Below are 72,089 nucleotides of genomic sequence, written 5' to 3' on the forward strand. Positions count from 1 at the left end.
GACAAGCTCAGGTTCTTTAACCCTCAGCTCAAATCATGATCTGAAAACCAGAGATCAGCCATGACAACCTTCCAAGAATACCTTATTTTTTTATCACAAAGCTGATACAGCTCAAAAATCAAACAAAATGAATGTTCAGGTCGCTAAATAAAATGGATATAATTCACAGTGTCACAATGTTTCTGATGTGAGTATAGCATTGATTTAGAAAGAATGGAACCCTGGAACATGGAATGAAAGCATTTGTTAGGACTTAAATGAAACAGACATGTCAACTCCAAGGTCAATCTGAGCTTCCCTTGCTAGCAGAAGAAGCTTTTCTTCTTATCTTTGAATCCATCATCCTTTATTTGAAAACACTGTGGTAACCTCATCTTGGTACATATTTTGTATTTTTTTTTTACCCTAGACCCATCCCAATCACCGCTTGCCGCTACTAGAACTACAACCAGAGTCATATCTTGGAGTTACATTTAGTCTGAAAGAGACCCGGTGATTTTTATGCTCCAATATGTATTTCCAGCATCTGAATGAGCAGATACCTTGTTAGCAGTGTATGGGAGAACTAGTGGTGTTCGCGATCCAGTACATTTCACTGATATTGAACCAATAGACTCCCTATTGGATTTTGCTGGAACCCCCACAGATGATGTGCTGGAAATCCAGTAGTTTTCCTCTTTTAGTGAGTACTACTAGCACCCCACCGCGTGGCTTCTTTGTGTTGGTGTTCAGGAGGACCAGGGTTCTACACCTTCCAGTGAGCTTCATCAGCTACACAGGGGGCGATTTCCTACTCTAAAGCTTTCATTAGCCAGCACTATCACAGTAATAGCCAGGTAACTCTGGCTATACCCTCCACATCAGGTCTTCAGGTCTGTATCAGTATCAAGATTTTTTTCTTTTTCGTGTACTCTTAAGAGGCAGGAGTCTTTCTACAAATTTACTATTTATGTATCCTTTGAAGTTCTCTTCAATGACTTTTGGAAATTTTCCAATATTTTCCAGTATGAATTTTGTACTAAGTGATTTTACGTTCAGGTGAGTGATGTGTTTTCTTTCTCTAGACTAGACTCTGCCTAATATCTTTGTAACTGTATTCTGCTCATACTTAAATACCCTTGATTTTGGTAAGTGCTTTGACAGATCTGCCTTCCTCCACAAGTTTACAGTATGTAATTTGTGTTAGATATTATACATGATGGCTATAGTGTACAGTGCAGAGGAACTTCTTGAGGAATAGTTGTTCATTTGCAATGGCTGCTGTGGAGTTAAAGTAAAAGGGTATGGAAAGAAGTATTCATAAGCCTCACACTACGCCTGGGGCAAAACTTATCACCCAGCTTGGTATTGCAGCATCACATTGACTACATGAAATTTTGACTCCAATTTAATGAATTCTCTTTCATCTCCTACTAACCAAAGTTGGTATTTGTTGTTTGCAACTGAAACCTTGACTAATACAGCAATAAAATATGAATGTAGACTACTGAATTTTTTTCCTAAATAATTAATTGAGAAGCTTCTGTTAGACCAACGATTTTAATGCATCGTTGATTTGGCATGTAATTAAAATCTTGGCACTTGTGGCTTATTAATTCTGTTACTATAACTAACTAAAATAAAAAATAAACATTAGATATTCTACAGAGTTTCCTTGATATGAAAATAGCTCTACATGGAGGGTTAAGTTTCAAAGATTGGCCATCTAAATGTCTTGTACTGGGAAAGAACCAGAAATCCAACTTCATCCAATTGAATCTTCTTCACACCATTTCTTCTATCAGGCCATATTTAAATAAATTTATTTATTTATTTATTTATTTGAAAGGCAGAGTAACAGAGATGCAGAGGCAGAGACAGAGAGAGACAGGTCTTCCACCTGCTAGTACACTCTCCAAATGGCAGCAACGGCCAGAGCTGGACTGATCCAAAGCCAGGAACCTGGAGCTTCTTCTAGCTCTCCCATGCTGATGCAGGGGCCCAAGCACTTGAGCCATCTTCTGCTTTTCCAAGCCACAGCAGAGAGCTAGATTGGAAATGGAGCAGCCAGGACTTGAACATCCCCCTAGCACTGCAGACTGAGGCTGTAATCTGCTGTGCCACAGCACCGGCCCCTCAGGCCATTTTGATTTTCTCCATGAACTTAATTTGTAGGTGACCATTCACTTTCCAAATATTCTTTTCAGTGTGCTTCAGTAGTTTCTCTCTCAATTTTCTAGAGTGATGGAAGTAAACATTTGGATATTGAAAAGAATTTTAATAAACATAGACATTCATTAACAATGTATTTATATTTCAAAACTTGCACAAATCAACATGTTTATAAATTTGGCATCGAGAGATTTTGTAGTTGCCAAGAAAATGACACCATGGATTCAGAGGAAAATTAACCTCACTATTTTCACTGGATGCCACATTGCATAACCTGAATTTGTTTCACAAATAAATAACTCTTCAATGATCAGTGCAGGGAGTTGAATATGTCTTTTGCCCAGGAAACAAGTGAAAAATATAAAATCTGGGTGTGAACTTCAGAACAGATCCTCAAGATAAAAACAAAATCCTTACTATTTTGTTCCAGGGATGAGGCTGTCTGTTCAGAAAGTATAAAAGTTTATTTTGACCATATTGAACATGCAGTGTATTCCAAATAAAAATTATAATTTCCAGTAATACTGAAGTTTTAGAAGAAATAAATGAGTAGTTATGAGCAGTAAAGGGGCAGAATTTTAGAAAATAATTAACTGATATAGAACATGCATATGAATGAGACTTCTTTAATGCAAATTTATAAAAATACAGAAACAATTATTATATGTATGACTATGTAAATGGTGTAATCAACACCAGTAAGAAATATATATTGATAGGCCAAAAATATTTAGCTTTGTTAAGAGCTGAACAACAATGGATAAGTGACAATTTAAGTCTATTCATTAAAAAAAAGGAGGGTCTCACATTGTGGCTTAGTCAGTTAAGTATCCACCTGCAATGCCAGCATCCCTTATGGGGGCCAGTTTGAGTCCAGGCTGCTCCACTTCCAATCCAGCTCCCTACTATGGCCTGGGAAAGCAACAGAAGATGGCCCAAGTCCTTTGGGCCATTTGTAGCATTTACCTGCTACACCACAGCACCAGTCTCAAAATAAATCTTTTCAAAAATAAAATAAACAAAAAATGTCACCTATAAATTAATCTACAAGATGTGTGCATAAAGATACAAAGTTATGCAGACTACCTTACTATGGGAGAAAGTAAGTTAATGAGTAAGATAGCTTATCTTTAGAAGGCACAAACTTGGCACTTCAGTTAAAAAAAGAAAGGGAAGAAAAGTGAGTCAAAGGGATGAAAATATTGTCAGGTCCAAGCCTCTTTCTAATATCAGTGGTTTTAACCTGATGAGCATCAGTTATCAATATGCATGCCAGAGAGCTCCATGTGTACATTGAATCAGAACTGTACAAAATGAGATGTGGGCATCAGCTTTTCAAACAGTTTTCAGTGTGAATCCAGTTTTCATTGCTTGTGAGAACTACTTTTATCTTTATGGTGCAGGGTTGAATATTATTCCATTTTCTGTTACTATAGAGATATATCTAAAGCTGGATAACTTACTAAGACAAAAGTTTAATTTAAATCACATTTGTAGTCCAAGGGGAGGGCCTGCCTTGCATGATGGCCTTCCCCTGTCAGAGTTCTAAGGCATCAAAGAGCATCACATGGCAAGAGACAGGGTACTTGAGTTAGAGAATGTGTGTGTGTGTTGTGTGTGTGTTGTGTGTGTGTTGTGTGTGTGTCTGTCCTCTGATCTCTCTCTTATGTTGTCACCAGGATTCAAAGATGACAGTTCCACCCCAATGACTTTATTTAATCCTAATCAGCTCCCAGTGGTCCTTCCTTTAAATATCATAGTCAGATTAAGTTTTCAGTCTCCTAATAACTCATAATGGGAATTACACTTCAGCCCATGAACTCTTTGGGGAGACATCCAGGCTATGTCCAAACCACAGCAGTTTGAATACATCTTAGAGGAATACATTCAGTTAATTGTTAATATTTTCTCAAACAATAATGATTTAACACAGAAGAGTTTACTATTTTTAAATTATGTTTTGAAATTTTTTCTTATTATTTGACTGAACCTGTTTTCTGTTTTCAAAGAGAAGTAAAAGAGGTGCCTGGAACTTCAAACACCCACACTCTAACCAGCAGAACTATGTAAGTTTATTTTACAGACAATGAATGTCCTCTAAAGGAAAAAAGTAGTGTTCTTTTATCTAAAAGAAAATTGAAAAATATCTTATTGGTATTATTAAATCAATAGTGCAATGATTAGGAACACAATTACTAACATACCACATTATGTCTTATGGATTAGCTTTTTAATACCTTCAGTGTGCTCATGAATTCAGATTTTATCTTCAGCCCTGATGTCTCCCCCCAAGATCGTTACATATTCCTCACATAGCAACTGATAATTCTCTCTGGATGGGGTTCTCAATGTGAATGTAGTCAGATGATTATTTTTATCAAAAAACAAAAACAAAAAATTCCTGCAGTCCCAGTTTTCTTATGCTGCCACATGCATTTGGACCAAACTCCTAGTTATCATCCTTGACTTCTGTATTCTCTTCAAAAGTTATTAGTCTAGCAGGAATTGTCTTAAAAGTTGATTTGTTTGAAATGCAAAGAGGCAGGCAGAGGGTGGAAAGAGAGAGAGAGAGAGACAGAGACAGACAGAGAGAGAGAGAGAGAGAAAGAGAATGCACGCGTAAGAAAGAGAATATGAAATATGATATTTCGTTTCCAAAATATCAGTCACATGTATCACAAATGCCTGACTTTCTTAACCCATTGAGAACCTGTTGTCTGTTTTGCATAAATTTTCATTACATTTCACTTATTATTCTCATGTATACCATTGGGCACTATTAACTTGTTCATACTTATACCTTACCTGAATTTTTTTCTGAAATTCTTTTACTGTAGTTGGCATCAGACAAGCATTCCAAACATTTTGGTTTTTTTTTTTTTTCATTTTACTGACATGAATTGAGTGTTTTCCATATGCTTATACCTAATGAAAACTAAGTATTCCTTCCCTTATTCTATCCCCCCAACACAAAACACACTGAGTTCATTTCATATCCATAGTTTCCTTAATACTATCTTTTAATTCTTAGGTTTTGACATTCTCATGTAGATATTCTAGAATACATCAACGAGAACTATTCTGATATAGATATGGTAAGATGCTGTATCAGAAATATTATCCAGATCTCTACTTTGTAGTGAAAATGCCAGATGAGGATGAGGGATGAATAAGAGGCAATAAAGACACATATTTATTTTTTTAAAAGATTTATTTATTTATTTGAAAGTCAAAGTTACAGAGAGAGAGGAGAGGCAGAGAGAAAGAGAGGTTTTCCTTCCAATGGTTCACTTCCCAGTAGGCCGCAATGGCCGAAACTGAGCTGATCCAAAGCCAGGAGCCTCTTCTGGGTCTCTCACGTGGGTGCAGGGGCCCAAGGACCTGGGCCATCCTCTACTGCCATCCAAGGCCACAGCAGAAAGTGGAAAAGAAGAGGAGCAGCCAGGACTAGAACCTGCACCCATATGGGATACTGGTGCTTCAGGCCAGGGCGTTAACCCACTGAGCCACAGCGCCAGCCCCTAGTTTTTTTGTAAATCACTAGGATGTGAATGATGTTGTGAGTGCATATTTGAAAAGAGATTCACTATGAATAAATATTTCCTGCAACTAAGTAGTAGATGTATAAAAGTTTAATATCTTATTTTCTATAAATGTGTCTATAATACACACTTGTATATGCATAAACATGTGAAATTAACCGATTTTCAGTTCCCCACTTTATTATCCATATTTTCTAAATATTAAAATAAGATCTTTAAAACTAATACATATTTATTTATATATGTAATTTATTGAATATTTTTCTTTGCATTCATATGTTGTAATTTCAACAGTTCTTGAAATTTACTCTGTCAGGATACATGTGATTTTGCATGCCTGATAATATGGAGAAGAAACTAAGAAGTCAGGATGACTTTTTAATATATTCAGGTATTTATCGGTGTCGCTCCCCGTCTTCGTGGAGGAACGACACAGGACCCTGCGCTGTTCTTTCGTCTGCTCGGCCCTCCCCGGGTTTGTTGCTGGTTCTTCCCGGGTTGGCTGCCGACCCTTCCACCTCCGTGGAAGAGCGGTTCCCCCTAGCCACTTTCCCCACTTCCGCGGGGGAGCGGCACACCGCCGGCCGGCTCTCTCGGGGGCTGCACAGGTGTTCCTTCAGATAGATGTTCCCCTTAGATGTTCCTCGTGCATGTTGTCTCTCTCCTCCTTTATAGTCCTCTTCCACCAATCCCAACTCTGCTACCCACACGCCGAGTACGCTGCTCTCCTCCAATCCGGAGCAGGTCCTGCTGTTTATTGGTTGAACTGGAGGCAGCTGTGTAGAAGCTGTTTCTCCCTTCTCAGCGCCATATTGTGGGAGAGCAGATGCATAGAATAAGTCTTAATTCCAGTAACAGTATAGTCCGGGTTGCTCCCCACAATCGGAATCATTTTTATTACTTAAAATGATTATTACATCATAAAGTTGTTTTAGAATGGTTAAATTTATTTTTCATTAGCCAAGAATTATTGTTAAGTCATACAGAGGTTTCCAAAAATTAACAAGATGCTTAAAAATAAGATTAAATTCTTGCCTTTGCATGTTTTATAATGCAAGAATGGCAAAGGCTAAATACTGCTTGAAATAGGACAAAAACAGAAGGGATATACAGAAATCTATAATGAAAACCTACTCAAGAGCTTCATATCTTCCTTAGTGAAGTAGTGCTAACGACTTGGCTTAAAGCAAAAACACTTATGTTGTTTCACAATTCTGCGTACTTTGAGCAAAAAATGAAGGTGTTGGCAGGGCCATGGCCATATTCACTAGCTACCTGTCTTCCTCCTAGCTTCTTATATTCTACTAGCCAAGCTAGTGTTTCTCAGCTTGCAGTTGCATAACTCCTGTCTCTGACTTTGTCCTCACTGGATGTTTTCCCCATGCATCTCTGTGTCTTCTAAGGATACAAGTGATGTTGAATTAGAGATCTGCCTTATTATAGTATCACTTCATTGGAATTTAACACCATATTTCTTATTTCTAAATAGAATCACAATCTGACTGGTCGTTAAAACTTCAAGATATATTTTTTTGAGGGGAACACAATTAAACTATAACACTAATATATGAAAATGTTAAATAAGAGAAATATGATGTAATGATTACATGACCACAGAGATGCAATGAAAGTCTTCCTAAATGAGAAAAAATGTTTTAGACATGTCTTTAAAAAGGATAGGATATAGGGACATTGAGACATTGTGGGTAAAGCCACCACTTGTGATCCCAGCATCCTATTTGGGTGCAAGTTCATGTCCCCACTTCTTCACTTCTGTTGCAGTCCTCTGTTAATGGCCTGCGGAAACCAGTGGAAGATTGGCCAAGTGTTTGAGCCAGTGCCACCCATGTGGGAACCAGGATGAAGCTTCTGGGTCCTGGTTTTGGCCTGGCCCAGCTCTACCCATTGAGGCCAATTTGGGAGTGAACCAGAGGTTGGAAGATCTCTTTCTCTCTCTTTCTTTCTATAACTCTGACTTTCAAATGAATAAATAAATCTTAAAAAAAAAGATAAGGATATTGAGAGTGGGAGAATGTGCAGGTTTTATTTGTGAAACTGTGAATGGTACAATTAAACTTCGGAATAACATGTATATGAATATAAAAAAGGAAAATAGTGAAAAACTGGGTGAGATCTATTTTATGAAGATATTTTAATTACCAGTATTCAATTCTCTAGATAACATATAATCAACATATGCCACATCGGGGACTGATATGATGGGATTTGTGTGTTAAAGATCAAGGTGTTGGTTGAATTGCAGTGGATCTAATGCAGACAGCTTGGATAAAAATCTAAGTTTCAGCTACAACATAGGAATTGAATAATAGAAATGGCAATGAAAAGAAGGTGTTGGATTTTTAAATCCACATTTAAATTTCTTTGTCATATAATTGACATAAGGTGTAAGAATCATTTTTATTCTGGGCATATTTTCCTTTTTTGTTTAATGACAAATGACAAAACTCAGAAGTCATTTTCCAACAGTTGGTGTTTATCTCCAGAAAGATTCATACCAAATTGCGTCAAAGAAATTAATTTAAAATTATTGAAGATTTATTATTTTTAGAGATCACAATATTAAAATTAACCGAGTTCCGTCTTTGTTTACAACATTATACTTCCTTTTGCAAAAGTCACAGCTTAAAAATATACTTTAGTTTTTTATAAGAAGCAAATTGTAATTATACTTCCTTTCCTACACCTTAAAGGTTTTCTTCTCAGGAACACATGTTCCAAAAATATAGTTAGGGAAGCATTTCATGAAGTCAAGAAAAGTATATTTAGTCTCATCTAAGAATAAACGTGTGCAAACGAAAACTGCAAGCCAGACAAATAATATCTTACAAATGTATTCATTCACTTGAAAAGGTTTTATTGACTACTTATTATATTTAAACCACTGCTTCAAGCAAAATTGAGATTAAAAAGAAAGTTTTCCAATGGAGTCTCTTCTTTAAAGTTAAAATTAATTGTATTCTGTAAGTGAATTTAAAACTCACCCTAAAAATAACTGTCAATCAAAGAGAATGATTTTTGCTATAGATGTTATATAAGTAATTTGTAGCAGTGTGGTTCTAAGCCAATAGTACCATAGACATCCCAACTGTTTTGCTATTATAACCTCTATTTTATTTGGATATCAAAAATGCAGGTGTTTTTTATTTGGATATCAAAAATACAGGTGACATAGGTTGGTACAAGGCCAATCATTTATGGCAACTCTATTCACTCATTTATGACACAGTCACATAAATGGCCATGTTACATGATGTTATCATGTAAGATATGACTGTGATAGATAAATCTGGGAAAATTGTTCTCAATCATCGAAAAATGAGCATAAGAAAGGAGTGTCACTTCTCTCATGTTGCTCACTGTTCAAAAGTGCCATTTTCATTTCATACCTTGGATGATGGTGTCAATTTGGCATCATGAGATTTGCTAACAATATAAGAATGACAGCCTGAAACTAGAAAGATGGAAACAAAGTGGATCTTTGATGGTTTGAGTGAATAAATTAATCAATCATAGAAATATCTTACCTTGGGATTTTCTGTTGGATGTGATATATTTTTTATCAAATAAAAACTAGTTCTATTGTGAATAAGGAGTGGTGTGGAAGTAAAAGCATCTGAACAAAAAGAGAATTAGAAACAGATGGCATTAGGGTTAGTTGTTTTATTAAGTTTTTAATTGACACATAATAGCTGCGCGTATTTATGGGGGATAGTGCAAAGTTTTGATTCATGCATAAATTTTGAAACTTTCAACTCAGGGTATTTAACATATTCATCAACTAAAAATGTATCATTTCTTTGTGGTGAGAGTACTCAAATTCTTCTCTTCAAGTTATTTTGAAATATATAATACAATATTGTCAAATAACAGTCACCCTACTTTGAAACAGAATGCCAAAAATTATTTCTGCTATGTAACTGTCACTTTTTAATGTATTCTTTAACCTCCACATGTCTCCCTATCCCTTTTTCTTACCCCAGCTTCTGGTAAACACCATTCTGCTTTATATTTTCATGAGATCAATTTGGATAGCTTCTACAAGTCAGTGAAATAATACGATCTCTGTCTTTCTGTGCCTGACTTTTTGCAGTTACCCTAATGTCCTGTAGATCATCCATACTGCCTCATATGACTGAATTCATATTTTTATGACTAAACAGTATTTTATTGTATATGTGGATCATACATCTTTTATCTATCTACTGAAAAACATTGTATTCTTGATTAACATCAGTGATGCTAATTTTTTTTCATATATCTGTTGTCCATTTATCTCTTCTTTTGAGAAATTTCCATTTATCCTTTATGCTCATTTCTTAATTAGGTAACATTTCTGCTATGAGTTAATCATTTATATATTCTAGATGTTAATCTATCACATGGGTGGTTTGCAATATTTTTTTTTTCATTCTGTTGGTTGTTTCTTCCGTTTATTGATTATTTCTTTTTTCATTGCAGAGCTTTTTAAGTTTGATGTGATTCTGTGTGTGTGTGTGTGTGTGTGTGTGTATTGCCAGGCCTTTGGTTCTTATCCCAGAAATTCTTGTTCATTGCAATGTTCTGAAGCATTTCCAGAATGTTTTCTGCCAGGAGTTTTAGAATTTTAGGTCTTAGATTCAAGGCTTTAATCTATTTTGAGTTGATTTTTGTACATGGTAGGAGATAGTAGACAAGTTTCGATCTTCTCCATGTAGATGTCCAGTTTTTCCAGAACCATTTATTGAGAGACAGTTCTTTGTTAAATCTATGTTCTTGGTGCCTTTGTCAAAAATTGGTTATTGTTGGTTGAACACTTTACTTAACAAAGAATTGTTCTTAGGTGTTTAAATCCAGTTAAAAATTGATTCCTGTTAAAAATAAGAGTGGGGATAGGAGAGAGGAGATGTACAGTGTGACACATATTTCCTTAGACTTATCCCTGAGGGTGAGGCTAAAAAGTTGCCATGGGACTCCAATCCCTTTAAGCTGGCAGGTACCAATGCCATCTTACTAGTTAAAGTGATCAGTTTAAGTTCATAACTGATCATAAAGATAGGATTAAGTATTAAAGGGATCACATAAATAAGACCAAGTGTCTGCTAATAATAATTGATATAATTAAAAATGAGAGAACGATCCAACATGGAAAGCAGGGCACACAGCAGACTAATAGAATGATAAATGCCCTAAACAGCACTCCAGCCTCAGAATCAGTCCTTAAGGCATTCGGATCTGGCTAAAAATCCCATGAGAGCATTTCAGGCATGGAAAGCCAAGACACTGTGGCAAGAAATGACCTATACGAAAGATCTCTGTGAGTGAGATCCTGGTAGAAAGAAGAGGCCATCAAAGAAGGAGGTACCTTTCTCTGAAGGGAGGAGAGAACTTCCACATTGAATATGGCCTGATCTAAATAATGTTGGAGTTTGTGGACTCAAGAGGTTTCTATAGCCTTGGCAGCTCATGACAAGAGCCTTTGATGATCACTGACGTCATAAATAAGAATGTCAATTGTTAAATAAACAATAGGAGTCACTGTGCACTTGTTGCCCATGTAGGACCTCCATCCTTAATGTGTTGTACTAAGAATTTATGGTAAAACTAGTCTTCAAACAGTATTTTATACTTTGTGTGTCTGTGTGGGTGCAAACTGTTGAAATCTTTACTTAGTATAGAGTTGATCTTCTGTATATAGACAATTAAAAATGAATCTTAATGAAGAATGGGATGGGAGAGGAAGTAGGAGGTAGGATAGTTTGGGGGTGGGAGAGTGGGAACGGGGGAAGAACCGCTTTAATCTAAAAGTTGTACTTATGAAAATTATAATTATTAAATAAAAACTTTCTATTATAAAACAAAAATTGATTATCTGTACCTGTGTGAATTTATTTCCTTGCTCTGGGTGTGTTCTGTTGGTCAATTTATTTGTCTATATTTACACTGTGTACTATGATTTCTCTGACTTTGTTCTTTTTGCTTAAGATTGTTTTGGCTATTCAAATATGATTTGTACAAGTTCTGACGTAGCAAGAAATACAACATGTGTAAAGGAGCTGAGATAGGAAAGCAAATTTCCATCAGAGCTGTATACTAGAATATCTCTGTCAAATGATTTTTGTATGAAATTTCACCAATTTCCTTTATAGCAGGGGCGAGAAACATCCAGCCCATGTGCTGTATAAGGTCCACGAAATCATTTGGTCTGGCCTTGCAAGGCAACTGTAGGTGGGACCTGAAATTTAACACATGTATAACAGGCTTAATTTTAAGTGGATAATTTTATATGGTCTGTGAAAGATGTTATAAAAATCAAAGTGGTCTTTGGCATAAAAAAGATCCCCCACCCTTGAATACAACCTCAAGTAACTGGAAAAATACTGTTTTTCAATTTTATTTATATATTTTTTAAATTTTTGAAATTTACTTGAAAGACAGATGTACAGAGATAGGAAGAGAGAGAGCACTTCCACCTGCTGATTTCAATCCTTCACTCCCCAAATAGCTGCAATGGCTGGGGCTGGGCTGGGCCAGGCCAGGCTGAAGCCAGGATCCAGGAGCTTCTTCCAGGTTTCCTATGTGGATGCAGGGGCCCAAGCACTTGGGTCATCCTCCACTGCTTTCCCAGGCACGTTAGCAAGGAGCTTGATCAGAGTATGGGCAGCTGCCACTACAGCTGGAGCCCATATGTATTGCTGGCATCATGAGTGAAGATTTAACCAGCTATGCCACAACCCCCACCCCTATATATTTATTTTTTATCTGAACTTTCAAGCTCATATACATTTAAAACCTGAGCACACTAAAGGTCTTATAGGAGCTCTTTTCATGGAAAACAACTTATATAAACTTATAAATGTCCTTTATCTTGCTCTTTATTTTTAGCTACATTTCAAGGCCTATTTTTAGTGCTTTATACATTGTGACCAAAACTATGCACAAGATGGCATGACATACTCAGATATGAAGCATACTTTCTGTTATGGAAAGGGATTAAAGAAGCAAGAATCAAGGTAAATATAAACTATATTTATTGTCTCTAAATTTATTTTATGTATTTGAAATAGAGAGAGATGTCTCAGGAACCAGTTCACTCCCCAAACTGCCTACAATTGCCGGGGTTAGGCCAGACCATACTCAAGAGCCTATAACTCAATCTAGGTCTTTCATTTGTGTGGCAGGGACCCCATAATGGAGCCATCACTTGTTGCCTTCCAGGGTGCAGGTTGACAATAAGCTGGAATGGAGAGCACAGCAAGGACTTCAAGCCAATGTGGGATGCTGGTGTCTCCAGTGTCTGCTTAAATTGCTGTGCCAAATGTCCAACCCAAAACTTTATTTATGAGGTTCATTTTAACCAATTCTTTAAAATAGTCATTATTATCAGGCCAAATGCTTTATTTTATGCTTAAAAATATCTGGATGCATTCTTTGAAGTTTTTATTTAATGAATACAAATTTCTTATATAAAGATTTTAGGGATATAGTGTTTCTTACCCCCATGCCCGTGCTCCCACCCCAACTTTCATCCCACCTTCTACTCTCTCTCTGGCATTCTATTTTTCATTAAGATTCGTTTTTAATTGATTTTATATACAGAAGACCAATTCTATACTAAGTAGAGATTTCAACTGTTTGCACCCACACAGACACACAAGGTATAAAGTACAGTTTGAAGATAAGTTTTACTGTTAATTCTCATAGTACACTTCATTAACGACAGAGATCCAACATGGGGAGTAAGTTCACGGTGAGTCCTGTTGTTGATTTAACAATTAACACTCTTATTTTTGATGTCTCTGACCACCTGATGCTCTTGACTGAACTGCCAAGGGTATGGAAGCCTTTTGAGTCCACAAACTCCATTGGTATTTAGATAGGGCCATATTCAAAGTGGAAGTTCTCTCCTCCCTTCAGAGAAAAGTACATTCCTCTTTGATGGCCCCTTCTTTCCACTGGGGTCTCTCTCAGAGAGATCTTTCATGCAGAAACATTTTTGACACCATGTCTTGGCTTTCCATGCCTGAAATGCTCTCATTGGATTTCAGCCAGATCTGAATGTCTTAGGGGCTGATTCTGAGGTCAGAGTGGTTTTTAGGGCATTTGTCATTCTGAGTCCTGCTTGCATTTTTTTTAACTTGGATCTTTTAGATACCCAGAGATGTATAAGTTCCAGGAAATTAAAATGCTATATTAACTTCAGTTTCTTACGAATGCTAAAGGTTAGCTGGTATTATGGAGTATCAGGTAAGGCCACATGAGACGCTGGCATCCCCATAGGTACCTATTTGTGTCCTAGTTGCTTCTTTTCCTAATCAGCCCCCTGTTAATGGTCTGGAAAAAGCAGAGGAAAATGCACCAAGTTTTTAAGCCTCTATGACCTACATGAAGACATAGATAAAAGTCTTGGTTCCTGCATATAGATTTGGCTTTCCCCAGCTCTGGCCTTAGAGACCTTCTAGGAAGTAAACCAATGGATGGAAAGTCTCTCTCTCTCTCTCTCTCTCTCCTTCTCTCTGTAACTCTGACTTTCAAATAAATAAATACATCTTTGAAAACAAATAAAGAACACTGAAGATCAAACCACACTTTCCTGACAGTATTTTCCAACTAAACTTACTTCTTTGAGTAGCATACATACCCTGCAAAAATAATCATTATAGGGCATGAAAAGGGTCCAGGAGGCTGAGGTGGAGCACACAGGGAGGGCTGACATTCTGGTGACATCGGATCAAAGCTGCTGATTATTTTAGTGGGCTTTTGAAAGTCTCCCTTGTTTTTAGTAAAGCCATGTGTGCCTGCAAACGATGTATAATATGTGTTATTTCTGGATGAATGCACTTAATTATCTCTAAAAATCATTTCACCAACAGATGTCTCCTCCTCCTTTTCCTTGTACTAATCATTCTCTGCAGTTGCAAACTTTTTTTCCCTGAGTCCTTGTGTTCCCTCTCTACTTTTTTCTGAAGGATTTCTCCTTCAGGGCAATTTTCTCTCTCAAAACCAAAATGTGAAGGAGCATAAAAGGCACCATAAAGCTTTGAAAGTATTCCCTAGTGCATATTTTGATATAACTACCAGATTTGTCCAAACAAAGAAAACGAATTTTTATCTTTTTCAGTAATTTTTGCAATGACATTACAAATCCTAACTCATCAATTTATCTGTCTCTTATTTGTTTATCTGTGTAAGTGTGGTTTCACATCATTGTTTTTAAAATGATTAGGAAATGAATGTACAAAATTGTATTGCTGTGTATTTCCATATCTAGATCTTATATTGTGAATCACAGCAATTAATTTGTGTACATATTAATATCACTCAGCTTCTTAAAATAGATCCCAAGCTCAAGTTTCAAGTCTATAAATAAACAAACATGTTACCCAGGATTAGGAATGCCTCTAAATGGCTAATAGAGATTGTATGTATATTTGGGTTTTATTAGAACTTAAGCCAATATTTTTATTTCATTTTAAATTTCATATGACCTTGGATCATTTAAAATAATATAGTAGTCATAGATCCCTTCTAATTTATTATTCAACTCAGGATATGGTAAGATACAATCAAATGAAAATGATCAAATGAAAAGAAGAGATCTTTTATGTATGATGATTCATTGAATCACTAATTTTATGGTTGCTTTAATTAAGGATGTAGTTTTAAGAATTTCACTAATTTAATTTTATCTTTTTAGATATCTCCTCAGGTATTCATATTCAATTGATTGATTTTTAAAGGTTTACTTATTAATTTGAAAGGCAGAGTCACAGAGAGGCAGAGGCAGGGAGAGTGAGAAAGAGTTCTTCCATGCGCTGCATCACTCCCCAGATGGCTGCAACAGCCAGAGTCGTGCCAACCTGAAGCCAGAAGCCAGGAGCTTCTTCCGGGTCTCCTACGCAGGTGCAGGGGCCTAAGGACTCTGCTGCTTTCCCAGGCCATAGCAGAGAGCTGGATTGCAAGTAGAGCAGCTGGGACTCGAATAAGAGCCCATATGGGATGTTGGTGCTGCAGACCAGGGTTTTAACCTGCTGCTCAACAGTCCCGGCCCCTTAAAAGATTCTTTTTTTTTTAAAATATTTATTTATTGGGGCCTTGGCCTGAAGTGCTGGTTCTAGTCCCGGCTGCTCCTCTTCCCTTCCAGCTTTCTGCTATGACCTGGGAAAGCAGTAGAAGATGGCCCAAGTTCTTGGGCCCTTGCACCCATGTGGGAGGCCTGGAAAAAGGTCCTGGCTCGTGGCTTCCGATCGGTGCAGCTTGGGCAGTTGCAGTCATCTGGGGAGTGAACCAGTGGATTGAAGACCTCTTTCTCTCTCTGCTTTTCTACTTCTATAACTCTGTCTTTCAAATAAATAAAATAAATCTTTAAAAAATTATTTATTTATTTATTTGTAAGTCAGAGTTATGCAGAAAGAGAGAGGTCTCCCTTCTGCTGCTTCACTCCCTAATGGCTGCAACGGCTGTGCCAATCCAAAGCCAGCAGCCAGGACCCTCTTCTGGGTCTCCCATGCGGGTGCAGAGGCCCAAGGACTTGAGCCATCCTCTACTACTTTCCCAGGCCATAGCAGAGACCTGGATCCGAAGTGGAGCAGCTGAGACTCAACCTGCGGCCATATGGGATGCCTGTACTGCAGGCAGGGGTTTTACCTGCTATGCCACAGTGCAGCCCCCTCAATTGATTCTTAAGCTGACATGCCCACTCATTGTTCCGAGAACTTTTACATTTTTTCTATTTCTTTGTTTATTGCTCGTTTTATTTTTTTAAATTTTTAAATCTAGAAATCTTTTATTTAAGGTATACAATCTTCATGCATTTCATATATACAAATTTAGAAACAGTAATTCTTTCCACCCTGGCTTCCCTCCTGCATGTGCTCCTACCTTTATTCCTCTAAGACATTATTAGTTATACTGTCAGTGATTATAACACTAATACTTTATATTTTGATATTTCTGAGATTCAAGAATTTTCCCTGATCTCATGAAATCTTTAAGAAATAGCCAGCATTTTATTTTTTTAACATTTATTTAGTAGATATAAATTTCCAAAGTACTGTTTATGGATTACAATGCCTTCCCCCCCATAACTTCCCTCCCACCTGCAACCCTCCCATCTTCCGCTCCCTCTCCCATTCCATTCACATCAAGATTCATTTCCAATTCTCTTTATATACAGAAGATCAGTTTAGCATACATTAAGTAAAGATTTCAACAGTTTGCACCCACACCGAAACACAAAGTGTAAAGTACTGTTTGAGTACTACTTATAGCATTAAATCAAAATGTACAGCACACTAAGGACAAAGATCCTACATGAGGAGTAAGTGCACAATGACTCCTGTTGTTGACTTAACAAATTGACACTCTTGTTTATGGCATCAGTAATCACCCCAGGCTCTTGTCATGAGCTGCCAAGGCTATGGAAGCCTTTTGAGTTCACCGACTCTGATCATATTTAGACAAGGCCATGGTCAAAGTGGAAGTTCTCTCCTCCCTTCAGAGAAAGGTACCTCCTTCTTTGAAGACCTGTTCTTTCCACTGGGATCTCACTTGTGCAGATCATTCATTTAGGTCTTTTTTTTAGCATTTTATTTTTTAACATTTATTTAGTAAATATAAATTTCCAAAGTACAGTTTATGGATTACAATGGCTTCCCCCCCAAAACTTCTCTCCCACCTGCAACCCTCCCATCTCCCACTCCCTCTCCCATTCCACTCACATCAAGATTCATTTTCAATTATCTTTATATACAGAAGATCAATTTAGTATATAAATAAAGATTTCATCAGTCTGCCCCCACACAGAACACAAAGTGTGAAGTATTGTTTGAGCACTAGTCAGCATCAATTCACATTGAACAACATTAAGGACAGAGATCCTGCATGAGGTGTAAGTGCACAGTGACTCCTGTTGTTGACTTAACAAATTGACACTCTTGTTTAAGGCATCAGCAATCTCCCCAGGTTCTAGTCATGAGTTGCCAAGGCCATGGAAGCCCCCTGAGCTCACTGACTTTGATCTTATTTCGACAAGGCCATAGTCAAAGTGGAAGTTCTTTCCTCCCTCCAGAGAAAGATACCTCATTGGTATCTCAGTCGTAGAGATTTTTCATTTAGGGTGGGTATTTTGTTTGTTTGTTTGTTTGTTTGTTTGTTTTGCTAGAGTGTCTTGGCTTTCCATGCCTAAAATTCCCTCCTGGGCTCCTCAGCCAGAACTGAATGCCTTAAGGGCTGATTCCAAAGCCAGAGTGCTATTTAGGACATCTGCCATTCTATGAGTCTGCTGTGTATCCCACTTCCCATGTTGGATACTTCTCTCCCTTTTTGATTCTATCAGTTAGTATTAGCAGACACTAGTCTTGTTTGTGTGATCCCTTTGACTCTTAGACCTATCATTATGATATATTGTGACCTGAAATTGATCACTTTGACTAGTGAGATGGCATTGGTACATGCTTACATGCCACCTTGATGGGATTGCATTGGAATCCCCTGGCATATTTCTAACTCCACCATTTGGGGCAAATCAGCTTTAGCATGTCCCAAATTGTACATCTCCTCCCTCTCTTATTCCCACTTTTATATTTAACAGAGATCACTTTTCAGTTAACTTTAAACACCTAAGAATAATTGTGTGTTAATTAAAGAGTTCAACCAATAGTATTAAGTAGAATAAAAAATACTAAAAGGGAGCCGCAGGACCGAGCCGCGGGACTGAGCTGCGCAAGCTGCAGGGTCTGCGCGCAAGTGCTCGAAGGGGAGTGCAACAGCGGGGAGACTTGGGACGTCCAGGGCTCCGAGTCCACACATCGGCGCTGGAAGGGGAGCAGACCTGCGTGGAGAGCGTGGGAGCCCACAGTTCGGGACACCAGCAGCAGACTCAACACACCAGCGCTGGAACGCGAGGTGAGCCGAACCTCAATAACTCGAGACACCGGCAGGCAAGCGGAGAGAGGAGACTAGAGGGAACGACCCCCGGGGGGGGGGACTTCACCAAGCTAACTGGAAGAGAGAGAGAGGGGAAAAAAAAAGGTGACTGGTACGGACACGAGTTTCTCTCTCTCCACTCACCTCTCAAGGGCGAGCAAGACAAAGAGCAGGCGCCATCTTGGACATACGTCATAAGCAGAGCAACCTCAGGTCTGCACCGGCCCTGAGCCTAGCAGAAAAACCTGACTCTGGGCGGGGCGAATTAACAGGAGATTAGAACCTAGTAAATTTGTGGTGCTACTGAACTGAGACTGTGAAAAAAGAGACGGTGGGGGAGAGAACTCACGGAATTCACGTGAGCACTCTCCAGAGACGCTACAATTCCGTAACTTTGGCAACCCAGTGGGAGACTGAAGGAGAATTTGAGCCCACTCCGAGGGCCGAACAGATTCCCTGTGTGGTCCTTGGGAAAGAGCTTCCGATCTCTGGCTCCTGTGGGTATATCATTTGCCTGCTAACTACCTCCAACTTCGTTCAGCTGTGCAGAATAACTTCCCTTTTGAATCAAAAAAAAAAAAAAAGAGAGAGAGAGAGAGAGAGAGAGAGAGAGGTTTACCACGCCCAACCTGGGAGTGTCACCTTTGGCACACCAAACAGAGCTCTCAGGCCACACCCATCTCAAGCCCTAAGGCTCCATCAAAAACAGATAGTCCACTTAATCTAGAGTCATAGTATAACAAGAAAAAGCACCACAGTGAAGAAACCAAATATCTCCAATATGACAAATAACAAACGCAAAAACCAAGGTAATAAAAACAAGGAAGTCACCATGAAGCACTCAAATGAAAAAGACATCCCAATTCAAGATTATGAGGATGATGACATAGAAGAAATGTAAGAAGCAGATCTCAAAAAATTGATAAGAACATTAAGAAGTTCTCAAAAACAAATTCTTGAACTACAGAAATCCTTAATGGACAAGATAGAAAATCTCTCTCGTGAAAATGAAATATTAAGGAGGAATCAAAATGAAACGAAACAACTAGTACAACAGGAAACTGGGATAGTGACTGAAGTGAAGAATTCAATAGATCAAATGAAAAACACAATAGAGAGCCTTACAAACAGAATGGGAGAAGCAGAAGAGAGAATATCAGACTTAGAAGACAGAGAACAGGAAAGGATACAGTCAGACCAAAGAAAAGATGAGGAAATTAGAAATCTAAAACATATTGTCGGGAATCTTCAGGATACTATTAAAAAACCCAACATTCGGGTTCTAGGAGTTCCTGAAGGCATGGAGAGGGAGAAAGGATTAGAAGGCCTTTTTAGTGAGATATTAGCAGAAAATTTCCCAGGTTTGGAGAAGGACAGAGAAATTCTAGTACAGGAAGCTCACAGAACCCCTAATAAACACGACCAAAAGAGATCCTCACCACAACACGTTGTAATTAAACTCTCCACAGTGAAACATAAAGAAAAGATCCTAAAATGTGCAAGAGAGAAACGTCAGATTACTCTCAGAGGATCTCCAATCAGACTCACAGCTGACTTCTCATCAGAAACTCTACAAGCTAGGAGGGAATGGCGAGATATAGCCCAGGTACTAAGAGAGAACAACTGCCAGCCCAGAATATTATATCCTGCAAAGCTATCATTTGTGAATGAAGGTGAAATAAAGACTTTTCATAACAAACAGAAATTGAAAGAATTTGTTGCCACTCGTCCAGCCCTGCAAAAGATGCTTAAAGATGTGTTACACACAGAAACAAAGAAACACGGTCATCAATATGAAAGAAGATAAAGGAAGGAAAACTCACAGCAAAAGATCACAGGGAATTCAAAGCATATATTAGAACTTATCTTTGGCAAATGGCAGGGCAAAGTTACCACTTATCAATAGTCACATTGAACGTGAATGTCCTGAACCGTCCAGTTAAAAGACACCGTTTGGCTGATTGGGTTAAGGAACAAAACCCATCTATTTGCTGCTTACAAGAAACACATCTTTCCAACAAAGATCCATACAGACTGAAAGTGAAAGGCTGGAAAAAGATATACCATGCCAACAGAAATGAAAAAAGAGCAGGCGTAGCCATCTTAATATCAGACACCATAAACTTTACTACAAAAACCGTTAAGAGAGACAAAGAGGGACACTACATAATGATTAAGGGATCAATTCAACAGGAAGATATAACAATTATCAATGTATATGCACCTAACTACAGGGCACCGGTTTATCTAAAAGATTTGTTAACGGACTTAAAGGGAGACTTAGACCCCAATACAATAGTACTGGGGGACTTCAATACTCCACTCTCAGAAATAGACAGATCAATAGGACAGAAGTTCAACAAGGATACAGTAGATTTAAACGACACTATAGCCCAAATGGATCTAACAGATATATACAGAACTTTCAATCCTACAGCTAAAGATTTTACATTCTTCTCAGCAGTACATGGAACCTTCTCTAGGATTGACCACATACTAGGCCATAAAGCAAGTCTCAGCAAATTCAAAAGAATTAGAATCATACCATGCAGCTTCTCAGACCATAAAGGAATGAAGTTGGAAATGAACAACTCAGGAATCCCTAGAGCATATGCAAACACATGGAGATTGAACAACATGCTCCTGAATGAACAATGGGTCATAGAAGAAATCAAAAGAGAAATCAAAAACTTTCTGGAAGTAAATGAGGATAACAGCACAACATACCAAAACTTATGGGATGCAGCAAAAGCAGTGTTAAGAGGAAAGTTTATATCAATAAGTGCCTACATCAAGAAATTGGAAAGGCACCAAATAGATGAGCTTTCTATTCACCTCAAGGATCTAGAAAACCTACAGCAAACCAGACCCAAATCTAGTAGGAGAAGAGAAATAATTAAAATCAGAGAAGAAATCAACAGGATTGAATCAAGAAAAACATTCCAAAAAATCAGCCAAACGAGGAGCTGGTTTTTTGAAAAAATAAACAAAATTGACACCCCATTGGCCCAACTAACTAAAAAAAGAAGAGAAAAGACCCAAATCAATAAAATCAGAGATGAAAAAGGAAATGTAACAACAGACACCACAGAAATAAAAAGAATCATCAGAAATTACTACAAGGACTTGTATGCCAGCAAACAGGGAAACCTATCAGAAATGGATAGATTCCTGGACACATGCAACCTGCCTAAATTGAACCAGGAAGACATCGAAAACCTAAACAGACCCATAACTGAGACAGAAATTGAAACAGTAATAAAGGCCCTCCCAACAAAGAAAAGCCCAGGACCAGATGGATTCACTGCTGAATTCTACCAGACATTTAAAGAAGAACTGACTCCAATTCTTCTCAAACTATTCAGAACAATCGAAGAAGAGGGAATCCTCCCAAATTCTTTTTATGAAGCCAGCATCACCTTAATTCCTAAGCCGGAAAAAGATGCAGCACTGAAAGAGAATTACAGACCAATATCCCTGATGAACATAGATGCAAAAATCCTCAATAAAATTCTCGCCAATAGAATGCAACAACACATCAGAAAGATCATCCACCCAGACCAAGTGGGATTTATCCCTGGTATGCAGGGATGGTTTAATGTGCGCAAGACAATCAATGTGATACACCACATTAACAGACTGCAGAAGAAAAACCATATGATTATCTCAATAGATGCCGAGAAAGCATTTGATAAAATACAACACCCGTTCATGATGAAAACTCTAAGCAAACTGGGTTTGGAAGGAACATGCCTCAATACAATCAAAGCAATCTATGAAAAACCCACAGCCAACATCCTATTGAATGGGGAAAAGTTGGAAGCATTTCCACTGAGATCTGGGACCAGACAGGGATGTCCTCTCTCACCACTGCTATTCAATATAGTTCTGGAGGTTCTAGCCAGAGCTATTAGGCAAGAAAAAGAAATTAAAGGGATACAAATTGGGAAGGAAGAACTCAAACTATCCCTCTTTGCAGATGATATGATTCTTTATTTAGGGGACCCAAAGAACTCTACTAAGAGACTATTGGAACTCATAGAAGAGTTTGGCAAAGTAGCAGGGTATAAAATCAATGCACAAAAATCAACAGCCTTTGTATACACAGACAATGCCATGGCTGAGGAAGAACTTCTAAGATCAATCCCATTCACAATAGCTACAAAAACAATCAAATACCTTGGAATAAACTTAACCAAGGACGTTAAAGATCTCTACGATGAAAATTACAAAACCTTAAAGAAAGAAATAGAAGAGGATACCAAGAAATGGAAAAATCTTCCATGCTCATGGATTGGAAGAATCAATATCATCAAAATGTCCATTCTCCCAAAAGCAATTTATAAATTCAATGCAATACCAATCAAGATACCGAAGACCTTCTTCTCAGATCTGGAAAAATTGGTGCTGAAATTTATATGGAGGCACAAGAGACCTCAAATAGCTAAAGCAATCTTGTACAACAAAAACAAAGCCGGAGGCATCACAATACCAGATTTCGGGACATACTACAGGGCAGTTGTAATCAAAACAGCATGGTACTGGTACAGAAACAGATGGATAGACCAATGGAACAGAATTGAAATACCAGAAATCAACCCAAACATCTACAGCCAACTTATATTTGATCAAGAATCTAAAACTAATTCCTGGAGCAAGGACAGTCTATTCAATAAATGGTGCTGGGAAAATTGGATTTCCACGTGCAGAATCATGAAGCAAGACCCCTACCTTACACCTTACACAAAATCCACTCAACATGGATTAAGGACATAAATCTACGACCTGAAACCATCAAGTTACTAGAGAACATTGGAGAAACCCTTCAAGATATTGGCACAGGCAAAGAGTTTCTGGAAAAGACCCGGGAGGCACAGGCAGTCAAAGCCAAAATCAACTATTGGGATTGCATCAAATTGAGAAGTTTCTGTACTGCAAAAGAAACAGTCAGGAGAGTGAAGAGACAACCGTCAGAATGGGAAAAAATATTTGCAAACTATGCAACAGATAAAGGGTTAATAACCAGAATCTACAAGGAGATCAAGAAACTCCACAAAAACAAAACCAACAACCCACTTAAGAGATGGGCCAAGGACCTCAATAGACATTTTTCAAAAGAGGAAATCCAAATGGCCAACAGGCACATGAAAAAATGTTCAAGGTCATTAGCAATCAGGGAAATGCAAATCAAAACCACATTGAGGTTCCACCTCACCCCGGTTAGAATGGCTCACATTCAGAAATCTACCAACAACAGATGCTGGCGAGGATGTGGGGAAAAAGGGACACTAACCCACTGTTGGTGGGAATGCAAACTGGTCAAGCCACTATGGAAGTCAGTCTGGAGATTCCTCAGAAACCTGAAGATAACCCTACCGTTCGACCCAGCCATCCCACTCCTTGGAATTTACCCAAATGAATTTAAATTGGCAAACAAAAAAGCGGTCTGCACCCTAATGTTTATTGCAGCTCAATTCACAATAGCTAAGACCTGGAACCAACCTAAATGCCCATCAACGGTAGACTGGATAAAGAAATTATGGGATATGTACTCTTTAGAATACTATACCGCAGTAAGAAACAACGAAATCCAGTCATTTGCAACAAAATGGAGGAATCTGGAACACATCATGCTGAGTGAAATAAGCCAGTCCCAAAGGGACAAATACCATATGTTCTCCCTGATCGGTGACAACTGACTGAACACCAAAAAGGAAACCTCCTGAAGTGGAATGGACACTATGGGAAACGGTGACTTGATCAGCATAGCCCTGACTGTTAATGAACAACTTAATACATTATCCCTCTTAGTAGTTTTTTTGTCTGTTCTACTTAATATGACTGGTTTAATTCTGTAATTAATACACAGTTATTCTTAAGTGTTGAAATTTAACTGAAATGTGATCCCTGTTAAACATAAGAGTAGGAATAAGAGAGGGAAGAGATGTATAATTTGGGACATGCTCAAGCTGATTTGCCCCAAATGGTAGAGTTAGAAACATACCAGGGGACTCCAATTTAATCCCATCAAGGTGGCATGTACCAATGCCATCTCACTAGTCCAAGTGATCAATTTCAGTTCACAATTGATCATAATGAAAGGACTAAGAGTCAAAGGGAGCACATAAGCAAGTCTAGTACCTGCTAACACTAACCGATAGAATAAATAAAGGGGAGAGTGATCCAACATGGGAAGTGAGATACTCAGCAGACTCATAGAATGGCAGATGTCCTAAATAGCACTCTGGCCTCAGAATCAGCCCTAAAGGCATTCGGATCTGGCTGAAAAGCCCATGAGAGTATTTCAGGCATGGAAAGCCAAGACACTCTGGCAAAAGATCTCTGTGAGTGAGATCTCAGTGGAAAGAACAGGTCTTCAAAGAAGGAGGTACCTTTCTCTGAAGAGAGGAGAGAACCTCCACTTTGACTATGACCTTGTCTAAACAAGATAAGAATCGGAGAACTCAGAGGGCTTCCATAGCCTTGGAAACTCATGACTGGAGCATAGGGAGACTACTGATGCCATAGACAGGAGTGTCAATTGGTAAAGTCAACAACAGGAGTCACTGTGCACTTACTCCTCATGTAGGATCTCTGTCCTTAATGTGCTGTGCATTGAGATTTAATGCTATAACGAGTACTCAAACAATATATTTCACTTTGTGTTTCTATGGGGGTGCAAACTGTTGAAATCTTTACTTAATGCATACTAAACTGATCCTCTGTTAAAAAAAAAAAAAAAGAAAAAAAAGAAAGAAAAGAAACTATCAACTCCCAACTTGACTCTCACTGGGATTAAACATGACAATAGGTCTGATCTGATTTCCTCATCATTAAAAAAAATCATCTATTATTTTTCACTTTATGTTTCTGTGTGGGAGCAAACTGTTGAAATCCTTACTTAATGTATACTAAGCTGATCTTCTGTATATTAAGATAATCGAAAATGAATCTTGATGTGAATGGAAGGGGAGAGGGAGTGGGAAAGGGGAGGGTTGTGGGTGGGAGGGACGGTATGGGGGGGAAGCCATTGTAATCCATTATTCGTACTTTGGAAATTTATATTCATTAAATAAATAAATAAATAAATAAAAATTGAAAAAAAAATGTATTTAAGTTAAAAAAAATACTAAAAGGGATAAAGTCTTAAATTGATGTAAATCAAATAGTAAAGTATTAAAATTGATGACAAGGGCTGATCAAGTCACTGTTTCTCATAGTGCCCATTTCACTTCACCAGGTTTCCTTTTTGATGCTTGTTTAGTTGTCACCAATCAGGGAGAATATATGTTATTTGCATGATGTTTTCCAGATTCCTCCATTTTGTTGCAAATGACAGGATTTCATTGCTTTTTTACTGCTATATAGTATTCTATATAATACATGTCCCATAATTTCTTCATCCAGTCTAATGTTGATGGGCATTTGGGTTGATTCTAGTTCTTAGCTATTGTGAATTGAGCTGCAATAAGCATTGAGGTGCAGACAGCTTTTTTGTTTGCCAATTTAATTTCCTTTGGGTAAATTCCAAGAAGTGGGGTGGCTGGGTTGAATGTTAGGGTTATATTCAGGTTTCTGAGGAATCTCCAGACTGACTTCCATAGTGGCTCCACCACTTTGCATTCCCACCAACAGTGGGTTAGTGTCCCTTTTCTCCCACATCCTCACCAGCATCTGTTGTTGGTAGATTTCTGTATGTGAGTCATTCTAACAGGGGCGAGGTGAAACCTCATTGTGGTTTTGATTTGCATTTCCCTGATTGCTAGTGATTCTGAACATTTTTTCATGTGTCTGTTGGCCATTTTGATTTCCTTTTTTAAAGTGTCTATTGAGGTCCTTCACCCATCTCTTAAGTGGGTTGTTTGTTTTGATGTTGTGGAGTTTCTTGATCTCTTTGTAGATTCTGGTTATTATCCATTGCATAGTTTGCAAATATTTTTTCCCATTCTGTCGGTTGCCTCTTCACTCTCCTGACTGTTTCTTTTGCAGTACAGAAACTTCTCAATTTGATGCAATCCCAAATGTTAATTTTGGCTTTAACTGCCTGTACTTCCGGGGTCTTTTCCAAGAAGTCTTTGCCTGTGCCTATATCTTTCAGGGATTCTCTGATGTTCTTTAATAATTTAATGATGTCAGGTTATAGATTTAGGTCTTTAATCCATGTTGAGTAGATTTTTGTGTAAGGTGAAAGGTAGGGGTCTTGCTTCATGCTTTTGAAAGTGGAGATTCAATTTTCCACTCACCATTTATTGAATAGACTGTCTTTACTCCAGGAGTTGGTTTTAGATCCTTGATCAAATATAAGTTGGCTGCAGATGTTTGGATTGATTTTTGGTGTTTCAATTCTGTTCCATTGGTCTATCCATCTGTTTCTGTACCAGTACCATGCTGTTTTGACTCCAACTGCCCTGTAGTATGTCTTAAAATCCGGCATTGTGATGCCGCCAGCTTTGTTTTTGTTGTACAAGATTGCTTTAGCTATTCGAGGTCTCCTGTGTCTCCATATGTATTTCAGCATTATTTTTTCCAGATCTGAGAAGAATGTCTTTGGTATTTTGATTGGTATCACATTGAATCTATAAATTGCTTTTGGGAGAATGTACATTTTGATGATATTGATTGTTCCAATCCATGAGCATGGAAGATTTTTCCACTTTTTGGTACCTCTTCTATTTCTTACTTTAAAGCTTTGTAATTGTCATCATAGAGATCTTTAACATCCTTGGTTAAGTTTATTCCAAGGTATTTGATTGTTTTTGTAGGTATTGTGAATGGGATTGATCTTAGAAGTTCTTTCTCAGCCATGGCATTGCCTGTGTATACAAAGGCTGTTAATTTTTATGCATTGATTTTATATCCTGCTACTTTGCCAAACTCCTCTATGAGTCCTGGGCTTTTCTTTGTTGGGAGGGTCTTTATTACTGTTTCAAATTCTGTCTCAGTTATGGGTCTGTTTAGGTTTTCTACGTCTTCCTGGTTCAATTTAGTAGGTTGTATGTGTCCAGGAATCTATCCATTTCTAATAGATTTCCCTGTTTGCTGCCATGCAAGTCCTTGTAGTAATTTCTGATGATTCTTTTTATTTCTGTGGTGTCTGTTGTTATGTTTCCTTTTTCATCTCTGATTTTATTGATTTGGGTCTTTTCTCTTCTTTTTTTAGTTAGTTGGGCCAATGGGGTGTCAATTTTGTTTATTTTTTTCAAAAAACCAGCTCCTCATTTGGAAGATTTTTTTCTAATGTTTTCTTGATTCAATCCTATTGATTTCTTCTCTGATTTTAATTATTTCTCTTCTCCTACTAGATTTGTCTCTGGTTTGCTGCAGTTTTTCTGGATCCTTGAGATGCATTGAAAGCTTATTTATTTGGTGCCTTTCCAATTTCTTGATGTAGGCACCTATTGCTATAAGCTTTCCTCTTAACACTGCTTTTCTGTATCTCATAAGTTTTGATATGTTGTGCTGTTGTCCTCCTTTACTTCCAGAAAGTTTTTGTTTTCTCTTTTGATTTCAACTTTGACTCAATGTTCATTCCAGAGCATGTGCATGAATCTCCATGTGCTTGCATATGCTCTGGGGATTCCTGAGTTGCTAATTTACAACTTCATTCCACTATCATCTGAGAAGCTGCTTATGATTCTAATTCTTTTGAATTTGTTGAGACTTGCTTTATGGCCTAGTATGTGGTCAATACTAGAGAAGGTTCCATGTACTGCTGAGAAGAATGTAAATTCTTTATGTGTAGGATGAAAAGTTCTATAGATATCTGTTAGGTCCATTTGGGCAATAATGTCGATTAAATCTACTGTTTCCTTGTTGATCTTCTGTCTGGTTGATCTGTCTGTTTCTGAGAGTGGAGTATTGAAGTCCTCCAGTACTTTTGTATTGGAATCTAAGTCTCCGTTTAAGTCCCTTAACATATCTTTTAAATAAACCGGTGCCCTGCAATTAGGTGCATATACCTTGATAATCATTATATCTTCTTGTTGAATTGATCCCTTAATCATTATATAGTGCCCCTCTTTGTCTCTCTTAACAGTTTTTGTGTTAACGTTTATTTTGTCTGATATTAAGATGGCTACTCCTGCTCTTTTTTTCATTTCTGTTGGTATGGTAAATCATTTTCCAACCTTTCACTTTCAGTCTGCAAACATCTTTGTTGGAAAGATGTGTTTCTTGTAAGCAGTAAATGGATGGGTTTTGTTCCTTAACTCATTCACCCAATCTGTGCCTTTTAACTGGAGAGTTGTGGCCATTAACATTCAATGTGACTATTGATAAGTGGTAACTTTGCCCTGCCATTTTTCCAAAGATGTTTTCTAATATATGCTTTGAACTTCCTGTGATCTTTTGCTGTGAGGTTTCCTTCCTTTATCTTCTTTCATATGACCGTGTTTCTGTGTTTCTGTGTGCAACACATCTTTAAGCATCTTTTGCAGGGCCGGATGAGTGGTGACAAATTCTTTCAATTTCTGTTTGCTATGAAAGGTCTTTATTTCACCTTCATTCACAAATGAAAGCTTTGCAGGATATAATATTCTGGGCTGGCAGTTTTTCTCTCTTAGCACCTGATCCATGTCCCACCATTCCCTCCTAGCCTATACGGTTTCTGATGAGAAGTCTGCTGTGAGTCTAATTGGAGATCCTGAGAGCAATCTGACATTTCTCTCTTACACGTTTTAGGATCTTTTCTTTATGTTTCACTGTGGTGAGTTTAATTACAATGTATCGTGGTGAGGATCTCATTTGGTCATGTTTACTAGGGGTTCTATGAGCTTCCTGTACTAGGATGTCTCTGTCCTTCTCCAAACCCAGAAAGTTCTCTGCTAGTATCTCACTAAAAAGGTCTTCTAATCCTTTCTCTCTCTCATGCCTTCAGGAACTCCTAGAACTCGAATGTTGGTTTTTTTTTTAATAGTATCCTGTAGATTCTCAACAATATTTTTTAGATTTCTAATTTCCTCTTCTTTTCTTTGGTTTGAATATATGCTTTCCTGTGCTCTGTTTTCTTTTTTTTTTCTTTTTTTTTTTTATTTTTTGACAGGCAGAGTGGACAGTGAGAGAGAGAGACAGAGAGAAAGGTCTTCCTTTGCCGTTGGTTCACCCTCCAATGGCCGCCGCTGCAGCCGGCGCACCGCGCTGATCCGATGGCAGGAGCCAGGAGCCAGGTGCTTTTCCTGGTCTCCCATGGGGTGCAGGGCCCAAGCACCTGGGCCATCCTCCACTGCACTCCCTGGCCATAGCAGAGAGCTGGCCTGAAAGAGGGGCAACCGGGACAGAATCCGGCGCCCCGACCGGGACTAGAACCCGGTGTGCCGGTGCCGCAAGGTGGAGGATTAGCCTATTGAGCCACGGCGCCGGCTTGTGCTCTGTTTTCTAAGTCCGATATTCTCTCTTCTGCTTCACTGACTCTGTTTTTTAGACTTTCTAATGTGTTTGTCATTTGATCTATTGAGTTCTTCATTTCATTTTGATTTCTCTTCATATCACACTTTTCTGTTCTACTAGTTTCTGCGTTTCATTTTGAATCCTCCTTACAATTTCCTTTTCATGAGAGAGATTTTCTATCCTATGCAGTAAGGATTTCTGTAGTTCAAGCATTTGTTTTTGAAAACTTCTAAATGTTCTTATCATAAATTTTTTGAATTCTGTATCTTGCATTTCTTCTATCTCATCATCTTCATAATCTTGGCTTGGGGTGTCTTGTTCATTTGGGGGCGTCATAATATCTTCCTTGTTCTTGTTTCTCGGTTTCTGTGTTAGTTGCTTGGCATTGTGGAGATATTCTTTGGATTCTTCTTCCCTTGCTGTGGTGTTTTTTTCTTGTTATACTATGACTGTATTAAGTGGACTGTCTGCTTTTGGAGGAGCCTTAGATGCTTGAGATGGGTGTGGCCAGAGAACTCTGTTTGGTTCTTCATGGTTAAAGGTGTGCCAAAGGTGACACACTCAGGTTAGGCATGGTAAATCTTTATCTCTCTCTCTCTCTCTCTCTCTCTTTTTTTTTTTTTTTTTGATTCAGAAGGGAAGTAACACCGTATAGCTGAGCGGAAGTGAAGGTATTCAGCTTCCAATCTCTGGCTCCTGTGGGTATATCATTCATCTGCTCTTTCCCAAGGACCACAGAAAGAATCTGTTCTGCCCTCAGTGTGGGCTCAAATTCTCCTGCAGTCTCTCACCGGGTTGCCAAGGTTACCGAAGAGTACTCTGTGAACTTCGTGAGTTCTCTCACCCACCGTCTCTTTTTTCACAGTCTTAGTTCATTAGCTCCACACATTCACTAGGTCCTAACTTCCCTACCTTTTTTCTACCCCTTTCTTTTTCTTCCCTTCCCTGTCCCATTTTATTTTTCTTCATCTGTGTCAAGAATTTACAAAAAGTGATTGTCATCCTGGAAGAAGCTCTGGCACGTTTTAGCTTGAAAAATCTCCTGAGATGATGGTTCTTGGATTCAAGCTTAACCATGGTGAAGAACCACTAAAGGTTATACTGAAGTACATCCTGGCTTGTAAAACTGTTAGATATATATTTACTCAAAGAGGTTGTTTCAAAAATTGCATTAGATTTTGGAAAGGGTGTCATCTTTTTCAAGTTTGAGTCTATTTTTTAAAAAGTGCTAAAAACTTATCTGCCTCTTTGTAGAATGAAAATCCATTTGGTGATTGGAGTAGAATTCAAATATGTTATAACAAGCTTCATGTGACTCATGTAGAAAGAAATACGACCTTGAGAATACACCTTAAAATTTGAAAGCATTATTTCAGTTCTCTGTATTATTACAGTATGCATCTAATTGCTCTTTGAGCTTTAATATTCTGTGATATGTCGCTACTCTATGCATAGATTGAATGATTATTTCATAATACTTTACATTTTTTAAAGTGTATGAAAAGGCATACAAAAAGGAAAATTTAAATATGTTAAATATTGAAGAAAATGAAGATTAAACCAAAGACCAACAAAGCCGATTTCAAGTATAAAAAGTAACCTTTATTATGTGTCACCTCCTGCATCCAGGTTTCTTAGTAGCCATTGTGCTGAAAGAAATACAATTATAATATCTGGAATAATAATCTTCAGAGTCAAATGTCCTAAATGTGTTATCACTTCTAATTACTTTTAATGCAGTCATGTTTTTAGTGTTCATTTTGTTGTATGTTTAATTGTGCTTTTAATATATTAACACCATTTGGATGCATGTTTAGCAATGATTGTACCAATTTAATGAAACTAAGCATTTAAAATACACCAATGTAGGGAAAGAAATACCAATTATTTATCAAAGACATTGTTAGTAGTCCAGTGCTTAGAGAAGAATTCCAAACACTTAGCAATAAATCAGATAGGTCAAGAAACATAAATGCCTTTAAGAACTGACCAGGTAACAAATGCTTAAAGCAGTTTGCTTTGAAATAGCAGGATGTCACAATCGTGTGCAGATTTGAAGAATGCCTTATATCAAGGCATCCATTTCAAATGCATGTACACTTATATATAAAAAATATGTAAAACATTATAAGTGTAATTGACTATTTTTGCTTTTGAAAATATTTATTTAGGAAGTCAGAGTTACAGAGAGAAAGGGAGAAATAGAGAGAGAGGGAGAGAGAGAGAGAGAGGGAGAGAGAGAGAGAGAGAGAGATCTTCCATCTGTTGATTTACTCCCCAGATGGCTGCAATGGCCAGTGCTGGGCCAGATTGAAGACAACAATGAGAACTCTTCTGGGACTCCCACTTGAGAGACAGGGGTCCAAGTAGTTTGGCCATCTTACGTTGCTTTTTTCAGGCCATTATCAGGGAACTGTATCAGAAGTGGTACAGCCAGGACAGGAACTGGCATCCATATGGGATGCCAGATTTGTAGTCAACAGCTTAACAGGAGATTCTACAAAGCCAGCCCCATAATTGATTATTAACACTATATATAATATCTAAATTACATATAATATACAAATTATATATCAATACAATTTACTTATGAATTATATGTTAATTCAGTTATCAAACAGTCTGCAGGCTTAAGGGTTAGATGTTGCTAACCCTTAAAATGTATAGTGTTTTCAGTAATGGTTTTAGAATAAATAAAGAATCATATACCTCTTAATTTAGTAAATGTTAACCAAAGCTTAAGGAGTATTAAAACACAGCACTGTGAGGATATGTTTGACCAGTGGTTGGGACACCACTGGGGACACTTGCTTCCCATGTTGATTACTTGAGTTTCAGTTCTGCTCCCAATTCCAACTTTCTGCTGGTGTACACACCAGGCGGCAGTAGGTCATGGTTTGAGTGGTTACATCCCTGACAATCACATGAGAGACCCAACTTCAGTTCCTGGCTTCTAGCTTCAGCCAAGCCCATTCCCAGCTGTTTGGTTATTTGTAGAGCGAACTGGAAGATGGGAGGTCTCTCTCTTCCTTACCCGCACACCATTTCAAATAAATATATATAAATAAAATTCAAAACACTGGGACCAGAATTGTGGTGCAGTGGGTTAAGCTGCCAACTGTGATGCTGGCATCCCATATTAGAACTTCAGTATGAGTCCTGGCTACTCAGCTTCTGATTCAGCTCTCTGCTTATTTAACAGGGCAAGCAGCAGAGGATGGCCCAGATGCTTGGGTCCCTGTACCCATGTAGGAGATATGGTTAGAGTTCTGGGATCTTGGCCTCTGTTTGGGCAAGCTCCAGCTGTTGCTACTATTTAGGGGGTGAACTAGCAGATGGAAGGTCTCTCTCTGTCACTTTGCCATTCAGATAAATAAATAAATGTTAAAAAAACAAAACAAAAGCACATAGCATTGTAAATATTGATAAGCATAGCTTCAAGAGTTCTTTTTTCAACTTAGGTTTTGATAGAATCAAAAATATAGTCATTTAAAAGTTATAAACTCCATCATATATTTAAAATAAATGAATTTTGTACATTGAACAAGGTGGCATTTACAAGGAAACAAAGAAGCCAAGTAGTGATTAGGAGAAAAAATTATAGTGAACATTAAAAATCCTAACCAATATTAACTAAATATATAGGTTCATATCATACAGAGAAGACAGGTCAGAGAACTACAAAAACCTCCTTTAGAGGTAGTTTTTTTTTTTTAAATATATCATTTAAAAAATTAAAATAAAAATAAGAAAAGAAAGAATAGAATGGGAAAGTAGGATTGGAAATCTCATTATGATATTAAAGCTATCCCTTCATACAAATGAAAGATCAAAACAATTTTTGTTTTATTTGGAAGGAAGAGAGAGAAGGAGAGAGAGAAAGAGGGAGATCTCTCGTCTACTTATTTACTCTTAAAATGCCAATAATAGTCAGGACTGGGGCAGGCTGAATACAGGATCTCAGAATTCAATCTTGGTCTCTCACATAGGGACAAAGATCTGGTGTTTTTACCTGCTGTCTCCCAGGGTGTACATTAGCAGGAAACTAGAACTGAGAGAGGAGCTGGGAATAAGACCCAGCCACTCTGAATTGGTATGCTTCCCAAACGGTGTCTTAAACCCTGTGTCAAACACCAGCCACAGAAGTATTTTTATGTCATCTATGCATTAAATGAAAGCAAAGCTGGTTATGATTACATTATTGTTTATAGCCTATATCTGTATTCCTGTGGAACAGTGGTCTTTATACTTCTTAACTTGTTGAGCATTATGGTTAGTGATGCACTAAGCCTATGATTATAAAGTAAATTGAAATCATTATGTCATTGCAAAAATTAAAGGAAAAAGAAAGGAAGGAAGGAAGGAAGAAGGGGTTGTTAGGAGAGGGAGGGAAGTATGATTTACTTCTCAGAGTTGTATCTATTAAATACATAAAATCTATTCCCTTTATATTAATAAAAATAAAAAAAATATAAAGTAAACCATTCCACTTCATAAGCTATGGCACAGAATAAGAACATTTTTTCAAGGAAAATGTTACCAGTACAAAGAAAGGGGCCACAAGCCACAGAAAATGTTAGCCTATAGAAGCTGGAGAAAGCACAGAAATTGAATCTGTCCTGAAGCCTCCACAAAATACTACAACTCAGTTGAAATCTTGATTTTAGCCAGGAAGACCCATTTCCTGGGACTTCTGACCCCATGAAATGTAATGGAATAAATTTATGTTGTTTTAATCACTAAATTTGTCATAAGTTGTTAGAACACAAGAGCAAAGCAATGCCATGTTTCTGGGTACTTTGATATAATCCTTTCATTTCATTTAGATTTCCAAACAAAATCCATTAAAAGAAGCAATCATATTTTTCTATACCTTAAACTTCTTTTCTATACCTTAAACTTTTGCATATAATTCTTCTGTAACTGCAGACAGTGGTATGGCCAGCTGTTTATGAAAAAATTAATTTCTCCAATTATTTCTACCTGGTACCTTTTTTAGTGTTTAAATAATAGCATATATTTTTCTTTCAAAGTTTGTATTTTTGTCTCCTAATAACAAGTCAGTTAGGTTACTACAAAGTACTAATATTTCCCTGGTAGATTTTTATGTTGTTTCTATAGAGGATACTCACATACACCCAATACTCCTTCTTTCCACCCTGCCTCCTTCCCTCCTCCCTCACTCCCTCCTTCCCTTCTCCCCCCCGCCTCCTTACCTCCCTCCTTCCTTCTTTCCTTCCTTCTTTCCTTCCTTCTTTCCTTCCTTCTTTCCTCCCTCCCTCCCTCCCTTCCTGCTCCTTCCTTCCTTCCTTCCTTCCTTCCTTCCTTCCTTCCTCCCTCCCTTCCTTCCTTCCTTCCTTCCTTCCTTCCTTCCTTCCTTCCTTTTAAGATTTATTTATTTACTTGAGATAGAGTTACAGAGAGAGAGAGAGCTTCTATCCACTGGCTCACTCCCCAAATGACCGCAAGGCAGGAGCTGGGCTGAGCCAGAAGCTTTTTTCTGGGTCTCCCGCACAGATGCCCAGGCATTTCGGTCATCCTCTGTTGCTTTCTCAGGGCACTAGCAGGGACCTGGATTGGAAGTGGAGCAGCCAGGACTCCAACTGGCACCCATATGGGATGCTGGTGCCATGGCAGATGCTTGACCTACTACACCACAGTGCCAGCCCTCCTAAAACTATGTAGCTCTCCATTCACATTCAGCAACTTGTGCTTATTTTTTTTTTCTTCTTAAACATCGCATTGCAAATATCAAGATGTCCTTTGCATTTACATTGAGATTTATTGTTCAAGTTAATGGCCACTCTTAAGGTGCATAGGTAAAATGTACATAGTGATGTGAAATTATTGGATAGTTTTTCTTAAATCCACATATTTGTATGACAAAATTATAAAACTTATAGCATTCCACAACCATTTCTAATCAAGGGGCTGTTCTTCATTTATGCTCTTTGGAAGCAGACTTAAAGTGTTACATATGGGAAGAAAAATAAGAAGATATTCATATGATATTATCTTTTATTTTAAAAAAAATGAAGAAGAAATGGCTTCCCAGAAATGTTTTTGACCCAGTGAAATTGAATTTAGAAGATTTTATCAAAGTTGTATCACTCCCTCTTGGAGAAATGAAGATTTGTGGCATTGTCGCTGAAGAGAAGCCTGGAGGTAGTCACCCAAAGCTAATTGTGTATGCTGTGTTTAATAAGGTTGCTGCCTAATGGACTTCATCACAGAGAAGTCTTTATTGCCCAAGAGACCTTGACATCAGGAACATTATCGGAAGGGTTTCTGTCTACACATGTAACCCTCCCCGAGTTAACATAAGACTTTTTCAAAAGGTTGATTGGTTCAGCCATCACTTTGATTTCTTGTCTCCTGTCTCTTTTTGCAGTAATCACATAAGTAGTTTGTGTTGTTGTTTTTTAAGCATCCTGGATTAAGAAAATAGTTTTTCACTTATACTAAAAGGTGTTTTTCATTAAACAACCTGATCAAAGTTGCTATTTTCAATTTATATGCTAATAAAGTGTACTTTAGAACTTATAAACATGCATTACCCAGTGGGATTTTATTCCTGGATTCAACATAATCTATGGACTCTGAGGAACTCTTCAGGTTATAAGACGAAGAGAAAAGTGGTTGTCAATTGAAAAGCATGATGCCCTATGTGGATTGAGGGAGAGTGTTAGAGCAATGAGTTTAAGAAAATATAGAATGAGATGCAAGTGAACAAATATCATATATAACATTTTGACATTAATACTTCAGCATTCTTTTAGAAATACTATATATCATGTAATTGAAATGCAAGTGAACAAATATCATATGTAACTTGTTTGACATTAATACTTAAGGATACTTTTTGAAAATATTATATAACATGTGATTGGTATCAGTGTGTATTTATTCTTTTTCTTCAAGATTCCCTTCCATGTCTGTCTTTCTTTCTTTCTTTCTTTCTTTCTTTCTTTCTTTCTTTTTCTTTCTTTCTTTCTTTCTTTCTTTCTTTCTTTCTTTCTTTCTTTCTTTCTTTTTTGACAGGCAGAGTGGACAGAGAGAGAGAGAGAAAGGTCTTCCTTTTGCCATTGGTTCGCCTCCCAATGGTCGCTGCGGCTGCGCTCTGCGGCTGGCGCACCACGCTGATCCGAAGCCAGGAGCCAGGTGCTTCCTCCTGGTCTCCCATGCGGGTGCAGGGCCCAAGCACTTGGACCATCCTCCACTGCACTCCCAGGCCACAGCAGAGAGCTGGACTGGAAGAGGAGCAACCAGGACAGAGTCCGGCGCCCCGACCAGGACTAGGACCCGGGGTGCCGGTGCGGCAGGCGGAGGATTAGCCTAGTGAGCCGTGGCGCTAGCCACATGCCATTATTTCTAACATATATAATTTACAATTGTGTCTGGTAGCTCTTATTTGGTCAAATTAAATAACCGAATCCACCTTGTGAAAACAGCTACAGTGAGAATGTAGTTTGTGTGTGTGTGTGTGTGTGTGTATGTGTATTACGAAGAGGTTTAATAGAGATTCTACTCAAATAGTCATGTATTTAGATGATTAAATCTCTTTTTTTTTTCTCAGATTTTACTATACTATACAGAAAAAGATAAGCATGTGTTTGTTGGAATATCACCTGAGGAGGCATGCACAAACATTAAGACATTCAGCAGAAGAGGCAAAGAGTTAGCTGATGTTATGAGGAAATAGAAGCAATGATCCTAAGAATTCATAGGTAAACCAAAATCAGAAGCAATAGGAACTGGAAACTGCAAACATGTGCTGTTGAGGTGGCTGGAGTTTGTTTATTTCACTATGGGCTATAGAAATGTAAACAAGATTCAGTCTCTAAAGTACTGTCTCCAAATCCCTGGCAGAAGAGAACTGACATAGTCATGGGTTGGAGAGCCGTTAATTAACAGTGTAAATAGATATATCATTGGAGTGAACCTCCAAAACTACCTAAGTGCTCCTTTCTTGGAAATTTCTCAATTTGATATATTCATGGTTTTGGAAATGAAACTCAGAAGCCTATGCTTTCAGATGCAAATAAATACAGGAAATATGTTCACCTTATATAAATAAAAATTATAAAAAAGTGATCTTCACTCAAGGTGAATAATCCATTTTACTTCTTATTCTGGGTCCTCTTTAAATGATTCTTATTTGTAATTGAATATTTTATTTGCATTATTAAACAATGTGAGGAAAACTTTTTTCATTCTGTGGCTTTCTAGTTTATGCTTAAGTATTTTAACTAAGACACATCTTTCATACAATGATTTGAATAACTTTTGCATTCATAAATTAAATAAAGAAGCATTAATGCATTTGCAAGATTTATTGTTTGAATCCTGGGATGTAAGTCTCCTTACTTTGTTGATTGTCTAGTAATTCCCAGATAAACATTCATAACAGAATCAAATAATAAAAATAGTTCCATCATTTCCCATAGTTACAACTGTGATTTCCTTTCCTATTTTCATTATATTAATTATATTTAGAATACTGAGACATAGTAGTAGCAAAAGTGTGTGCCATTGCACTTTGCTTGATTTTATTAGAATAATAATAGGTTTCCTTCTTTTATAAAGTTGAATGTTGGCATGAGAAAATATTAGTTCAATAATGATGATTTATTATTTTATTAGAAATGTTTATTGAGAATGGTTATTGATATTTTGAAATTTTTTGGATTATATTAAGAGTCAGATTTTTCTATTTTCTTTTAATTTTTTTTAAAATTATGTAGTAAAAACATGTTTTTATTTTACTAATTTTAGCCTTCCTTTAAGATTTTTATATCTGTATTTGTTTTCCAAAGTGCAGTTTATGGATTACAATGGCTTTTTCCCCCCATAACTTGCCTCCCACCTGCAACCCTCCCATCTCCCGCTCCCTCTCCCATTCCATTCACCTCAAGATTAATTTTCAATTCTCTTTATATACAGAAGATCAGTTTAGCATATATTAAGTAAAGATTTCAACAGTTTGCATCCAAACCAAAACACAAAGTGTAAAGTACTGTTTGAGTACTAGTTATAGCATTAAATCACAATGTACAGCATCTAAAGGACAGAGATCCTACATGAGGAGTAAGTGCACAGTGACTCCTGTGTACAAATTGACACTCTTGTTTATGGCGTCAGTAATCACCCTAGGCTCTTGTCATGAGTTGCCAAGGCTATGGAAGCCTTTTGAGTTCACTGACTCCGATCTTATTTAGACAAGGTCATAGTCAAAGTGGAAGTTCTCTCCTCCCTTCAGAGAAAGGCACCTCCTTCTTTGATGACCTGTGTTTTCCACTGGGCTGTCACTCACGGAGATCTTTCATTTAGGTGTGTTTTTTGTTTGTTTGTTTGTTTGTTTTTGCCAGAGTGTCTTGGCTTTCCATGCCTAAAATACTCTCATGGGCTTTTCAGCAGATCCGCATGCCTTAAGGGCTGATTCTGAGGCCAGAGTGCTGCTTATATCTGTATTTGTACAAGTGAATCAATCATGGTTTTATTTGAAAAATCAGAATCAGATAAAATTTTTTAAATAGATAATTTTATATAAGGAGTTGGTGGTACAGATTTTAGAGAGCAAAAAAAAAAAAATATAAGAAAATAAAAAAGGAAAAAATATGAAATAGTGCATAAAGGGAGCACAGAGATAGTGCCTAAAAAGGTAGGCATGCTCTCTAGGACAGAAGGAACCAATAGAAGATATGGAGTTACAGTTGTAGTCTGAACCTAGGGGAGGTCCCATACTAATGCTTGTATCTCGAGGTGTGGAGAAGATTCCCTGAAGAGTTGGAATTCTGAATGGAGGGTACTGTCCATCTGGTCATGGTTTTTCTGAAGTGGCCCAGTTGTAACTGGAACTGGAATATTGGGAGAAAAAATCAAATGAACACACTAGAATTTGAACCATCTGTTGTTGCTGTTGTGAAAAGCTGTGCTGAGCTAATGGTAATGTGACTAGAAATCAAAACAGAACAACACACTCATCCTCTCTCCTGTCTTTTAAGCTCTACTTGGACACCTTTCACTTTTGAAATTGAGTAGGCAAGGTTTGTCAAATAGAAATGCACTTTTCAGAGGCCCAGCTCCAACAACACAAAAGTGCATATGAATATGATGAGGAGCTGAGAAACAATAGTTTAATAAATGACCCAGTGGAGTAAATTTCTAATTTTGTTCTTAAGCATCATCAGTATGGTATCATGGATACAACCAGGCTTTTAAAACATAAAATTATTTTTTTAATATTTTGTTTGTCTTGGAATAGTTTACATAACTTAAAATTTTTCTATCCATTGGAAATAAAGATACAATTTGAATCAAGACACCATGAACAATTCTATTTTAAAGTAATTTTGATGACTTATTTAATTTTACTCATGGTTACTACCATGTATACACATATGTTTCCAGCACATTTCAGAAGTTTTCTATTGTTTCTCTCAATTGCATTCCTTCTACTTTAGCAAGAATTTTTCACATAATATCTAGTATCATATCGACTTTTAATATATATGAAATCAAATGCTAATTTAGAATGCAAGAATTTTTTATAATGTAATAACAAATACATATACAGAAAGACTTAAACCTACATGTCACATGCTTGTCCATTAAAACAAATAGCCACATATAGAATAATAAAATCTTAATATAATAAGATTTTATTAAATATATATGAATTTTAGAATAGACTTGATTTAGTATTTTAAAACGACTTGATTGATCAATAAATCATAGCAAGTAATTTATAACTAATTTTCCCTGTGTGTCTCTCTCTAGCAAGTGCTTAAGAAACTTGGGTGCATTGAGTACCTTAAGCCATGAGACTCAATATTAACTTTCCTTTGAAACAAGCAAAATCTGGTTAAAGTCAGTGTTGTTAGTCACTAGGTTTGAATAGGGACTATAACTGAGATAGAAAAAATGACACAATTTTGAAAATAATGATTTTCTTTCTGCCTTTGTTTTAATTTGAAAGGTAGACGGACAGTAAGAAAGAGAGAAGAGAGTGAGGAGAGAAAGATCTTTGAACCACTGGTTCACCTCTCAAACATCTGCAACAGCCATGGATGAACCAGGAAAAAGCCAGGAGCCAGGAATTCTATCCAGGTTTTCTACATGTGTGACAGGATCTCAAATAGCTGAGCTCCCCAAGCATTAGCAGGAAGCTGGGTCAGGATCAGAGGAGCTGATCTCACACTAGCACTCTGATATGGGATGTGGGTATTCCTAGTGGTGGTTTAAGTCACTGAGCAACAATACCTACTCAATCATCTTCATCTTTTAGAACTTTAGTGCTACAGGTTCCCTCTGGGGCAATTCCCTTCATGCCTTATTTGGACTAAGCTGTCTGAAGACTCTAGGATAGTTGATGTTCAATCAGCCCTTGTCAATAGTCTTGAGAAACAGTGTTTTCTTTGTTGAAACAAAAAAAAGAAATGAAAAAAAGAAAGAAAAATAGAGAGATCTTCACTATTAATTAGTAGCTTCCTTTTTCAAGAATTCTGTATTTTTAAAATATATTTATTTAAAAGGCAAGGTTTACAGAGGGAAGGAAATACACACACACACACACACACACACACATCCTCCATCCATTGGTTCTCTCCTAAATGGTCACAACAGCCAAAACTGCACTGGTTCAAAGCCAGGAGCCAGCAGCTTCATCCAGGTCTCCCACATTGGTGCAAGGACCCAAGCACTTGGTCCATCTTCTGCTTTCCCAGGCACATTAGCTGGGAGCTGGATTGGAAGTGGAGCAGCTAGACTTGAACCAGTGCCATATAGGATGCTATTACCACAGGCAGTGGCTTAACCCACTGTGCCATAATGCCGGCCCAAAGATTTTGCATCCTGCTGAACAGTGCCCAGGCATTGGACTCCTTTGAGGAGAGTAAGTGACCATGAGAATACGCCAACAGAGCTGAACATACTTCCCCTCTAATTAAAAAGAAAAAAAAAAAAAAAGGGTGGAGGATTTATCACACTCAACCCAGGTGTCACTTTGGACACTCGCCTCACCCTGGAGCACTGAATAATGCTTCCTGACCACACCCAGCACATGCCTCTGGCTATTGGCTGAAAGTGCAGACACACCATTAAACCACAGAGGTATAGTCCAAAGATAAAAGCCATCACAGGGGGGAAAAATAAAACCCAACAAGTATATCCACAAATGCCTAAAAATAAACACAAAAATTCAAGAAACAAGAATAAGGGAGACAAAATGATGCCCCCAAAGAACACAACATTTCAATACTAGAATGTGAAGATGAAGAGATTGAAGAAATGTCAGAAATAGAATTCAAAAAATTGATTGTAGAATTACTTAGAATTAATCCGAAGCAAATCCACAATGAAAAGAAACCAATACATGACATGAATGAAAAGTTCTCCCATTCAATTGAGAAGAAAGAATACCTGTGTTAAAAGACAAATCTCTGGAAAGTTTATAGTCAGACTGAAAGAAAAAAAGAGGAAGAATTTAGAAAACTAACTTCAATTCTTCTCAATTGAAAAGGAAGGAATCCTTCTAAAATCCATCTATGAAGACAATATCACCTTAATACCTAATCCTGAAAAAGATACAACAGAGAAAGAGAACTACACACCAATTTCCCTGATGAACATAGATGCAATAATCCTCATCAAAATACTAGCCAATCAAATCCAACAAACATATCAGAATGATCATTCTCCTGGACCAGTTGGGATTTTCCCCTCGTATACAGGGATGGTTCAACATTTGCAAATCAATCAATGTGATATATCACATTAACAACTGAACACCAAAAACCATTTGATTTTCTCAATAGATGCAAAGAAAGCATTTGATAAGATACAATACCCTTTCATGATTAAAACTTTGAGCAAATTGTGTATAGAGGGAACATTCCTCAACACAATCAAGACAATTTATAACAAACAAATGGTCAGTGTCCTAAAGAATGGGGAAAAGTTGGAAGCATTCCCACTGAGATCTGGAACCAGACAAGGACGCCCACTTTCAACATTGCTATTCAATATAGTCCTAGAAGTTTTAGCCAGAGCCATTAGACAAGTAAAAGAAATTAAAGGGATACAAATCGGGAAGGAAGAAGTCAAACTACCCCTATTTGCAGATGAAATGACTCCAGCAAGAGACTGTTGGGATTCATAGAGGAGTTTGATAGAGTGGCAGGATATATAATTAATTCACAGAAATCAATAGCTTTTGTATATACAGACAATGCCATGACTGAGAAAGAACTTCTGAGATCAATTCCATTCACAATAGCTGCAAAAAAAACCAAAGATCTGTATGATGAGAATTACAAAACATTAAAGAAAGGAATAGACAAAGACAGTAAAAAAGTGGGAAAGTCATCAATGTTCATGGATTGGAAGAATCAATATCATCAAAATGTATATACAACTAAAAGCAATTTATTGATTCAATGTAATACTAATCAAAATACCAAGGAAATTCTTCTCAAATATACGAAAAATGATGCTGAAATTCATATGGAAAAACAGGAAACCTCAAATATCTAAATCAATCTTATACAACAAAAACAAAGCCAGAGATATCACAATACTAGATTTCAAGACATACTACAGCACAGTTATAATCAAAACAGCCTGCTACTACTGCAAAAACAAATGGATAGATAAATGAACAGAATGGAAATGCTAGAAATCTATCTCCATATCTACAACCAACTTATCTTTTTCAAAAAAACTAAAATCAACCCCGGAGCAAGGACAGCCTGTATAACAGTTTCTGTGGAAATTGGATCTTCACATGCAGAAGTATGAAACTAGACCCCTATTTTACACCTTACTCAAAAATCCCATCAAAATGGATTCAAGAGCTAAATCTATGACTGGATACCATCAAATTATTAGAGAACATTGGGGAAACTCTGAAAGACATTGGCATAGACAAATATTTCTTGGAAAAGACGACAGAGGCACAGGAAATCCAAGCCAAAATTGACAAATGGGATTACATCAAATTGAGAAGCTTTTGCATTGCCAAAGAAACACTCAACAAAGTGAAGAGGCAACCAATAGAATGGGAAAAATTATCTGTGAAGTATGCAACTGTTAAGGGGTTAATAACCAGACATATATAAAGAGATCAAGAAATTCAACAACAACAAAACCACAACCCAGTTAAGAATGGACAAAGGACTTAAACATTTTTTAAGAGAGGAAATCCAATGGCAATAGATATATGAAAAAATGCTCAGGATCACTAGCTATCCGGGAAATGCAAATCATAACCACAATGAGGTTTCCCTTCACCCCCATTAGAATGGGTTTCATACAGAAATCAACAACCATTAAGAACTAGCAAAGATATGGGGAAAATGGACCCCTAATCCACTGTTGGTGGGAATGTAAACTGGCAAAGTTAAGTGGAAGACAGTATGGAGATTCTTCAGAAAAATGAATATAGACTTACCATATGACCCAGCCAGCCCATTCCTTGGAATTTACCCAAGGGAAATGAAATCAGCATATGAAAGAGTTATCTGTAACCTCATATTTATTGACACTCAGTGCATAATAGCTAAGATATGGAATCAACTCAAAGGTCCATAAGTCCATCAGTTGAAGACTAGATACAGAAATTATGGGATATGTACACCATGGAATACTACAGATTGTTAAAAATATGAAATCCTGTCATTTGCAAAAAAGTAGATGAAACTGGAAAACATCATACTGATTGAAGTAAATGATCTCAAAAGAACAAACACTATATGTTCTCCCTGATCTGTGATAACTATTAGAGCACTTAAAAGATAATGTATAGATGTGAAATTGACACCGTGAGTTGCAATGGCTTTGAAAAACCCTAGTTTTGACTATTGAGGAACTTTTTTTTTCATATAATTTATTGGGCTATATAGTTAGTATAGAATTAATTGTGTAACAAGTTAATTGAAAATAGATCTTAGTAAAATATAAAAATGGGAATGAGAGAGGGAGGAAGAAGTGGAGTAGGAGTGTGGGTTGGAGGGTGGAGGGGTGGGTGGGAGGATGGGTATGGTAGGAAAAATGTTGTTTCTAAAGTTGTACTTATGAACTGCATGAAGTCTGTTCTCCTTAAATAAAAGTATTCTGGGGAAAAATTCTTCATTCTTCAATATGAGTGCAATGCTAGCAACATTAAATATTCCTTTCTTTTGAAATTGATGTATTTAATTCCTCTTAGGCTCAGGTACATTTTTAGAGCGTAGCAGAAAGGAAAAATGTGTGTATCTCTTTGAGATGAGTGTGAAAATACATTCATGTATTAACCTTCTTTTCCAAATCCTTCCACATTTACCAAAAAAAAAAAAACTGCTTAAAATTTGTTTTACAATAAATCTCAGCCTAAAATTAAAATATAAAAAATTGATGTTTAAAATATTCCTTTTAAGGAGATGCATGTGGGACTATAAAGGGTAAAGTTACTTTTCAAATTGATTTTATTAATCTTTACCAAAAATAGGGGAAACAAACTTGTTTTTAAGCCAATAAATGTCAAATACAGTTTTACTGAAAGTGTACTAAAAAGAAAATTTTGCTCCTCATTCTTTCATAGTCATTTTTTTATCTGAATGCATTTTCCCTAATCTACCAGTAGAATTATTCTTTTCTTCTGTCTTTACTAGTAGTGTTTCGAAAACATGACTAACTACAAAGCAAATCTCCCAACGCATGTGTCAAAACAATGTGATACATGCTTGAATGTAATACCAGAAACAAAGCTCTGGTGATGTTTCTAAAGCAACACTTAATTAAGTTGTTGTTCATGCAGTAAATACAACATCAGACTCTAGGGTCCAGAATTCTGAACTAGGGATAACACAGTTTCACAGGCTTTGGTAACAGGACATGTTTCAAGTAAAGTGAAAACACTCCTCCTAAAGGAAAAGCAGAGATTTTAGTAGATGATCTGATTAAACAGCATTTTATAAATCCATTTTATTAACTCACCTAGTTATGTTATTTTCATAAGAACTTAGCTTAGCATTATTACAGCCATGATGCCAGGCCCTGGGCCCCAGTGGCAAGGGGACTAAAGTGAAGTGGGGATGCTAAGTGGAAAAACACAAAGTTGACCAACTGATGGGCTTACTCAGTGGTTCTTGGAACCATGTCTCAACTGTGTAACCACTTAATACTCGTTACAAATTCTCTGGCATGTCAGTTGTTAGAACTGTCCAGAACGGATTTTGCTACAACCACAATGTAAACACCCCTTCCACCTATCTTACCTGCCCAGCAACCTTCAACACGCATTACTATTCTCCCTTTGTTTAGGTGTCTTATTGCATTTAGTTTGTGCCTTTCAAGTTATTCAAGCAATGAGGAACAAGGGGAAGGGACCTCTGCATGCCAGGGATAAAAGGAGCTGAATGCCTGAGATCAGTGCCTGCTTCCTTCTGATGATCACCACTCTGATACCAGGGCTCGCTAAATGCTTCACTTTCCGCTTTGTTCATGTTTCTGAATCTACCCTTTACTGGGTAAGTGGTCTCATGTGGGCTCATTTCCCACAATACTAAGATTGGATGATGTCAGCCTACATAAATTATACACAGAGGAAACAAAATTCTGGTAAAAATGGCTAGAACAATGAACCACGTTGTTTGCTAACATTCATTTTGAAACATATTTTGCTAGTTTGCTGAAATTAAAACAACAGAAATTCAATACCAATGACATCACATATATGAGAGAAATTTAGCCAAGGTATAGATATCTTATTTCTTAACCTAAAAAAGGTAGAAGCAGATAAAAAATTCAACAATAATTATATTTGTAGTCTACCTTAATTACTTAACAATTTCTCATATGGATTCAATATTTGATTTTTTTCATAGAAATAAGACCTGTTCAAAACTAATATTCTTACAAAATAATATAGTAGTTATCTCTAGGTGCATAGCAAATAAATTACTGCTTACATGCACAAATTATTATTTTTAACTCAATAGTGTATTTTTTTCCTAAATTGTAGAAAAGTGTTCCAAAAATTAACTTAATTCAGTAAATATGCCAAGTAACAGCAATGTTATGAAATTACAAATTTGGCTAATGTAGTGACATAAAGGGACAGAAATGATATTTCAGCAAATCATAAATGAGGTCAGGAAAATACAAAACTAGGATGTAATTAAAACTGAGAATAATATATAAGGAAAATAGTAAATAGTAGTGAGAACAACATAAATCAGTGTATTGGCTTGTCTTAGATATTTGATTTCGTTCTCCAAAACTCGAATCCAGCTTCATTCAATTCATAAATATGGGAAAGCTTAAAGCATTTTCCCTCTCTCTTACACAGAATGTAGATGCAAGCAAAATTTCCTAATTAGTTACATACCTACAAGTCTTGTGCTGTAGCTTGGATACTAATTTGGATGTCCCCAAAAGGCACGCTTTGTTAAAGTTTACTCTCCAAGTAGTGTGATTGTTAGGTGATGGAACCATTTGAAGAAGGGGTCTAGTGGAGGTTTGTCCTCAGAAAATTCTCCAAAGTAGGTTGCACCAGATGCTTGGGTTTTGGTCCAGTTTCTCTCTGCTTCCTGGTTCACCTAGTAATCCTTCCTGTGTTCACACTCTACCATCTGCCATCGCCACTTGCGGCTGTCACTAAAGGCCATACCAATATGACTGCCGCATCATAGACTTTGAACCTCCAAAACTTTGAGGTAATTAAGTCTTCTGTTTATAAAGTTAGACTATCTCAGGTATTTCACTGATGTCATGAGAGGCTGAGGACTAATACATCTAAGAAGGCACACTGGAGTATATGGCATTTCCTGCTGTTGCTTCCTCTTGCAACCAAGATTACAAAACATAGGAAAGCACTGGTGATTACATTCAATATTCCAACTTATATTCTTCAGCTTCTGGGAAGCATTAACATGCACTGTGGCAAGTCTTGGTGATGGCAGTGGCAACAACATCTTCCTGCACGATGGATTGAAGCTAGATGGAAATGCTTGGCATCATTTGTGGAATAATGAGCTCCTGACTATGGCACCTTAAGACCTTGTAAAAATTTAGTAAGCACCACACTCTTTGTTTTAAACTAGTATCTTCTTGAAATAAGAAGAAGGTTTTCTATTTTCTGAACTGAACCATCAGACAGACACAGGCTCAAATATTTGAATAGAATTTTAGCAATGCTAAGACATGAAGAGTAAAAGTAATAAAGGAAGGAGTTTAAAAAGAAAAGAGAGGTCAGCATTTTGGCATAGCAAGTAAGACCATACTTGTGAAGTCAGCATCCCATGTGGGTACCACTTCAAGTTCCCAATTGCTCCACTTCCTATCCAGCTCCCTGCTAATGACCTGAGTAAATGAAGGAAGATGGTTCAAGTGTTTGGACCCCTGCACCCATGTGGAAGACCCAGATGAAGCTCCTGGCTTCTGGCTTTGGCCTAGCCCAGCTCTGGCCATTGCTGCCATTTGGGGACTAAATCAGTGGATGGAAGATCTCTCTCTCTCTCTCTCTCTCTCCTTCTGTCTCCGTAACTCTGTATTTCAAAGAAATAAATATTTTTTAAAAGGAGATATAAATGGTAGTGACGGAAGTTTATTATTGGTTATTGATTGCCTACAATGCATTGTTAATACTGCTTATTACTTTTACATGTTTGAATTACCTGAACAACAGATGTGAACTTGGAATCAGCAAAAATAACACAATTAATTAATATCCTACTGTCTATCCCCTTTCATAGATTCAGGTTAGATATAAGAACAGATGTGCATTATGCAGTAGATATCCTTTTCTCTTCAAAACAACTTCTCAGACACAGGCAGAGCTAGTATAACATCATCAGAAGCAAATAAAGCTTGGAAAATATTAGAATCACTTCCTCATGTAATTTCAAAAATACAATTGACAATGATGCAGAAACATTCTGACATATCCTATAATGACTACTTTGATACTTTTACAAAGGATGATAAATGAAAAGTTTCATACATGCAAATTTTGAGATTGCCGTTCACTAAGGCTTTAAAGAAATGCCAGTATAGGGACAGACCTTGTGGTGTAGTAGGTAAAACAACCATTTGGGATGCTAGTATCCCATAACCCAATGGTTTGGGTCCTGCCTCTTCTTCTCATCCAGCTTTCTACTAACATGTGCTTGGGTCCCTGCCACCCATGTGGGCAAATTGGACAGATTTTCTGGCCTGGCCAATTCCAGGTATTTAGAGAGAGCAAGTGGATAGAAAATCTCTCTCTCTCTCTCTCTCTCTCTCTCTCTCTCTCTCTCCTGTCTCTTTCTATTGATCTGCTTTTCAAATAAATAAACATTTTTAAGAAGAAATGCTGACATACTTATTAATAATCTAGAACTCCTTTCAAGCCTGTATCTCTACTCCATTCTATTCTAGTGCAGCCCATTTCTTCCTCTCAACGTCAACCACATTTGAAATTAATTGTTCCAGTCTTGTTATTTAGCCAATCAATGCAAAAGACAGATCTCTGTGTTGCTTCATGTTGAGTCTCCCTGTCCTCCCCACTTCTGGCTTATTCAAGAACTAGAGTTAGCCCATTGACCTAAGATTCTATTAACCTGCATGGTTTTGGCCTGTTCTACTTCCCTTGGCAAACATTTCCCCTTATTAGGTACTGAGGCTGATAACTTAATTTTTCTACATCCATAAAGGCTATCCAGAATGGCTGTTGTTGCCCATTGGTCTTTTATAATTGTTTTCGTCATGTATTCTCCATTACAATACTGTAAATAGAAATGCTAACAACAATCCCTATTACCTGATTTACGCACCACTTCTTTTTTAATATTTTATTTATTTATTTGAAAGGGAGAGGTACAGAGAGGCAGAGGGGGAGACAGAGAGAGAGAGAGAACGAGAGAGAGAGGTCTTCCATCCGCAGGTTCACTCCCCAAATGGCCACAACGGCCGGAGCTGCGCCAATTCAAAGCCAGGAGCCAGAATCTTCTTCTAGGTCTTCAACACAGGTACAGGGTCCCAAGCAGTTGGGTAATCTTCTACAGCTTTCCTAGGCCACAGCAGAGAACTGGATTGGAAGTGGAGCAATCAGGACTCAAACTGGCACCCATAAGGGATGCTGGAACTGCAGGTGGTGGCTTTACCCACTAAACCACAGCACCAGGCTCCATACACCATTTCTAAGAAACACTCTCTTCAGAGCTAATTGGGAATGACAGCCATACTTCCTTCTTCAAACCCTGACATGAAACCAACACCTTCTTCTTCAGAGACTGAGTGTGCACATATGCCCGCTGTTCTCACCCACAATCCCATTTTCTTCTGTTCTATTTTTTTAAAGATTTATTTATTTATTTGAAAGTCAGAGTTACATAGAGCAAGGAGAGGGAGAGAGGGAAAGAAAGAGAGAGAGAGAGAGGTTTCCATCTGATGGTTCACTCCCCAATTGGCAGCAATGGAGCTGAGCCAATCCGAAGCCAGGAGCCAGGAGCTTCTTCCGGGTCTGCCACATAGGTGCAGGGGTCCAAGCACTTGGGCCATCTTCTACTGCTTTACCAGGCCATAGCAGAGAGCTGGATTGGAAGTGGACCAGCCAGGTCTCGAACCAGCATCCATATAGGATGCCAGCGCTTCAGGCCAGGGTGTTAACCTGCTGTGCCACAGCACTGGCTCTTCTGTTCTACTTTTGCTCAAAAAAAAAAAAAAAAAAATTAAGACTATTTGATGTCAAAATAAAAATAAGCTATTAATTGCAATATCCAATGTGCTTTACCCAAAATTTTTTTGATACTTTATTTTATTTAGACAAGGTTCATCTCTCTAAAAGGTAGTTTCACAATGGCATGTATTCTACATTATCATATACTTCACCTCCAGCTTTTAATATAATCCTTGATACAAAGTAGCACTCATATAATGGTTCTTATATGAATAAGCCAAAAGTGTGAATGAATTTGACTCCACTCAAAGATTATTATTGCCAGCATATAGAAATATAATTGCTATTTGCTTCTCAATGAACTTTTCTAGTTACCAGCACAACCAGGTTTGTCACAGAAATTGTAACGTTGTTAATCCTACAACACATGTGATCCTTTTAAATGATTCATTACATTGTTCATGGTAAATATTCTTAATTTAAAGAAAGATAATTCAGAAGAAAGCAAATTGTCCTAAGTGTGAAAAGAGAATCTCATAAAAAATCAAGGAAATACAAATGCTTCTTATGAGATAATAAAGTGTTGTAGCATTTTGTTAACCATGGATTCACTTTTTCTTCCTCCCAAAGTACACGTATTTCTCACCAATTAACCTTATAGCTCAGCCAGCAAACTATTTCCTCTATACGCAGGAAATGTAACCCAATTTTGGTTTTTGCTTAAGTAACATGCAAGTAATGTGGTTCTGTTTCCCAAATTACTTCCCCAAATTGGCCATAAATGCTTTCTGGATTATTCATAGTTTGGATAATCCACACTGCTCCTCTCTGATAGTTGACAATTAGCTGTAATACATTCCAGAAATGTGATAATCGCTTAAAATAAAAATAAATCTTTTCTATACTTGTAAGCATAATTTTGATATTTATACTCTGGATATTTATGATATAACATCTGCTTAAAATTCTATGTGCTATTTAAGTTAGCTATGATGGATTGAATAAATTAGCAAAAAATTTTATTAAACTGTGGTAACAAAAATAAGTATGTTTGATAACAAACAAATATCTACATTTTATATTGTACCTTTGAAAATGACTTTATACAAAAATATGTTTATTACTTAAAAATAAACCAACCCAGTGGGAAATCCTCTGACCTCCATGAACACTTTAACTTAGTATTTTAATCCTTCTTTCCAGAGATGCTGCATACGCTCACTTCATGCAACAAATGGCCACTCTGGTATTTCATCATATACACAGTTAACCCGGGCCAGGGTTGGGGGAGGAGAATGTCTCAGCACTCCCTTAGAGTTTTTTAGAATCTGTAATCAGGAACTGGTTTTACTACACTGAGAAAAAGAATGGGATGATATGAATGATTTTCAGAAGAATATTTAGTATTTTATAAATAAATTAGATTAATTCTAGTATGATTTAACATAATATATAAATTAAATATATAAACCATATAGTCACTGTTAGGAAAACTCATAGCTACCTCACAGACTACTACTGCATTCCTCATGAGATCTAAATTGCTTTTTCCTGCTTCTATGGTTCTTTGTGATTTGTTCCTGTCTACATCTACAGACTCACCTCTAGATAGTCCTTGAATTGGTCTACACTATAAAATTGAACAATGTGTTTTAATTCCCTAAATTCATCCTTGATCATTTTTCTACCTGGACTGGTTTTCTCCAATTTCTTTAATGTTATCTATATCTTCAGAATTCATTTCGGGTTTTCTCAAATGACAAAAACTTATTTTAGACAATCCTCCATGGTACTTTCCATCATTTAGCAAATTTCTCTCAAATGGTTTTTTTCAACTTTTATTTACTAAATATGTATTTCCAAAGTACAACTTCTGAATTATAGTGACTTTCTCCCCATAACCTCCCTCCCATCCACAACCATCCCATCTCCCATTCTCTCTCCCATCCAATTCTTCATCATGATTCATTTCAAATTATCTTTATATGCAGAAGATCAACATTGTATATACTAAGTAAAGATTTCAGCAGACTGCACCTACAAAGACACACAAGTATAGAGTACTGTTTGAGTAGTCGTTTTGCCGTCAATTCGCATAGTACAGCACATTAAAATATAGGATTGAATAAATCAATGATATGGTAAAATTCAAAAGAGATAATGCAGTATTAGTAATAGCAATACAATTGAAATGTTTGAATGTATATTTAAAGTGGAAGAAATAAAATATGATATAAAGAGAGCTGATAAAAACCAATTCAGAGTAAGGGCTAAAGAAATGAATTATATTATTTTGGGATGCAACTGTAGAAAGGAAAATTTTATTTGTTTTTGGTTTTAAATTATGCATTGGATGACCATGATGAATACGGTAATTTTAGAATGGAAATGGAATGATGCAAATATCACAAGTCTGTTGAATAGAAAGGAGATAAGTGAGTGATAATGGTGAGTGGATTGAGGTGTTCAATGAATCATTGATATTGTTATTGCAGGAGCTGTAAATGATTAAGCTTGAAGATAGGAAATAAGTAATCTAGACATTGAAGTCATCGGGAATTGGAAGGATTGTCATAATCATCTGGAAAAGATGCAATGTAATTTGATATGACTTCAAATAAATGGTGATGATTAAGTAGCATGCAGGAAAGCTGACGTCTGAGAGAGGGGGCAGAGGTCAATGGTTTAGAATTTGTATTGGAGTATATAGGCAATATGGATATGATTCCCCCTTCCAATTCAGTCTTGAAAGTGGAAGGTGGTAATATTGTCATTTTTGTGCCCTAATAGCATCTTATGTCTTACGATTCCTTTGACTGCAAATGACAGGTATACAATTTAAATTAACTTTTTTTTTTAAAAAAAAAGGAATGTCTGCTCTCACAAATGAAAATATACTTTTGTGCAGGTATTTGTACTTAAAATTTGCAAGTCAAACTATTTTTTCTTTTTCTTTGCTCTATGAAAGTGTAAATGACAAAGAGGATTTTACAACATGGTGATAAATATAATTTTTTTTCAACTGAAGATCTGTATGGTGGTAAGTTCTCCTATTAGTCACTATTTTCAGATAGTACTAACAAAAAGTTTTGGGAGATCTTATATTGGCCTTATTGTATTACCCCCTACTCTCAAAAAAAAAAAATCACTGCGGCTAGAGAAATAACTACTTTGGTTGGTAAGACCTTGCATATGTGTCTACCCTTTTGCAAAGTGTGAAAACAGTATGATCCAAAATAAAACTATATAGGAAAATGTTCACTTTTGAAAAAAGAGTGCTTCTTTTAGAGTCATCCCAAACTCTCAAAAACATATATAAAAGTACCTTAAGGTAAACATTTCTAAACCAAACCTCCTCATCTTTCTCAAAATCTACTTCTCCTTTTACTTCTATCTTAATCAATAGTCCTTTCATTATTTTTCCATTCCCAAGCAAGTATTCTGGAAGTCATCCATGGCACTTTCAAGAAAAAAAAATATATATTTTTTTTTTAGCTAGGAAAGCATTAGCAAACATTTATATATACTTAAGGCAAATGCTGTTAAGATATTAATAATTTTATTATATTTGAGAACAGTGATCCCAGTAATATTTTGATTATTTTAAAATCAGAATCAGCTCTGTAACGCAGCAGGTTAACGCCCTGGCCTGCAGTGCCAGCACCCCTATGGGCTCCAGTTGGAGATCTGGCTGCTCCACTTCCAATCTAGCTCTCTACTATGGCCCGGGAAAGCAGAAGAAGATGACCCAAGTCCTTGGGCCCCTGCATCCACATGGGAGACCTGGAGGAAGCTCCTGGCTCCTTTGCGGCCAACTGGGGAGTGAATCATCAGATGAAAGACCTCTCTCTCTCTCTCTCTCTCTCTCTTTCTCTCTCTCTGCCTTTCCTCTCTCTGTGTAACTCTGATTTTAAAATAATGAGTAAATAAATCTTTTAAAAAAATCAGAAGTCATTTTCACAAAGTAATTTAAGATGATAGGGTTTGGAGTTAGAAAATCTTGTGTCTGGATTATATTCTAAACCACATTTTGCTTGACACCAGGCAAATTTCTTCATCTATAAAACACAGAAATGTCGATACAGATATAACAGGAGGATAAGATGAAATAATGCATATAATTTATCTGTGTGGTGTCTGGTTGATGCAGTAAGTTTAATAAATGGGAGAACATTGTATATGATTTCCTCCACTTTGAGAGTTGCCCTGTTTGCTTTATTATGGCTTTTGGATGAGGAATATGTTATTATTCTTGTTTCTTTAAAAAATATCAAATATTTCAGTGTGAATAGTCAGGTAATGTTAGAGAGGTCAGGAAGGTCACTAGTCTAAAATGAATGCCTTAGATTATTTAATAAAAATGTCAAAGCAATCAAGAATGGAAACTTGATAGGCATCTAACTGTTGACTAAGACATCTTGAGATTACTCTCTTCAGGCTCAAAGAGGAAAAACAGGAAGGGGAAAGTTGACAAGTTTCAAAGCACAAAAGTGGAAAGAAGTCTCAAATAATATAACTGTTGGGGCTGGTGCCGTGGCTCTCTTGGTTAATCCTCTGCCTGTGGTGCTGGCATCCCATTTGGGCGCCGGGTTCTAGTCCTAGTTGCTCCTCTTCCAGTCCAGCTCTCTGCTGTGGCCCGGGAGGGCAGTGGAGGATGGCCCATAGGATGGCCTGCATGGGAGACCAGGAGGAGGCACCTGGCTCCTGGCTTTAGATTGGTGCAGCGTGCTGGCCATGGCGGCCATTTGGGGGGTGAACCAATGGAGGCAGGACCTTTCTCCCTGTCTCTCTCTCTCTCTCTCTCTCTCTCACTGTCTAACTCTGCCTGTCAAGTAAAAAAAAATTAAAAAAATAATATAACTGTTAAGTTTAGATGAATTTTTTAAGCCTTCTTTAATTTTTCCTCAGAAACTGGAACCTCAATTTTTGTGCCAATTCAAGTGACTCAGCATATCTACTCTCCTTTTCTTCTTCTCCTGTTTCATTTTTTTTAAAAGATTTATTCATTTAATTTGCAAGTCGGAGTTATGCAGAGAGAGAGAGAGAGAGAGGTCTTCTATCCGATGGTTCACTCCCTGATGGTTCACTCCTCAATTGGCCACAATGGCCAGAACTGCACCGATCTGAAGCCAGGAGCCAGGAGCTTCCTCTGGGTCTCCCATGCAGGTGCAGGGACCCAAAGACTTGGGCCATCCTCACTGCTTTCCCAGGCCATAGCAGAGAGTTATATTGGAAGTAGAGCAACCGGGGCCAGAACCGGTGCCCATGTGGGATGCCGGTGCTTCAGGCCAGGATGTTAACCCGCTGCACACAGTGCCGGACCCCTCCTGTTTCATTTATAACAGTAGAACAAATTAAGTGCATCAGAGACATTGTAGTAAGTGATTCATTTGTATTGTTTAATCTATAAAGCAAATATGTCTTGTGAAAGTGGTATTTTAAAAAACCAAAACAACTTTTATCCTATAAGAAAAGTCCGTGCATGTATTCAATAGAGTTTAAAATAAATACATAGATAAAGGTAACTCATTGCAATTCATCACTACTTTCTTATATGAACTATCTAAATGTAAATAAAATATGTATTCTGCTTCTGTTCATGAATTAAACAAATGCATGATATATAGTGAACCTACAATTATTATGTTCCCATTCTTTGAGGATCATTTTAGAATATGTGAATAAATCACATTACATAAGTAGGCTTTAGAATAAAAAAACCACCTTTCTCCTCACTTACCTAATCTTTTTTGTTGAGGGACAGAAATTTATATAATACAAACTCAGCCCACTTAGTTTCTTATCAAATTCTTCACCAAAATAAGTAGAGTGAATTATCAAACTGATAAATTGAAACAGGAACAGGGGAAATGTACTCAAGTTCATCCATCTTCTTTCTCTTTGTAACTGTTCTCTTTCCAGGGAAATTGCATTTTGTTCCATGCTATATCCTTCCCTAAGCTTATCTCAGCACTTCTTGGCCTTGGCACAATCAGCATTTGGGTCCAGATAATTATTTGTTGAAAGGTCTGTTCTGTGCGTTGAAGAATATTTAGCAGCATCCCTGGCTTACACTTTTTAGTGCCAGTAACATTTGCCCACTTGGGACAACTAAAATTTCCTTAGATACTCCTAATTGAAATTTGGCAATCAGGAACTACCAAAAATTGAGAATCACTGATTTGAGGCTTATGTTCATAGGGAAGATTGCCTCATTTTGAATGTGTAACTCAAACTAATTCTTTACATGTAAAAAAACAAAGCTGGTATTGTAGTTTCTTTTTCTTTTTCTTTTTTTTTTTTTATTTGACAGGTAGAGTATAGACAGCGAGAGAGAGAGAGACAGAGAGAAAGGTCTTCCCTCTGTTGGTTCACTCCCACTGCTGGCACTGTGCCAATATGAAGCCAGGAGCCAGGTGCCTCTTCCTGGTCTCCCATGAGGGCGCAGGTGCCCAAGCACCTGGGCCACCTTCCACTGCCCTCCTGGGCCACAGCAGAGAGCTGGACTGGAAGAGGAGCAACTAGGACTAGAACCTGGCGCCCATATGGGATGCTGGCTCCACAGCTGGAAGATCAACCAAGTGAGCCACAGCGCCGGCCCTGGTATTGTAGTTTCTATCTGTGTATCTCTTTGGTTTCTCTTAAACAGTCCAGCTTGTAAGAGTGTTGAGCAATGATCTTTGACAAAGTGAAATTTTTAAGAATATAATTAGGTTTGTTTGTCTGTTTGAATAAAATAATTAAAAATCTACCTTGAACCTACTGGTGGGGGGATTATAAAGAGGTGAACTACTACAATAAAATCTTTACCTCTCACTCCTTAATATAATATATAAAGGGGTACATTTTTTCTATTAGGCAGATGATTCTTTAGATATATAATAGGATTCCAAGATTTCAGAGATCTGTACATGGCCATGGAAAGAGATTTATTGTCCTAATTTTGCTTTGTTGAAAACTACTTGTCACCTATTGAGGTTAATGGACAAAAAGGTTGTTTCAGGCTTGCATTGAGTCGTTTATTATTTCTGTGATTACACTTAACATATAAGCATTTCCTTTGGTGGTCTGTTTTCTCACCTCTGAAAGAGGCTAATATTAGTAGATCTGTCAAATATTTTTGGTTTTGTGGATTACATTAGATAATGTGTGTTAAGTGCTTATCGCAATATCTGGCATAGAGGAAGCACTAAAAATTACAGTCATTATTCTAATTCATACTCAAAATGATGACAGCAGGACAAGTATCTATTCATGTTTTACTCAGAGCAGAAACCAGAGGCATCATTGACACTCTGGGATCAGCAAGATGAGAGCGACTATCTAGGACATCAGACAATGGAGGGTAAGCCACGAGGCTACTTAACAAGCTTACAAGGATGATATACGGAAAGGGATCATGAGGCAGCAGTTTCAGTGCAGAGTGATAGAGTGGAGGACAGGAAAACTCAAAAGAATGAAGGAGAAGTTTACTAGTTGTTAAGGAAAATAATCAGAGAATATTAATATCAAAGCTTACATCAGTGTGGGGAAATCATTCTTAGTTGGTAGAATACATACTTTGGAATTAGGGAAAGTAGAAAATGTCAAAAAAGGGGCCGGTGCTGTGGTGCAGCGGGTTAATGCCCTGGCCTGAAGTGCCGGCATCCCATATGGGCGCCGGTTCTAGTCTCGGCTGCTCCACTTCCAATCCAGCTCTCTGCTGTGGCCTGGGAAAGCAGTAGAAGATGGCCCAAGTTTTTGGGCCCCTACACCCACATGGGAGACCTGGAAGAAGCTCCTGGCTCCTGGCTTCGGATTGGCACAGCTCCAGCCGCTGCGGCCATCTGGGAGTGAACCAGCGGATGGAAGACCTCTCTCTCTGTCTCTCCCTCTCTCTGTAACTCTTTCAAATAAATAAATAAATATTTTCTTTAAAAAAGTCAAAAAAACCCACAAACCTTCTAAATCCCTGGACATCCCACTTCTGAAGATTTATCTATTTCATTAGAAAATAATCGGAATGGCCAAGAGATGAGGAAGTGTTAGTAGTGTCTGTGTCAGTAGTCACTAATTTCTTAAGATTTAGAGTCTCATTGATTTGGAAATAATGGTTAAATCAAACTCAGGATTGCTACCATATTTTAATTATCAACATATAGAATAAAAGTTTGGTTTTTTAGTAAGTATCTTGGAAGCTCTCAGTTGGTTAATTACAAGGACAGAATGAAAAAGCCCTGTTAAAATAGAAACAGATGAACCCAAGTGGATACAACCAAACACATGACCGACTCTATTGAGGGTGCTTTAGAAACAACTTCTCACAATTGTATCTGACAACTGTATTGATACTCATTGCACAAGTGGTACCCAAGCAAGAATCATTACCAGATAACCCATTCTTACAGTATCAAGTTAGAAAGACATTTTCCCATTATTCTAAGATCAATAGTCCTTGACCACTAATTTGGAAAGACACTGATAAAAAGGTAGATAGCATTCAAGGAATCAGGGAATGTGAAGTAGAGAGTGCTTGCATTCTGATCTTGTGTTGTTATCAATGTAGAGTTTTACTAGGTCTCATTCACTTATTTTGAAAAACTTACAGCTAGGACAGTAGAGAGTATGTCAAGGAGAAAATTTAAAATGAAAAGAAATGATGCATTTAAGAAATTTTCCAATATGTTTTACTCTATGCAGAACTTTGTAATAAGTGATAAACATTGGCAGCTTATTTACATTTCAATTTTCTCGATTACCTCTCTGTTCACCTGTAGTTATTTACTATTGCAACTCTCTAAAACTTATGAATAAAAAGAGCTCTGTACTCAGTGAAAACACAAAAGGCAACATGACTATCCATCTCTTCTGAAGAATTTTATCACAATTTGAAGGGTCTCATACAGCTCAAGTTTAAACACAGCCACCTCTCTACCTTCTTTTACTTTAGAAAGAAAATTGGACAAAATGTAGTATGATAATAAAATTTAGCCTTTGCAAAATATGCATTAGTTAGAGAAAAATCCTTAGAAGCTTCAATACTCATATATACAATCTAATGCCACAAAGTGATTTTCAGTCAAAATGGAAGGCACACACAATGGTGGACATGCCATATAGCTGGATGTGTAATAAACTATTCCATCTGGGTTTGTGTAGGTACAGTCTATGAAGGTCTCACAATGATGAAATCAACTAGTAATGCATGGTTCAGAACACGCCCCATCATTAAACCACAGTTGACTATCTTTCAAATACCTTGTATATATTTCAATGTGACAAAGCAATAACATCTTTTTTTAAAAACATAGTGTCTTCTAGTTTACCAATTAGCCACATGTTATATTTTGCTTGTGTGTTATTTGCTGTTACTAATTATATACGGCTCCTAAGACAATTCTCTTTACATACCTTTGATGAACTCTGAAGTGAAGAGCATATTTCCTGTTCCTGCTCTCTTTCATCAATATTTTCTTTTCAGTTTATCCTACTGCTTCACTGACATTATTGACTTAACAAAGTTTCATGGGGTAGTTTGAAAACTCACAGCCTTGTAAACTTTTCCATTTCTCTTTGGGTCACTGGAGGTCACTCCTATCAGTAAGTGTTTACAACTTGGAAAATAGTAGAGGTTTTATAAAGATAGATAGAAACATACATTAAGTGTATAGATAGGTATTAGAGAATGTATATTTCTATGACAATATGTCTATATCATCCTTATACCATTTTACTATTTACCCAATTAAGATTGTACCCAGATACTTACCTTTGTTAAACTTGATATGAAACTTCCTAGTCCTTAAGTGTGTGTTGCATAGTATTTGTTTACAAAGAGTATAATTTGGAAAGGGGAAAAATAAAAATAACTTCATTATGGACAAATCTTACAAAACTGACTTATCCAGATGACTATTTTTAACATCACCACTGATAAAGCATGCTGAATCATGTATTTTTTTTAAAGATTTATTTATGTATTTGAAAGGCAGAGTTATAATGAATTGTGGTTAACTTTCAACTTCGTGGGCTTAAGAACAAGAAAGCTATGCAGGAGTAAGAAACCCAATTGAATGCATATATGACTGTAGAAATAAAGGCCAAGGAAATATACTTGTTTACAACCAGTTCATTCCACTTTATATGGTTTTTTCTTCTAAATAATGTTGTCTGCCCACCTGAGAGTATTTTTCCATGAGGGTAAATGAGGAATTACTGAAACATTCATACATTTATTTTGTGCCACTAAAACAATGCATATTTGTGAAACATATTTATGAAAGATTATAAAACATGTTAAAGTGAAAATAGAGTGTGGTTATAATTTTAGGACATGTTAGTTACCCATGGGATAATATTTGACAATAGGTCTTTTTTAACTTTACAGAAAACTATAGTGGAAGCCAACATAAGATATATTTCCTTTTGTATTCAACCTCATTGCCATCAAATGTTGACATTTATTCAAGAATGCCATGATACACTAATTTGTATTTAGAAGGTGTATATTATGACAAGTTTTTTCTATGACATACATTTTGTCATGTTGTTTAATATGAGCTAAACTTCTGGCTAATGATTTTTCCCTCATGTTAATTCACACTCATCTTCATTATGCATTTTTCACCTAGACTCATTTTTCCATAGCTGTCTTCAAGCATGAACATATAGCTGTATAATTAACTATTGCTGTGTGCCAATTTACCACAAATTTATATCGTTAAAATGATGTGCATGTATTATTTTATCATTTTTATGGGTCAAGAGTCAGGCATGGCTTAGCTGTATCTTCTGAATCAGGCCTTGAAGGCTCTAAAGGCAGTCTATGTTCTCAGCTTGTGGTCTGATTGGGGGATATTTCATGTTCAAGTTTACTCATATTACGGATGGAATTAATTTCCATGTGGCTATTCAGCTGAGTGTCTTCCCTATTGTTGGCTCTTAATTAGAGACTGTTTTCAACTCTAAGAATCTGCTAAAATTCTTAACATGCAATTTTACAAGGTATTATATTTAAGCTGAAAGCTATTTTACTTCTTCTAATTATGATTTATGATGCATCGAATTCAAACTTCTATCTCAACAGCAAAAAAAGAGAATGTAATATCTATTGAACACTCTGACAGACAAAAATATTTTAAGCTTCTATATTCTTTTGTATTGGTCCATGAGAAAGCTGACAAAAATGTAAGTACAAGCACATGCATTTAACACAAGAGATACTGGGAATTTACTTGTATACTAAGGCAGCCAACCCCAGTGACAAACGCAGCCAACTGCATAGCAGCAGCACACATTTTTGTGATCTTTATAGCTATGCAAATATCTTTTAGTATTAAATAATTTGAGGTCTATTCTAACTGCAAAGGTCAACCTCTCACTTCCAATGCTTACTACAAAGGCCAATCTTACTTTCATTTTTCACTGCTAAAACTATTGGTGTAGAACTCAAAAAGAAACAGAAGGAACTGTTTATGAGCTTACAATTTTTGAAGTGAATCCTTTTATGTGTCCTCAGAATGAAATCACTGAAAAATATTACAATCATATTTGAAAACCCTTTAAATGATCTGTTGTAATGCTCTCCTACATACTCTGTTCTGAGATCAACTTCTGTTCAATTTCCAAGCTCAATTTTTGTTTTGTTTCTGCCCATGCCTTTGAACGTTGCCCAGGAGGCTAAGGGATATTAGTCAAAAGCAGCAGAGTCAGACTGTGGCCAGAGCAACTGCAGATACAGAAATCCATCTTCATCTGAACAGTCTGCTAAATTCTACATGTAGCTGCAAGCTCTGAGTGATTCTTACCATTTTTATGATACATGCTCTGAAAATATTAAGGATATGTATTTCTTTTTGTTCCCTACTTGGCATGCTTTATTTCCTCTATTCTGTCATTTGGATGCACAATGTAGATCTAATGATTATGATGATTATATTAAGTCCTAATGAATGTCTCCAACAATATCATGGTTACAAGTCATTCTTCTCTATTCTTGTTCAATTATACAACTGACATAAAATGAAGTAGAGTAAGACAGCAAATAACATCAGTTTAATTTTAGAATGAAGCTATTGTCCAGGGTTCTTCAATAGCCATTGTTTAATTAATAGCTTTAAAATAAAATGGGAATGATGAGGAGAATAAAGACAGAAGACAGAGCATAAATCTAGGGTAGAGAAGGGTAGTTCTCTCAAAATCTTCACCTTGAAAACAAAGAAAACAGAAGTAATGAATGATATTTCTGACATTTCCCCCCAACTTCTCTTGTTATTTGTCCATTGATTCTCTCTTAATTATAGAGAATTAAATTTAGCTGTTATAAATGGACACATCTAGTAGACTTAATTTTTAAGAGAAAACTAGAATTGGACAATATCCCTACTTACATTTACCCATGAGTGTCAAGTGCGCATTCACACAATAGCTGTATATAATACCCCCACCCCATTCCATGATCTAAAAGCATGTTTTCTAGAGACATCTTTCCAAAGGCAGATGGCCCCAGTGGCCAGGGCTGGGTCAGGCCAAAGCCGAGAGCCAGGAACTTCATCAAGGAGTCCATATAAGTGGGGGCCAAATAACTTGGGCCATCTTCCACTGCTTTTCTAGGTGCATTAACAGGGCGCTGGATTTGAAGTGGAGCAGCTGGGACTTGAACCAGCACCCATATGGGGTACCAGCACTGCAGATGGTGGCTTAACCTGCTGTGCCACAGAGCTGACCCCCAATTCTATTCTTTAAAAGATAACCTGTCCTGTTCATGAATATAGAGATCTGTTTTCTTTATATCAGAGTATAACCGATTACTAATGAGTAAACTTAGAGCTGCACACTCAGAAAATGAAAACGACAATTTTCCACTAAGAGACTGAGACCAACTACACAATATAAATTAATTCACATTATATGATTCTGTCATTTGCCATCTGTAGCACATAAGTAAATTTCCCTAATTACTGACATCCCTCTATAAAGGCCAGTGTTCTCTCTATGTGTTTAGCACTTTCCTTTTCATCAGCTCCTTTGTGAACCAACACTAACAATTTTTCCAGGTGAGCTTAACAGATGTCATTTTCTGACCTACCCAGTAAAAGATCTGTTGCTTTGTTTGTTGCTAGAAATATTTCTTGCTATATTGTACAATACTTTTTATTTTCAAACTGATACACCAGCCTGTAGTTCATGTTACAGCTTGCAATCCTTATGAAGATTAGAAATTATATCCCTAGAACACTTAATGATGCACCAATCAAAGATATATAATGTATGCAAAAACTCAAATCCATGAAAACAATAATGGCTGAGGAATATAATGTGGTCAACCACTAAGAAAAAAGAGTAAACAGCAGTGTGTTCTAGTGTACTTGTAGGAGACAAATGACCTATGGGCAAATCCAAGGTCAAGGACAACTGGTATGATGAGGAAAGCAAAGTATGTGAGATTGGAGGAGGATGGGCATTTTCACAGAGAATGCTTACTTCTAGCAAGATTCCTTTGAAAATTTTAGACTCTGCCTCTGTGTTTATGTCTGCTTTTTTAAAAGACCCTAACATCTGAGGTAATGTTTTTTGTCTCCTAGACTAAGTTTTATTATATACTTTCTGAAATCACTCAGTCACCTGATAACTCTATACCTCTTTACCAGATACCCCTTCCTGCAATATTCATTGATTTTCTTCATTTCTATAATACCATTTTGCTTATGATCTTTATCTTACAAAGCTAAACTTTACTTAGTCATTTCACAAATATTTATAAAGCTCACACCAGGTCCCTGTTGTCTTTGACTCACATTTGCCTTTTTCTCTCTACTTAGAAGTAAGTACTGCAAGGATGGACATTTTGTGATATAAACATGTTTTCATTCTCCCCGCATTCTTCAGAATAGTGAAGGACAGAGAGTGGGAATGTAGTAATAGTTTTCTTAATGAAAAGAGTGGAGTTCAAGTAGGTAAAATGGAGATATGTACTATAATTTAAAACGAATGCCTTCAGCCTATTTATTTTATATATTAGAGGTCTTTATGTAAAATTAATAGCAATCACTTGTTGACATCACATACATAGTTCTGAACAACAGTCATAGTATGAAGGTGGTGGATTTAAAAATCTGTAAGAGCAGGGTAGTCCGGCTCACACTGATTGGAAACAAGAGTTAAAATTAAGATAAGTTTTTATAGGATGGTTTCTAGATTTAGAGAGGGATGAATGATTGAACAAGTGATAGTATGATGAATCAAGGATATTTTTGGTCATCCTTTATCTTCCAGACTAAACTTTCTTCAGCATCTGTAGCTCATTCCAATCTCCTGTCAACTTTAATACCCAAGCTGGATAAAATTTCATTTAGCTAATATTTTTTTGATGAATAACAGGAGCAGAACACAATGAGCACAAAGATGTATTAGACCCAGCTGGCAATATGGTCAGGTAGACAGATTATAAGCTAGGGAAATTGGCATCTGCATTGTGCTGAAAAGGGTTGAATTCTGTAGTGGGCACTGTAGCTAAAGGAAGTCTATAGAGATCATTAAGTGTGTTTCATTTAAGGAAATTCAATTCCAACCCTTCGTATCTCTCCTGTCCTTCTGCAAACAACTGGACAATGCTCATCTATGTCTTAAAGTATGATGTTTTATTTTGAAAATAATGAATTTTTCAATTGGCAGAGAGAAAAGAGAGATTGATTAATAGGTTCATCGTCACAACTGGATAAGTAAGTTCTGCTGTACTCTTACATAGAAAGGTGATTATAGTTAACAGTATACCATTATATAAATGAAAAACATGAGATTTTAAATGTTCTCATCGTAAAGAAATGATAAATGTTTGAGATAATAAATATCCTAAACTGTGTGTTTTGTGTGTAAAATAAATCTAAAAGGTACTGAATTTAAAAAATGAATTCAAGATATCATATCTACAAAGGTCTAGAAGATGACAGGATTTTGTCTATATTTCTACATTTTTCTTTGTGTGTGAAGATAAAATTATATATATATATATAATTCTCTACTAATATTTTATTGGATCTATCTCTTGCATTAGATGTAACCTTTTTTTTCTACTTGCTGAGTCAATTCCTTTATAATTATGTAGTAGCCCTGCTTGTTTCATTTTATGGCTGTCTAATTAAAATGTATTTTGTTTGATGTAAGTGTGTGTACTCCTGCTTTATTTTGGGTTAAATTTTCATGAAATATTTTATCATTTTACTTACAGCCTATGGAAATACTTGAAGTGAAGTAAGTTTCTAGTAACCAGCACATAGTTGGATCTTGTTCTTTTATCCATTTGGTCACTCTGCATCTTTAAATAAATAATCTTATTCAATTGCATTTAAAGTAATTATTGATAGGCAAGACCTTACTACTGCTTTTTTATTCATTTTTATTTACTTTGTTTGGTTTCTTTCTTCCTCCTTTACCATTTTGCTTTACAGTTAAATTATTTTATCTTATAGTGTTCTTTGACTTTTTAAAACTATTTTTGTGGTATGTGTCATAAATTTTTGCATTGTGGTAACTAAGAGGCCTCCCAAAATCATCTTTTGCTTATAGAAAGCCAGATATTTGAATTTACATAAACTTAACATTGATTAAAAAGACAAGAAAAGAAACCAAAAAGGATAGAGATGAAGGTACTAATGAACATGTTATACTTGTACTATATTTTCTTCAACATTTTAAATTTGTCACGTCCCATTTTCCAACTTTATATATTTCCTGATTATTTATATTTGAGAGCATTTAATTTATTTATTAGAGAAAGAGAGAGAGGATCTCCCATCTAATGATTCACACTTCAAATGCTCTAGTGTGATGCTGGTGTGGGCCCAGGGCTGGACCAGATCATATCTGGGAGCCAGGAATTCAGTCTGGATTTTGCACATGAATAGCATGAATACAATCACTTAAATCATGACTTAATGGCTCCCAGAGTCCACATTAACAAGAAGCTGCAATGGGCAGTACAGCTGGGTGTTGAAGTCTGGTGCTCTGACACGGGATGTGGGAATCTTAAATGCTGTAATAATCATCTGGCACAACAAAAAGCTCATATTATTTATTAGTTTTTGTTCTAGAGGTATGAATGGCTTACACAGTCTGTTTATAATATTGGGACATTCTGAATGTATATACTGTTGTTAGTGAAATTTCTACTTTCTATTTTAAAAAAAATTTTTCCCATTACATCTGTTTTTTTTTTTTTTTTTTTTTTGTCAACATGAATAACTCACTTTAGTTTTTCTTCTAGGACAGATTTGGTAATGATAAATTCAATTTTTGTTTTTCTAGGAATGTCTTAACCTCTCTTTTGTACTTTAAAAACAAAACAAAACAAAACAAAACAAACAGCCCAGATTTTCTTGGTACAGTATTCTTGGTTGGCAGCTTTTCTATTTTCCTTTGCACTATGAAAATCTCATTCCACTTTTTCCTGACCTATAAGATTTCCAACCAAAAATATGCAGTCAGGATAATTGGAATACTCTTATGTATTATTTTTTTTTCTTTTGTGGCTTTGAGAACGCATGTTTAAAAGGATTAGAGAGAGAGAGAGAGAGAGAGAGAGAGAGATCTTCCACCCCCTGATTCATTCCCCAAATGGTCATAACCACAGGGCTGTGTCAGGCTGAAGCCGGAAGCCAAGAATCCCATCCTTGTCTCCTATGTGGATAGCAGGGACCCAGGTACTTGGGTTGTCCGCTACTGCTTTCCCAGGCACATTAGTAGGGAACTGGATAGAAATGGAACAGTCAGGACTTGAACGAGCAGTCCTGTGGGATGCTGGCAGTGCAGGGGCAGTTTAATCCACTATACCACAACATAGACCCTGAAAATTCTCTTCAGCTTTGAACTTGGAGCACCTGATTATGATATATTTTGTATTTTGGTTTATAGTTGGTTGAATTGAATCTGAATTATGACCTTTTGAAATCAGAAAATTTAAATTTTACACTTAAAATTCACATTAAAAATGTGGCCCTTAAAGTTCCCTAGAAATGCTATCCGGGGTGCCACATGTGCTACCGGAATTTGGGGTGCCATACGATTTCACCACAGACTTACTACTAAATCCCCGATATTAATAAGCCCAAGAGGGTTCTTGCCTGATATTTAGAGAAGAATTCTACATACTTGCACAGATAAACAAGGCAGCATTGTAGGTTTTAAGCTTTTATTTAGTGCGAGAAGTATCTAAGAAAGTGAAGGCTTTAGTTCAAGTAGGAGAGAGGGGAAAGTCTAGAAACTAGGGTAGCATCCATAGAGGTGAATAGGGGTTCATACTGAGCACCAGGAACCAGCCACGTGGAAGAGCATCTAGGCCTGTAACTGGGCCAGGAAGCCTAGAGCACATGGCCAGAAGGCCGTGTGCCCTGGAGGCACAGGGATATAGCAAGCCTCCTCCTGGCAAGAGGCCAGGGAAGAAGAGAGGGCTGGGCCACACCATGTCCCGGCTTTTAACTCACTTCCAAATGGGAGTGGTTAATTAACCTGATTGGCTGGCGGGCACCCAGGTGTGGCCAGGTAGGGGAATGAGGCCACAAGGGGCGTGGTGAAGGCATCAGGTAGGAGCATGAGGTCACTCAGGGGCGTGGCAAAGGCATGGTCTTCCAGTTCACAAATCTAATCAATTTTAGCCTGTATGCCTGCCTACTTCATTTTGACCTTCATGAGCATGGAGAGTTGTATTGTTCTCTAGATTTGGGTGATTTGATATTATCTCTTTTAATATGCTTTCTATCTTTCTGGCCTTCTCAAGTCCTTCTTGATCTCCAGGTTCTTAGATATTTGCTTCTTTAATGTGTGCCAACATTCACATAAGTTTTCTTTATTCCTATCATGTTTTGTATGTTTTACTTCTCCAGTTTTATATTTTCAAATAGCCTTTCTTCAGCTTACTACTTCTGTTGTTCCAGTTTATTTTGACGTCTTCTACTGAATTTTTAATATCACTTGGTATATTTTTAGCTCAAGGATATCATTTAATTTTTCAAAAATTTTACTTCCCTCTCACTATTAAGAGTCTTTGTAGAGAAGTGAATTTTTTTTTTTTTTAATTTTCTGAGTTACCTTAAAGCCATCTTGATTATTTATTCAAGAATTTGCAGTGCCAGAATCCTACGTGGGTGCCGGTTTGAGACCTGGCTGCTACAGTTCCCATCCAGCTCTCTGCTATGGCCTGAGAAAGTCGTAGAAGATGATACTCCTGTACCAGCATGGGAAACCAGGAAGAAGCTCCTGATTCCTGGCTTCAGATCAGCAAAGTTCCGGCCATTGAGACCATTTGGTGAGTGAACCAGCGGATGGAAGACATCTCTGTCTCTCTCTCTCTCTGCCTCTCTGAAACTGCCTTTCAAATAAATAAATAAATCTTAAAAAAAAAAAAAAAGAATGTGCAAATATCAAATGCTATTGGTCAGTTTGTGGCACCTTATTTTATTTTCTGCATGAGGTAATGGTAAATTCTTGATATGTGTTGACATATGAGTCTATCTGTCAATTGAAGGATTAGGAATTTTTTTCAGTCTTTGTAATTTCTTTATGCCCTTTGGAGCAGACTACCAACTTTCTTTGTGCCTGTGGGCAATTCTCCCATTTCAGCAGTAGGTGGCAATGTAAATACAGGTTCATTGTCAGTCTGCGGTTGGTGTTTTGTCACCATTTTACTACTAGAGTACACTGTTGTCCCAGATTTGTCCCAAATCTGCTCCTCTGAAAAGGGTTAACTAATTCCTGCAAGTTGTTACCTGAAGTCAACTGTAAACCTGATACCACATCCTTAGTCGCTAGCCAGTGGTCAGGCACAATGGAATTCTGCCTAGTTCTAAGGTCCCACTTATGAGGGATTAGCCCTGTTTCCCTGGGCAATGACTTGACCCCCACATGCATTTTCTTCTCTCAATGGATTATTACTGTCTCCAAGTTGTGGTGCCTGGGATGGGATGAATGAGGTGAGCAGTTCCATTTCTACCAACCCCACGATGCTTTATCACACCTGGAACTCATAGCCCAAAGGCACCAGCACAACCCAGTGGTCTCTTACATGGCTGGCAGTAACCAAAGTACTTGGGCTATCTTCCAGTGCTTTCCCAGAGACATTAACAGGGAGCTGAATTGGAAGCAGAGTAGCTGGGATTCAAACCGGCTCTCCGAGGCTAATGTTGCAGATGGCAGTTTAACCAGGTGCACCACGATGCCTGCTCCTGAGGGTTTTTTTTTTTTTTTTTTTTTTTTTTTTTTTCCCTATTATTGTACTAAAACTGGTCTCTTGCCTGGCTTCTTTAGCTCTTGTGAAGGTGGCTTGATATGGGAACAACTTTTGGCATTTTTGTCTCCTCACTGGAGCATCTTACTCTGCCACCATCTTTCTCCTGCCCCCAAGAAAACAAGTTCAGTGCAGAAAAAGTTTTGAGGGATTTTAGAACACTGAAAACATAATAACTTTGATTCTGACATTATCATTTAGATTAAGCAAATGCCAAAACAGCTAGAATTTGGTGTTTAGTTTCCTCACAATCCAGTTTGTGACATACTTCCTGTGCATGATTTCTGGGACTGAACTTGAGTAAATAACTAGTTTAATATTGTCTATCTTTAGCGTTTACTATATATATATAAAATTATGTTAAATTAGGACAAATAGTTGTTCAGGCTATGAGACAATTATGTTTATTTAACTAATTGATAATTTATAAGGGGCTACTGATGTATTACATATCTAACATTGTTATCATTATAATTTAGCATTAGTATAACACACTTGATGTTCAAAATACTTTATAATCATTAATTAGTCATACTTCATAATACATATGTACTTCATAATACAGCTGTCACTTGAACTGGCACTCCAAGGTAATATGGTTATTATATTAAATTAGTTTATAAATAATTCATATTGCTTCCTTGAAGGGATTACTGCTTATAAGTGGATAGTCTAAATTACAAGTAAGTAATCAATGGGATAATTAATTTTGTACATTTATATATGCAAGCTTGGTAAATAAACCAAATAGTATATTTGAATTACAGCTATGATGTTTCTACTGTTATTTGGTATTATGACATTTGGGTACTCTCTGTTCTGAAAATTTGGTGTACAAATTTGATCACAATTTTCTATTCTTGAAGTCATAGATTGAAATTTCAAAGAAAAAAAATTCTTAAACCATCTATTTTTCCATCCCCTAGGCCTCTATTCATTACATAACTCATACATGTTGTTATGTATCTTAAAGAATCCTTGGAAACTGTTCAGCAACCTCCCCCTGTTCAATATTTCTGAATACTTCTATTGTCTCTCCTAATGAAGTCTATATCCTTCCAAAATCATGACAGAAGTTTCTTCTTATGCCTAATATGCTTTCTCAATTAATCCTTCCCTAATTGTGAGGATATAGAAAGAATAAAGTGTGTTTTTTCAGATAGATTCTAGTAGCATAAAAACTAGGACAGTGAGTGTCCATAGTAATTGAAATGCCTTCTTTCTCACTGCAGAACTTTCCTCTGTACAGACGCTCTAATTCACCATTTAAATGGTGACATAATGCTTAAAAGACTAACAGAATTTCTTAATGCTTTCTTTTACTAAGCTAAGACCTTTCCCTTAGGAGTGGAAGAGTGTTATGAAACAATTCACATGGAAACAGTTCATATGAAAGCAATGCAGAGAAATATATTCAAATTTGAAGAAGTGAGAATTGTAGTAGGAAGATAAAACTTCTGTGGAAAGACCGAATTTCTTAGAAAAGAAGAAAGATTTGGGGGAGAAAGCAAAAAGTAATGGTATCATGCAGAAGACAGAAAGTTTATTGCAGATCAGTGTTATAGGACACCCTTTCATAATCTGTAATTTAAAGAATGTTATCTAAATCCTTGAACTTTTTATTTTTTACCATCTTGAATTAGTTAATAATAATTAACTAATAATAATAATTAACTAATAATAATTCAATCAGCAATTATCTTTTTTTATTTTAAAAGTTTATTTATTTGAAAGGCAGAGTTACAGAAAGAGAGAGAGAGAGAGAGAGTGAGGGAGAGTGCTTTCATTTGGTTCACTCTGCAGATACCCTGAACAACTGAGGGCTGGGCCAGGTCAAAGCTAGGAGCCAGGTGCTTCTTCTATGTCTCCAATATGGGCACAGGGGCCCATGGATTTGGGCCGTCTTTTACTGCTTTCCCAGGCACATTAGCAAGGAACTGGATGGTTAATGGAGTGGCCAGAACAGGAGCCACCACCCTTATGGAATCCCAACATCGCAGGTGACAACTTAAGCGGCTATGCCACAATGCCGGCTCCTCAACAAGTATCTTATGCCGGTTTTATGTCAACATTTTTCTGACAATTTTGTAGGCTCCTGGTGTATGACAGTGACCTCAATAGGGAAAACACATTATGAATCAGAACTAACACTAGATTAACCATTCTTCACCCAGAATTGGAGATACATTCTCCTAAA

The sequence above is a fragment of the Oryctolagus cuniculus genome, chromosome 9, assembly GCF_964237555.1.
Source record: "Oryctolagus cuniculus chromosome 9, mOryCun1.1, whole genome shotgun sequence".
NCBI lineage: Eukaryota > Metazoa > Chordata > Mammalia > Lagomorpha > Leporidae > Oryctolagus > Oryctolagus cuniculus.